The following is a 69,687-nucleotide window of genomic DNA, read 5'->3' on the forward strand; positions in this document are numbered from 1 at the left end:
GTTTTTTTTTTTTTTTTTTTTTTTTTTTTTTTTGTCATTTACCCATATTTAAATATTCTGCATTTTTGTTTGTTTGTTTAGGTTTAGCGTTTATCCCAGAAGAGACCTATTTGGAGTGAAAAGCTACTCATGCACCCAGGTGTGAGAAGCAGGAGGGACCTCAGAGACAGTTTCAACCCCAACTGAGGAGCCTCAGGGAGCTGTAGGCTGTACTAGGACTTGGGTTGCAGTGCCGCCTCCACTGGGAGATATTCTTTCCCTTGGACAAAAGACACTGATCAAGCCTGGGAAAGATACCATCTCATTGGTTTAAAAGTTCAAGTCTGAGTCACTGAATTGTCTATAAACCAAAGCATTCAAAAAAGTAAAGGAAGAAGAGAAGAAATTACCCCCCAGCACTCTCAGGTGTCAGGAACATATCTGAGAGGTCAGGAGTGTGCCCCTTACTATATTGCAGCCATGAAACCTGAGCACTCTGGGAACCAGACCCCGAGGTCTCCAATTATGACATTCCACCCAACCATGGAAGAATTTACAGATTTCAACAAATATATTGCTTACATGGAATCCCAGGGTGCACACCGAGCTGGCCTAGCCAAGGTAATTCCACCCAAGGAATGGAAAGCCAGACAGAACTATGATGGTATCAATGACATCTTAATAGCCACTCCTCTCCAGCAGGTGGTCTCTGGGCGGGCAGGTGTGTTCACTCAATACCATAAAAAGAAGAAAGCCATGACTGTGGGGGACTATCGCCACTTGGCAAACAGTGAAAACTATCGGACTCCACCACACTTGAATTTTGAAGATTTGGAGCGAAAATACTGGAAGAACCGCCTCAGCAATTCACCAATTTATGGTGCTGACATCAGCGGCTCCTTATTTGATGAAAACACCAAACAATGGAACCTTGGTCACCTGGGAACGATTTTGGATCTGCTGGAGCAGGAATGTGGAGTTCTCATTGAAGGCGTCAACACACCGTACCTGTACTTTGGCATGTGGAAGGCCACCTTCGCTTGGCACACGGAGGACATGGACCTTTACAGCATCAACTACCTGCACTTCGGGGAGCCCAAAACGTGGTACAACGTGCCCCCAGAACACGGCCAGAGGCTGGAACGCCTGGCCAGGGAGCTTTTCCTGGGGACTTCCCGAGACTGTGAGGCCTTCCTGCGGCACAAGGTGGCTCTCATCTCGCCCACTGTCCTCAAGAAGAACGGCATTCCCTGCAATCGCATGACTCAGGAGGCTGGAGAGTTCATGGTGACGTTTCCCTATGGCTACCATGCTGGCTTCAACCACGGCTTCAACTGCGCGGAAGCCATCAACTTCGCCACCCCGCGATGGGTGGATTATGGCAAAGTGGCGTCTCAGTGCAGCTGCGGGGAGGCCAGGGTGAGCTTCTCCATGGACGCCTTCGTGCGCATCCTGCAACCCGAGCGCTACGAGCTGTGGAAACGCGGGCAGGACCGGCCGGTCGTGGATCACGCGGGGCCCGGGGCGCCGGCCAGCCCGGAGCTGACCGCCGGGAGGGAGGAAGGGGCGACCGGCCGTGCTGCACCTTGCCTGAGGCTCCTCTCTCTCATGCTAGACCCTCCCTTTCCCGGGGCTGTGGACGAGGGTAGTGAGAGCTGCCACGGAGCCCCTGGGTGTCGGGAGCCCTGCTGCGAGGTGCCCGGGGAAGACGCTGCCCAGCCCAGGCTCGCTGCTGCCCGAAGCCGCGAGGAGTCCACCGCGGCCCCGCTGTTCTCGGGTCTCTCCGTCCCCGTTCTCTGCCCAGCAACTGACACACGTGCTTGTTATCGTCCTCTGGCAATTGGGGCCCTGGAGGCGACCATTCAGGCTCCCACCAAGAGGTGCCGCTTGGTGGGCACAGCGCTCTCAGCTTCGGGTCCTGATCGCCAGCACCTGCCTGTGGATGGAACTTTATCGGACAAGCTGGAACCTTCCAGCCCTCACCCCAGCATCCTGCGAAGTCTTCACAGTGCTGCTGTGTTCCCATATTTATACCTCGGGGACACTGGATCCCAGAGCTCCAAAGCACCCCGGCCTGTGCCTGAAATCCCTGGAGAGCATCACAGTGAATCTCTGACAGGGTCCGACCTGATGCCCCCATCCTCATCCTGCCCCTGAGAAGTTTCTTCAGGGATGCTGCTGGGAACTGCACAGCCCCTGTGAACTTGGCTGAGGCTGTAGCCATGCACCACTCTTATGTCTCTAGGATCACAGACCCAGCTGAGGTTGCTAGAATCTCCTGTACCCTTACTGATCTCCTGGGACTAAAGCTAGATGGAGCTGCACCTCTTGAGGTCTGATATATTTGCCACCAGAGACTGATCTTAATCCTCTGAACCCATGGCTATTGAATATGTTGTCAATTGTGGCTATGCCTTTGGCATCAGCCCCAGAAACCACAGAAGGTCCCAGCCAAGTGACGATTCTGGCTTGGGCTTCTCCCCAGTGGAGACGCTTTTACCTGCAAGAACTGACACATTTCCAAGGTGCCAGATACGTTTTCCTGCTATGACAACCAGGGTTCCCAGTAGTCAATGAAGTGGTCCTTCCTGCCCCGAATATTGTAGTACCTCTCAGGGGCTCCCAGCCCACTTCTCAACACTGATATGACTGTGTCCTCTTCCATGTTCTAGATGCTATGGACACCTCTTGTTTGATATCACCCTCAAGACTCTTCCCTGCAGTGCTATGGATCCAGCTCCCGCAGTAATCTGGGCCAACACTGGATGAGGCTGAGAATCCAGCTGAGTCCCTTACTTCATCCCCACGTTGCATCTGGGCTTCTGAGTCTCTGCCCCTGGCTTCCACTTGACATTGCTACAGCCCCAAGGAGGCCCAGGAGCTCCTTGTGCTCCTCCAACTGTGACATGTCCTGCCTCCCAGGCCACCACCAACTACTGCTCGTGCAGAAACTAGACCTTTTGACCAGTTGAGTCTGTCATTCACTTCTGGCCTTAGAGATGCTTTGTAACTTTACTGATGTTTATTAAATTTGTTATTCCTATTGTGTATCTGCAAAGCAAAGAAAGGAAACTCCTTACCATGTATTTTAAAATTAGAATTATTTAAAACAATATCTAAAACAAATTGATTCAGAATGGCTGAAGAAAAAAGAATGGTCAACACTATGCCAAGGAAAATGAAAACAGAAAGAAACCTGGAGCCAATTGATCAGACAAACTAGAATTGAGACCAAAGGTACAGAGAAGAGCTCTTTATAATATTAAAGGCTAAATTTCACAGTGAAAATATAGAAGTTATAAATATCCATGCAACTTTGATAAATTATAAATTATACTATACTAGTTGAAAAATTTCAAGTAGGGAAATTTAACTCATTTTACCTTGTAAAAGTTAGCAAAAAATAGAAATGTGTAATGACACAGAATACTTACAGTGCATTGACAATGAGGCAGTATGCATGTAACTGGTAATAGAGAAAATTCCCCCTTTTTGATGCTAATAGATCAATCACAAAATTGACAATGTGATAGGATGAAAAGAAAATATCCATAAATTCTAAAAACAAAATAAGAAAACCACCAAACATTCTTAATTACTATGCAATAAGACTAGAAATTTTATTTTAAAAGTCAGAAAACTGGAGATCCTTCTCTCTGGGAAGTTAAAAATTCTCTATCACCTTAGATTTGAGGGAAACAAGCCAAAGTATCCAAATTCCCAGAACACAGATTATTTGTTAACATGATGAATGCTAAAGCAAGGCAGACTGATTTTTGAAGCCCAGCTTGACCTTTACCAGCTTGTGTGACCTGGAAAAATTACTTAACTTCATGATGACTCAATTCTTCAACTTCGAATAGGGGTAGCACCTACTTCTTGTGGTTGATTGGACAGTTCCATAAGTTAATATTTGTAAAGTGCTAAGGGATGGTGCTGACTGAATTCAATTTTTAATGGAACACAGAACCAGATCATCAATCCATGCTGTCTCATTTTGAGGTGGATTCCAAAGGGGGCAACATATTTCTTGGTCTCAGAATATGTTCATGTGAAATCAGGATTTCATATCAATGGATAATTGTCCATTTATCTCCCCACCCCTTGTTTCTTTTCTTTTTTAAAAAATATGTATGTAAAAGAAATTAAGGCAAGACCTTTAACATTTGTAATAGAGTTTACAAGTTTAAAGTTTTTATATTTTGGAGATTTTAAGTCTTAAAAATTTGTATTAGATTTTAATATGAGGCAAGAGGAGGTTATCATTTCAGACAGGTGTCTTGTCCAGCAGAGGGCGAAGGAAGGGAAGATGCATTTACTGAATACTTGGGGTGGGGGGGAAGCCCCAGAGGTGGATATCAAGCCCAGGCATAGGTTGAATTTGAGGATTTAGAGTGGAAATATTTGAAGACCCATTATACATGACCAAAATATCATATTAAAATCAGCAGCTCCTTATATGATAAAAGCTTTGAAACCTGAGAACAATATTGAACTTGTTGGAGCAGGAATGTGAAATAGTCATCAAAACCATTGACACACCCTACCTTTACGTCGGCACGTGGAGGACCATGGGCTTTGCTTGGCACACGCAGGACGTGATCCTTTACAGCATCGTATAGTCAGGAGGATTGATGCGGAAGAGTGACAGGACCGGTTTTCCATTTTTAAATGATCATTCTGGAGGCTGAGTAGAGAAGAGATTGTGTGGGGTCAAGTGGAAGGTGTGAGACTCTTGCAATGATCAAAAAAAGAGATGACAACTGCTTAGAATAAGGTGGTAATAGAGGTGGATATAAATGAACATACTCAGGAAGTATGTTTGGTGTTAGATCCAACAAGATATAATAATGGATTAGAAGTAAGGGAGTGAATGAAAGTGCAGAATTAAGACTGACTCCTCAGTTATTGGCTCAAGATGCTAAATGAATGACACTGCTATTTGCTGAGATGGGGAAGACTGAGGAAGGTAGAAATTGAGGAAGGAAAAGCAAGAGTTTCCAGAAGTTTCAGAGCAGTATTAAGTAGTTTGCTTGGTAACAGGCAACCTTATTTTGTTACTAACCTAAAGAAGAAAGTGTTTTGTGTTTGCTTGTTAGACGTGATGGTGACTGTTTGATACACATATTATTTTTAACACTTCATTTTAGGAAATCTCTTTCTATATCTAGATTTTAAGATCCTTTTTTTCCCCCCAAATCAAGAATATGTATTTGATTTTAACCATTGCCCTTTTGATATATTCTGAGAAATTTGTGGTTTCCTATTGACCTATTAGCCTAATTCATTAATTTTGAACTTTAAAATTTTATGCTAAAATGTACATATAGAAAAATATGAGATAATGTGTAATGATTAAGTAAACACCTTGTCACCACTGCCTTGGTTACGAAAGGAAATTCTGTGAGAACGGCATATGCCCCTCATTCATCCATTCTGAATTATAAATTAGAATCTTGACTTTAAAGGATTACCATTTCCAAGTAAGAATAAAAATAAAACAAAAAAGAAAAAGATATAAAAAAGAAAAAAAGATTGCCTTTTCCTTGCTTATTTTTTTCTTACAATTTTATCATCTGTATGTCCTTTTCTAATATATTGGTTAGTTTTAATTGTTTTTGAGATCTATATAAATGGAATCACATTATAACTTTTTGGTGTATTGATTTTTTGCTCAATACTACATTTTAAGATTCTCTGTGTTGTTGCATATGGCTGAGATTATTTTTTGTTGTTGTATAGTATATTACTTATGAATAAATTATGATTAAGTCTCTAATGTCCTATTGATGGACAGCCAGGTTCTTTCCAGGAGCTATTTTGAATATGGAAGCTATAAATATTCTTATGCTTATACTCTGGTGTACATGTATGTCCGCATTTCAGTTATCAATCCCAGAAGTGCAATGGCTGGGTTATCATCTAACACAAAGACTATTTTATAATAAAGTATTAAATATCTCCTGTAATTTATCGATGTTCTACTGATTCATATTGCTTTTGCACCATAGTAAAGTCAAAAATGTTAAGTTGAACCATTGTGATTTGGGGACCATCTGTAGTTGGAGGTTATCTGGAAAAGTTGAATGTGTGCTTGATCTGTAACCCAGCAATTGCACTTGTAATTTAAGCATTCTGAACATGTTTAGGGTAGATTCAGTAAGTTAGATGCATTTAATGCATTTTTGTCTTATAATATTTTCAACTTACGATGGGTTTGTTGGGATGTAACCTCATTGTAAGTCCAGGAACATTTGTATCTGCCAAAGTAGTTGTAACGATATCAACAAGCGACAGTTCCAGTTGCTCCACATCTTCACCAGCACTCATTATCGTCAGAATTTTAATATTTGCAAATCTGACGGGTGATGTGTAGTGGTATTTCACTTGGTCTTAATTTCCTTCATCTTGATCACCAAAGAAGTGAGACATTTTTGCATTTCTTAGCCATTTGAATATCCTCCTTTTGTGAAGTGTCTGTTTAATCATTCATGCACCTTTCTATTGGGATGTCTATCTTTTCTTAACAGTATAAAGGTTTTCTTGACGTATCTGGATTTTACTTCTCATTTGTCTTTATGTCTCATAAATATATTTTCCCACTCTGTGGCTTGCCTTTTCATTCACTTGATATTTTTTGATGACTTATTTAATAAGTTGAATTACTTTAATGTAGTTAAATTTATCAAACTTTTTCTATGGTTAGTTTTTTTATGTGTCTTGTTCTCTACCTCAAGGTAATAAAGACAGTTTCAAATGTTCTATGCTCATTAAGGTGTTTCACCATTTAGGACTTTAACACAAGTGAAATTAATTTTTGTGCATGGTATGAAGTGAGAATCCAACATAATTTACTTTTCCACTCGGATACCAATTTTCCCAGCACTATTTATAAAACTTTCTTCACTATCTTCACATATTACTACCCACACTTGGGTAAGTTTCCTTCTGGATTCACTAATTATTTCCATTGGCATATTTTTTATACCTGCACCAATACCACTTTGGCTTTATAATAAAACTTGGTATCTAGTAGAGCAAGTTCTTGCATCTTTTCTTCATTTAGAGTACCTTGGCTATTCTTGGCTCCTCTTCTAGGAGAAGTAGATAACAAGATGGGATACTGGAATTTCTGCCCACTGAAAGATTTTTCCCTTCTCCAAAGTTGCTTAGGGATATATGGAGTAGGTTATAATGCCACTGTTACTGAACCCAAGTCCAGGTGCATGCTGCCAAACAGAAATAAATGACTCAAAAGTCAAATGTTGGTGAAAAGGGAAGGCAGCTTTATTCAGAAAAACTGGCAACCCGAGGAGATAGCCCACCAAACCATCTCATATTCTCAAGTTAACTGAGAGTTTTTAAGGGGTAAGTAGTGGGAAATATAAAGCAGGAGGGAGGGGGATGTGTAAGAGACCAGGTGCAAAATCTTGTCAAGGCTCCATCTGGTTTCTGTTGTTATCCTTGATGTTGTCTTAGGGTTCTTCAGGAGTTCGATTTGCTTTGGGTTGGAAACAACATAGTTTTATTGACAACTTCCTTGGTCTCTTGGGGTCTGTATAGTATGCCTCACAGCAAATTTGCAGCTCTGGAAAACAGCTCTACATTTATGTAAATAATATCATCCTGCCCTATAACCTAGGTTTCAAATATCAAATAACCATAGGAAAAGAGTGAACTCAGAAAAATGCATGCTAAGCTAGACTTTATGCTTATCTTTTATACGTTAGAGAAGCATACTCCTTTTTCTGGGTATTCAGCCAGCAAGGAACTTTCAAACTTCCTCCAAGAATAAGGCCTGCTCCAACCCTAGGGAAAAAAGATCAGAGGATCAATTATGGAGGTCCTGCTCTAACACCACCATGGTCCACTTCTAATGGTTCTAGCCAATTATACACAGTCATCTGTAACTGAGCTTGATGTTTTCCTTCCTTGATCAATTGAAGGGAATTCCCTAGGAGGGTAAGCACCAGGGAATTCCCTAGGAGGCTATAAATAAAGATTGAGGGAAGGTAGCAGTGTGGCAGGAGTAGGTATGCTGGGCTGTATAAGTCACTTGCTTATGTGATTTACTTGTACCTTCAGAACCTGTCAAGTCCTGGTCATTTCTATCCCATTTCTCTCGATAGTAGAAAGATGATCAGGTGTGCCTTTATGGCTTGGTGAATCAGTTATCACCCAGTTCGTGATGGGAGGCTCAGGTTATTTCATCACCTACTATTGCATGGTCATGTCTTAGGTCTCTCCCAGGGACCATTAGCAAGTCAAGAGCTTCCAATGGGGAATTGTCATATACTTAAGAGAATTATCATTTACTACATAGAGCGTGGATTTATTTTAAAATTCCATAATAGTGGTTCTCAAACTTAAATGTTGTAGGGAAAGTGGAGGAAAAGGTCAGAGCCCCTCAGATATTCAGAATCTTGCCGAGCATTTGATGTAAATATGCATGTGTACGTACATGTCCCTTAGTTATTGTCTAATACAATTGCGCATGTGTTCTGGGCTATGGACTTAAGTATAAAGGACAAGTGGCTCTGATCCACAGTGCCCCCCCACCCCTGGAATGCCCCTGGGGGGCCACAGGGAGGCCACTACTGCTGCTGGAGGCTGTTGCTGCCAATGCCCCTGGGATGTCCTGAGAGGCCACCACCACTGCTGTTTCTGCTGCTACTGCTGCTGTAAGCTACTGCTGCTACTACTGCTGAGGACTGAGCTTGTGTCATCTGCAAATGGCTCCTGGGATCTTTTCTAATTACCTAGTGTGGACCTGCGTTTGAGGGGTCTATGACCCAGCCTGGCATGTGATGGGTCTGGTGATCCAGCCTGGCATGTGAGGGGTTTGGTGACCCAGTCTGTACAACGGGTTTGAAGGGTTTTAGCCCTAGCCCTGACAATACAAATGGAAATCTTGGTGTAACTAAAATAATGAAACGTTTTGTCTTTAGTTATAAAATGTTGTCATGCTAGGGATAGGCTTTCAGACCCCTCAAGCCTGTTGTACAGACTGGGTCACAAGCCCTTCACATGCAGGTCCACGAGCTAGGTAATAAGAAAAGATCCTGGGAGCCGTGGGTAAAAAAATTAATAGGCTTTATTCAGAGCTAGGAGCAGCCACCCTAGTGGCCTCCTGGAGCATCCTGAGAAGTGCTGTGTATCAGAACCTTTAGTCCTTCATACTTAAGTCCATAACCCAGGACACCTGGGTGCACGTGTGCAGTTATATTAGACAATAACTAAGGAACACCTGGGCGCATGTGGATTTTTACAGCAAATGCTCAGCAAGATTCTGAACATCTGAGGGCCCTGACCATTTTCCTATATTTTCCCTACAAATGCCTAGCCATACAATTGGCATAGCCTGGAGCAATACAGTGGTGTTCAAGGGGTGGAAAAAATTCTGTTGCAGTTGGAGTTACATGGACTTTTTGCAATATCTGAGATAAAAGTTAAAAAGGTTTAAGTAACAGAAGTGGATGACACTATGAAAGGAGTTTGTGCTGTTGAACTGGATTATCAGATTGGCTGCTGAAAGGTGGAAGCCCCAGACCTGAAAGCACACAGCTTTCTCCGAGTTCTCCCTCTGCTTCCCCTCTGTCATGCTATATTTCTGCACTTTCTTGTCACTTCAGTTCCCCAGTCAGTAAACTGGGGGTCAAGAGGCCTTCTGCAAAGTGGTGGCTGTGATGAACTGAGCCAGATTTCCCCAGGCATAAGCCTCTCCCCATATTGTGTCCCAGCTCTTGAGGCAACCTTGCCTGGCCTGGTTGCAGAGCTGCAGAGGGTTTCCTTCTTCATCACCAAAGAGAGGAGGACTCCCAGGAAAGTCTGATTCTGCTTGTCAGTCTCAAATGACCTTGCATCCTTGTGTAGAGAAAATTGAAGGGAAATAGTCAGGGCCCCTCAGATGTTCAGAATCTTGCCAAGCATTTGATGTAAATATGCACATGCCCCCAGGTGTTCCTTGGTTATTGTCTAATGTAATTGTTCACATGCACCCAGGTGTTCTTTGATTGTCTGACTGCACCCAGGTGTCCTGGGTTGTTGGACTTAAGTATTAAGGATGAGTGGCTCTGATCCATGGTTTCCCCCCAAACTCACCCCCTGGGATGGCCATGGGGAGGCCACCGCCACTGCTGCTGGAGGCTGCTGCTGCAGAAGCTGAGGACTGAGCTCATGTCATCTGCCAATGGCTCTGGGATCTTTCTCAATTACGTAGCTCATCACCTGTATGTGAAGGGTTTAGTGACCCAGCCGGGCACGTGAGGGGTCTGATGGCCCAGCTGAGCACATGAGGGGTCTGTGATCCAGTCTATACAATGGGTTTGAAGGGTCTGAGCCTTACCCTGACACCTTGTTATGAGAAATTCTAGGAAGGCAATTACTCTTGATAGTAATAATGATTCTCTTTTCATTATTTCTTCCCCATTGCCTTTCCCTCAACCTCTTATTTTTCTTCCCTGCAGCCTCTTATTTTCTTATTTAATGAAGTAAATAAGTGATGATGCTGTTGGTGTGGTTTCATGTTCTTTATCCTCAAACTGAGTCCGTTCGTATGCCTGCTGCATATCAGGTGTGCAGTTGAGTCTGAACCATGATGTTTCGTAAAGCCAGCCTTTCCCCTAGTCATTGCGGCTGCCTTTCCAGCAACTAGAGAGAAAAGGGGATGCAGAGTCAGTAGAACAGCATTTGAACCTGGATATTGCCACTTACTAGTCATGTGACTTTCAGAAAAAATTTTTGATTTTCATATTTGTCAAGATACTGTGATGTAAATGGGACAGGCATGTAGGAATTCAAAAGAAGATTACTTCTGTGCATCTTACACACTTCCTGCTTCAAGAATGAACAGAAGGCCAAGGACACACTCATATTCTGTCCTGAGATGTTCAGTTCTACCATTGCACTCACCATCCCCACAGGCTTACCCATTACGGTTTATTTATTTATTAATAGGCTTTATTTCTTAAAGCAGTTTACAGCAAAATTGAGCAGGAGATAGAGTTCCCATACACCCCCGCCCCACACATACATATCCTCCCCATTATCAAACTGGTTTGGACTCGGCTCCTGCACTAAGCATAACTGACCAAACTAATAAGGAGTTTAACTATAGTAGCTGAGGTTTAGTTCATTGCAAGAGGCCCTGTAATCAATTAACCAATGAAGCTGTAACCAATTAAGTCATCTGTACACTGCACTTTCGTTTCCTATGAATGCTGTCGGATCATGGGATTGGTTGGAGTTCTCTGAACCTGCTCTGGTTTGGAGGGCTGTCCAATTCTAGAATTATTTCTGTTTTGCTTTGCTTTGCTCTGTTTTGTTTTTCTTTGCTCAAATAATCTCAGTTAAAATTTAAACTTGTCCATTTAACAGTTACAATTGATAAACACTGACATGCTTTTATCACCGAAAGCCCAAAGTTTACATTAGCGTTCAGTCTTGGTGTTGTACATTCTATGGATTTGGAGAAATGTATAATGATATGTAACCACCCTTATAGTATCATTCAGATAATTTCACTGCCTAAAAATCCCCTGGGTTCCACCTATTCATCCCTCCTTAATCCCCAACCATCACTGATTTACTGTCTCCGTAGTTCTGCATTTTCCAGAATGTCATCTAGTTGGAATTGTACAGTATGTACCCTCATATTTGTACAAAAGGTCACACATGCTTATTAGCAAATTCCACTTTTTCTTGTGTTTGGCCTTGTTGCAATGATGTCAGGGCAAAGTCAATATTTCATAAACAATCAGGAGCCGGGAGACCCAACCTTTCTTCAGAATTCCTACACTGGCTTGTGCAATCTTTCAATAAATCGGCTCTTTCCTCTGGTTCTCCGCTTCCTTATTGAGGCAAAGAGAGCTCTTGGACATGTTGCACCTGTGCTAGAGTTGGCACCAAACACGTTCAGACCAGTGCAAACATAATCTGTGCTAAATAAGCATCAGCTATTGCCATTATTATGTCTAAGCCCAAATTTGTAAGATGTACGTTAGAAACTGTACTTGAATGTACATTTTTAGAGGTTGGTGTTCAGGTCTTGAGACTTTTAAGATTTATGAAATATTTCAGTTATGTGTTTTGTCTGACTACCTGGCCACACTGAATTATTCATAAAGATGAACCATTACACTAACTCAGTCTTTGTATGTGTAAGCAGTCCTTTCCATATATTTAGAAATAACTTACCATAATATTTATTTCATTGGGTTGTGGCCATATATGGGTTCGAAGTTGGTTTTTCCCCCCCAATGTTTGTGTTACCTACTACCACTTTAAATAGATAACTACGAACAGTTACTAGGAATTGGCTGCAGAGATAAGTGGAAAGGAAACCAATCTGAGTGGAAGAGAACCCTGGTGGGGAACAGCCCCTGGATCCGGCTGCCTTGCAGATCCCACTCTGTTCAGCAGCCTCTCAAACTGAAATACCTAACATTCTCTTGTTGCTCCTCATTGCCTCTAGCCTGCGGTGACTGCTGGGGTAATACCCTGAGCCCTCTCTCACCAATGCTCAGCAATTGGTGGTCCTTATGGGGATAAGCAATTTCAGGTAGGACAAAGGGGAAGGGTGTCCTTATTGGAGGTGTCTCCCCACCAAAATGTAGTATTTGTGTTGCTGGGTTTCTGTATTTGCTTACCTTATCTCTACTATCCTGATGTCAATATTCTTGTGTCCTAATAATTCAGGGCCCTATGCCCAAGAAAGGACTACATCTAGGCCTCTGACCACAGACAGCATCTTTTCCTGCTTTCATAAAATTTTTTCTCTGTTCTTTTCCTCAGATCCTCTTCTTAGAAGATTCACACCATGTCTATGTATTTCGGGGCTCATTCATTCATTCAACAAATGTTTACTGAGAATCTACTGTGTTACAGGCACTATTCTTGGAATTGGGAACACAATAGTGAAAAAGACAAAGTATCAGCTCTCTTGGAGCTTATATTCTCATTATAAAGAGTGACATATCAAAGCATGTCAGGTAGCCATAAGAGCTATGAGGAAAAATAAAGCAGAGCGAGGGGTTAGAGAGCGGCAGGGGCTGCTATAGTCAATACGGTGGTCAGAGCAGGCCTCTGAGGGGTGTGGTATTCAAGTGAGCCATGTGGACATGGGAGTGCAGCATCAGTATGGGCAGAGGAACAAGTGCAAATGTCCCAAGGTAGCAGCATCTGCTCACCGATCAGCAAAGACGCTGGTGTTTAGAAGTGAGGGAGTAGGAGCCTAGGCAGGGATCTGGATGAGGGGTTGGGGGCAGACACAAATGTCCTAACTCAGTTAATGCATACTCCTTCAGAAAACCATAGTGGTTGGAGCAGTTGGTATTTTAGTTAATCTGAGGGTGGAGGAACTTGGGGACCACAGAGCCTTTAAAAGCATTTTTAATTCATAGCCAATCCTGCAAGTGACTCTTTCCTACCAGATGCAAATCCTATGAGAACGGGAACTATATTTTTTGGTTTTCTGCTATATCAGCTAATATGGCACATGTCTGACTCGTACTAGGTACTTTACATCGTGTTGAATTGGATTGGACTCTAGCAGACACAGCAGGTCTTTTGTATTCACTAAGTTAACAACAGTCATTTCAGCTATTTATGAGCAACCAAAAATCAATGACATGTAGTCAAGACCTTAGAATTTTGTTGAGGATCATGTCTGAATAATGCAGAGGGCTCTGAAGCCAGTGCGAGAAAAGGAGATACCTTCCTGGGGAGACCGTGTCAGGAATTCACTGAAAAAACAGATACCAGGTGAGAGATCAGGTATAAGAGTTGAGCAGGCAGTAGATTTGGAGTGTAAGGCTATGCCCAGGAAAACCCTGACGTCAGGTAAGAATAGTATTTAGGAAAGCGCTAGGATTAGAAATTTGCAAATATCTCAGGAGCCATTCTTTGTGAATGTCAAGGGTCTACTGAATAAGTTTCTCCTACCTGAGAAACTCCTTAGGAGCCAAGTGGCCTAACCTTTTCTCTCTTTTGGTGATATCACCTTTACTTACAGATGACCATCTGTAATCTAGGATCTTAAGTACTTTATTTTACCTATAGTTTATTTCACTGATTAAATCAGATTGACACAATTGGTTATCATCTTTATTTTTTTCTGTACGGTGAGGACTCAATGAAAATTGTTGACCAATGAATAAATGACCTGAAACAATCAATAGAAATAAAATATGGGCTAGCATCATAAGAAACAGCTAAAATAAATCAATAGCCTCTATTATATCTTTATTGCTTTCACATTAATTTCCTTTTAAAATAAGATATTCAGTTCTAAGCAGGGGATTGAAGTAACTTGAAGAGCCAGAGTATGAATTCTGTTTCTCATATTCCAATAAAAGACTTTCATTCATTCAGTAAATATTGTTCAGCCCTCACTGTGTCCAAGCACTGTACTAGATGCTAAGAATAGAACATAAAATGGAGCTTGCAGTTGTCTTGAACAGCAACACAGACAAGTAATTACGCAGTTTCACCATGCCACAGCTTCTTCTAAGAAACCATAGCAATATCTAGGCCCTCCCCAAGCTGCTGGTTTTAGAGTCTCCGAAGAAATGTCTCTTCTGTTAGGAACAGTCAGCCTCAAGTTCATAAGCCAAAAGCCTCAAGTTCTCAAGCCAAAGCCATAGGGGCTCTCAGGGTTGTTTCAGTCTGTTCCTGGGCTCAGAGCAGCACTCTTGATTACTTTTTCCTAATTATGCCTGACAAATGGACACGGGCCACTTTTCTCGAGGGATGACTGCCCCATGCATCTGTATTTGTTTCCTGCCAGTTCTGCCAGCCATAGGATGAGCCCACAGGGGTGTGGGGTCTGGATCTGATTTCCCTGTTTGCTGCTTCACTCTAGGAAGTGGGCATGACTTCCTGTCAAATCCTCCCTTCCTCCACCCATGTCACTGATATTCTTTGGCTCCTTTAGGAAGTAGCATCATTTGAATTCCATTTTCTATGTTCCATTCTTTCTTTGTGCTTTCTACCCCCCTGCTATGAACTGAAAGTGTCCCACCAAATTTCCTGTGTTGAAACCCTAATCTCCAATGTGATGGCACTTTCAAGTGGCTGATTCAGTCATGGATGATTAGGTCACGAGGGTGGAGGCCTCCATGAATGGGATTAGTGCCTGTTTTAGTTAGTTTTGTGTTGCTATAACAGAATACCTGAGACTGGGTAATTTGTAAGAAAAGAGGTTTATTTGGCTTATGATTCTGGGACGGTTGCATCTGGCACGGGCCTCAGGCTGCTTCTACTCATGGCAGAAAGTAGCAGGCTGCCGGTGGGTATGAGCAGATCACATGGCGAGAGGAAGCAAGAGAGAGAGAGAGAGCGTCATCTCTTTCCTCTGTCTTTTGTTCTCTCCGGATCCCCAGTGGATTGGATGGTTCCCACCCACACTGAGGGTGGGTCTTTCACACCCAGGCCACCCAGACTCTCATACTAATCTCTACTGGAAACACCCTCATGGACACACCTGAAAAGATTGCTTTACCAGGTTTCTCAGCATTCCTTTGTCTAACCAAGCTGACATCTAGAATTAACCTTCACAGTTCCCTTACAAGGGGAGACACAAGACAGATGATTTTTCTTTCCACCATGTGAGGACATAGCATGAAGGTGGCTGTCTGCAAACCAGGAGGAGGGCCTTCACCAGTACCTGACTATGCTGGGACCCTGATTTCGGACTTCTCCACCTCCGGAACTGTGAGAAATGGATGTTTGTTGTTTAAGCCGCCCTGTCTATGTTAATTTGTTACTGAGGCCTAAGCTGACTAAGACAGCCCCCAAACTACTTTTCTACAGTTCATAATGGAATACTCTAGGAGAAAGGTAAAAAGGAGGGTAAAGGGACAGGAAACACAGTTACTGTGTTATGATTGTCTACAGTGAGCCAAGAACCCTGACTAGGACTTTGTATACCTTGTTTGTTTCCTTTCCCAAGAGCTCAGTGTGCAGAGGAAAGCCAATGGAGATGTGAACCCCAGATCTACCATTTATTAGCATGACTGTGGACAAGTGACTCACAATTCCAAGTCTCCAGCTCCCCGGAGAGACAGTGTAGCAGAGTGGTTACCAGCACACACCCTGCAATTAAACCCCAGCTCTGAGCTTATGCACCGTGTGGCCCAGGCAAGCTGCTTCATCTCTGTGTGTCATACTTTGAGTAGTTACCAGCTCAAAGTAAGAACAAGTGGTTATTTCACATCTTGTTGAATATTTTTAAAAAATTGTAATTCAGCACAGTGTTTGGCAGGAAGAAACATACAACAAAGTTTAGCTATTAGTAATTTTTTTACTATTATTATTTTTAATATTTTAATAGTAATGTTATTACTTTTATTATTACTATTGTTTCTTTCAGACTTAGAGGTGACAGATCTGCTGTCTTCCCTACCAAAATACTTGAAAAGAATGAATGACAAGGCAAAAGGGCTCTAGCTCCTTGTCACTCAAAGTACAGTCCAGAAACCCGCAGCACAGGCATCGTCTGTGAGCTTGCTAGAAATTCAGATGCTCGGACTCCAGCCCAGACCTATGACTCAGAATCTGCATTTTTAGCCAGATTCCCCAGGTGAGTCATGGGCAAGTTTAAGTATGAGACCACTGCTCTAGCACGCTGTTCTCAATCTTGGTTTCCCATTGGAATCATATTTGAAACATGCTGATGCCTGGGCTTCCAACTCCCAGCAATTCTGTTTTATTGGCTGGGGTACAAAGGTTTAAAAGCTCCCTGGGTGGCACTAATGTGCAGTCAAGGTTGAGAACTAGCTGTCTAGCATTTGGTTCCTGGGGAGTTAGGCTGCAGGGATGGATGGGCATTCAGTTGCTTCAGCAACTGCCAATGAGAGCTCTGATTTGCTTTTTCTTTTCAGGCTCAAAGGGAAGTGAAAGTACAAATGGACATGAAGAGAACACATTCTCCTCTCCCTGCTCTCACAACACCCCAGTCTTCATTCCAGCTAGCAGGACACGTGACAAGGCTCGGTGCAGGCTTCTTGGCTAACATTTCTCTTTCTCTTTGCTGCAGTTCACAGCTCCAGGCCATGTTGGCTGGCCGTGTCTCTCTCCCTCAAGTTACTGTGCTGATGGGGGTTGGCCTTTTTGCAGTAGAACTTTGTATTTCCTTGAAATGGGTCCTTCTCCTCGCTTATTTTGCTACTGACTATTGCTCACAGCTTCCAGAGGATGCTTGGTTGGAGAAAACCCTATCAGAGATCTCCTTTCGACCTCTCATGTAAGATCCTTGATCCCTGGTGGGAAATCCAAACTCCCACCAGGCTTAGGCAAATTATCTCAGTGAGTGCTGCTGTCAGGATGATGGCTCATGCCCCATTATAAGGCCAAGGACTCTTGGGGGCTGGGGCAGGGGACGGTGAGTAGCTGACTATGTTATATGGGAATGACAGTCACATAGCTGTCATTTTCTGAATTTTCAAGAGAAACTGAAAACTTGGAATTTTATTTAAAATCTTCAAAATTTTCAATGTCAGCAGCTAATTCAAGAAACTTAATAGCCCTGCTGGCCAAATAAAACATTTCCAGAGGCCAGAGTTGGCCCACTGGCCTCTGAGACATGCCCTGTGTTCTACACAGCCCATTTGGGTTGGAAAGGTTCCCTGGGCCATGGTGACTAACCTAAATAATTGCATTCTGCCTTTGGCACTGGTAGGAAAAGTAAGACCCCTGGAGTCCTCTGTGTCATATGGCCAAAGATTTTTAATTCAGGCAACTTGCTCTGGGCTTGTTAGTTTGATAGACCCTCTGCCAAAGGCACTGCTTCCATATGCCCAGACCCAAGCATGGCGGGTTCCGACTCTGCACCTTCCAAGTCCTCTGTTTGTTCTTCTAGGGTCACAGTGGACCTCTCTGCCTGACCTAGGGCCAGATATTGTAGGAGTTGTGCAGGGTATGTTGTACTGTTTTGGCACAACAGAACAGAAGGGAAGAAAGGAAGGTTTATACTATTCGGTCTCCTGCCTCCTCTCCACTCCCCTCCCCCTCCCCCTGTGCTTCTCCTCCTCTGAATAATAGACAGTCCCAGCATTTGACAGAGCTCCTTGTTTAATGCTGCCATGTCTCTGCTAGTGACAAAATGTTTCTTCCTCAATATTCTCTTTATACAAGATGATGTGACTTGTGTTTGTTGCTAATATTAGATCTGCAACAGATGCCCCTCATTGTTGGGTTCTGAGTACATGCAGAGCAGATTAATAATCCAGAGACAAAGGCCACAAATGCCCAGTGACTTTAATTACAGAACTTGCTACAAGGGACAGGGGCTCACATAACATTGGACAAAGTGAGGGGATCAGGCCTGTGAGAGACCCAGGAACTGAGTCCACTGTCTAGGTGCCATTGGAAATGTAGGCAGAGCTCTTGGGGGAGGTGGTATAAAGCACCAAAAGGAGGCATCTTCATGTGGACACAAGCGGTAATACCCAGGTCTGTGATGAAAATGACAAGTCATCTAGTCACCACTGATGGCCAAAATTAGGACCCAAGGGAACCACGTAGAAAGCCTAGGGGATCAGTAGATATTTCAATGGACATCATCAATGTCATGGTTATTTCTGCTCCTTTCCATTTTTCTCAGTAAAGCTTTTTTAGACAAACCAGAAGAGAGTGCTTACAAACTATGAACCTCCAGGGTCTAAGCACGAACCACAGGGACTTTATTTCCCCCTCCTTTGTCTTCAGAATGCTCTCATCTCTCTTCTTCAAGGAAATTAAAATGTTTCTTAATATCTACTAATGTAGCTTTTTTTCCCTTTTGTAGTGGATTGAATTATGTCCCCCCAAAACTTACTGAAGCTTGAATTGTGTCCCCCACATTTTATGTATTAGAAACTTAGCCCCCACTGTGACTGTTAAGAGGGTGGGAAATCCTATTATGGTAATTGAAAGGTGGAGCCTTGAAGAGGTGATTGGATTGTAGGACCGTGCAGTAGTGAATGGATTAAAAATGGTGGTCATGGGCATGGCTCTGAGGGCTTTAAAAGAAGAGGAGAGTCTGTCTGTCTTTCTCTTTGCTCTCTTTGTTCTGCCATTTTCATAATGTGATACCCTTCCATCACTGTCACCACCAAAAGGACTTTGGACTTCCTAGCCTCAGACACTGTAAGCAATACAATTTGTTTTCTTTATAAATCACACAGTTTCAGGCATTTTGTTACAAGCAACAGATTAATACACCTCCCAATTTTATTTGGTTGCCTGAACCCTTGTGAAAGTTAATGTTGCACACTGTGGTAAAGGACGCATCTACCTCTGTCACCTCCTCCACACAGCCACACACCAACAGACATTGTTCTCAATGAGTGTCTTCTGCCCATAATGGTCCCAGTGCTGGTGCATTGGAAAACAATCAGTCAATGGATCAAGCGCCTTTTGGTCTCAGAGAGTTTTGCTGGAAAGGTTCGTGCTTCAAAGGTTCTACCTTGATTTAGAATAGAATCATCAGGTTGAATCCTGCAACTAGCCAGTTTATAAACCGAGTTTAATTTTTCTGAAAATAAAAACTAGAGCCCTGAAATGCTGGCAAGTTCCAGGTTTTCATAACTGCATTCTCTTTCCTAAGTGAAAGTCTGGCTACCTGCTTACAGAGATGAAAGAAAGGACTAGCATTTATTGAGTTTTGCTATGGGTTAGGTGCTTCATATCAGTTATCTCATTTAACTCTCATGCCAACAATACAAGGTAAATATTATTCCCATTTTACAGATGAAGGGTTTAAGGTTCAGAGAGCTCAAACATCTCATAAGCGTCAGAGCTCAGATATAAACCAAAGCTTCCTGATGCCGAAACCTGTGCTTTTTCATTCTCTTGCACTTTTAGAATTCTTTTGCAATTCCTCAGTGCTATAACATGCAGAATAAGACAGACACATATGGATTTAGCGAAAGGACTGAATGTTTTCCTTTTTTTTCTAGTGATAAAAATGAATAGCAATTGCTTTAAACTCATAAGTAATAGCAGCGAAATGGATACTTAGGTTGATGGATTTCTGAAATAAATGTTTATAGTTTTGTCTTGAAAATGGATATGACCAGGTAGAAAGCTTAGATTGTGTGTTCCAGGAGGGCCGAGACCATGTTTTTTTCACTCTGTGTCCCCAGCAATTAGCACTGAGCCTGGCCCACTGGGTCTACTCAGTATTAGCTGAATGAATGCATTTCTCCTTTGTCCATATCCGTATTCTGAGGAAAGAGACCCTCTGCTTAATTTAAATGACGAAAACCTCAGGGGAGAGACTGAATCTCTTTCACCCACTAAGCAGACTGTTGTCTTCAGCAACACTAAAGACAGGAGTTAGGCGAGAGAGCCAAGCAAAGCAGTTTATCCACAGTGGAGAAGATGGATTTTGGTGATCTTGCTTCATCAGAACCTTCATTTCTGTAGTGGACTGAATCATGTCCCCCCAGAAGCCACTGGAATGTGAATTGTGTCCCCCAAGTTTTACGTATTAGGAACTTGGCCCCTACTGCGACTGTTAAGAGGGTGGGAAATCCTATTATAGCAATTGAAAGGTGGGGCTTTGAAGAGGTGATTGGATTATGAATTACCCAGTTTCAGGTATTTTGTTATAAGCAATAGAAACGGAGTAATACAATTTCATTTTGCATTATAAGAAGAACACATAGGTGCCTTGGTGATCTATGAACCACAGGGAAAAGGAAGTACTCCTGAGAGTTTTTCTGCAGTTTATATTTACTAAATTTACAGCAGTTTCCAAACTTCAATTGAATTTAATATTATTTACTTTTTAAAAAAGTGTTTTTCTCATAAAATAATATAATTTGTCTCTATAAAATTTTAAACATAGAAAAATAATAAAATAATTTTACTTGTCCTCTCACCCCCCAAAAATTATGTATTTAACTTTTCTCAGGCTTTTGTTCTTTGCATATATTTACATGGTGTGATCATACTATGTATAAAATTTTCTATTCTACTTTTCCAATTTTTCTTTTCATTATAAAAAGTTTAGTAGCACTGCAGTTTCTTATTTTTGGTCTGGAAGAATTTATTTTAAACTTTTTAAATATAAAAAGTACATATTTTAGATAAAGAAAAATAGCCCAAAATAAGAAAATTAAAAATGTAGAGGTTTAAAATGAAATGTTCTGCACTCTCATATTGGCAGTTAAGTGTATTTAAAAGGGAACATGCAGGGGCCCACCAGTGGCTCACTTGGGAGAGTGCGGTGCTGATAACACCAAGGCCACGGGTTCAGATTCCTATATGGGGATGGCCGGTTTGCTCACTTGGGAGAGCGTGGTGCTGGCAACACCAAGTCAAAGGTTAAGATCCCCTTACCGGTCATCTTTTAAAAAAAAGAATATTAAAAAAATAAAAATAAATAAAATAAAAGGGAACATGCAATCAGCAAGAAACAATATGCTGGGTGATCCTCTTAGTCCCTTTTCTAATCATTCACCCCCATCTGCATGACTGCCTGCTGAGATATAAACTCCTTTTGAGGCTCAGTCGTTGAGTGAATTAAGGCAGGAGTGCTCATGGGGACAAGTCTCCGAGGGTCACTAAAGCATCACTGGAAATATGATGATGTTGTTTTAAAATGTATGTATAAAATCTCTGAGAAAGTGTGTAAAGGCTCCGAAGGGGCCTCTTAAGTAGCCAGATTATCACTGCTCTTCTGAGAAGAGTGGTCAGTTAACTGTAGGGCTTTTACTTTGCTCCCTGGTATAGACACATTTGTGGTCAAAATTGGAATGCAGAGCCCTGCTGTCAGAGATCCTATTTCTCTGTCATTCTTTCAAGGCACTCAGTCTCCAATAAATATCTAGGTAAAGAATATTGATCTAAAAGGGACACAATTATTAGTTTGTCTGGGATACCCATGACTCAGTGAGTAGCTCAGTTATATCATTTTTCAGAGATCTTGGCCAGGACACAGGGATGAATACCAGAAGTCATTTTCAATCCCAAGCCAGGTCTTGAGAGCCATATCTCTCTTTCCTGGAAAATGGGAACAGTCATGTTATTATTTGCCATCGTCTTCATCTCGGACAGTTGTTTAAAAATAGGCTATATTGATTGCCTCTGATGAGGTTAGAAGAGCTATAGCTATGTTTTATATCTACATCTATGTCTATATCATCTAAGTACTTATACATATCGTACTTTCTATGTGCTGGCACTTTTCTAAGCTCTTCATACGCTGAATTTCATCACATCTAAGACACCACTGATTATAAGATTATGCATCATTATCTTATGTGCCATTGAGACAATCGAACTATGTCATGCTATCAACTGCAAAATGTATCTCGATTTCAGTGATATTAAAATGTGAAAATATGTATCTTAGAATGAATGAAATATGGTATATTCATGCATTTAACACTTGAAACAATACTAGTAGTTAGGCTCTATCATTATTTTCATTTTATAGAGGAGGAAACTGGGGCACAGAGAGGTTAAACAATTTGCCCAAGATCACAGCAAGTAAGGAGCCAGGATGTCATCCCAGGCAGTCCAGTTCCAGATTCCAAGCTCATAACCAGTAAGTATACTCCTCTCTATGGATTTAGAAAACCATATAAAATTTGGAGAAAAATCATTTTAGATGTTTATCTGCATGAACGGATTAAAAGTTATACCTGCCTGGAGTAATCCTCTGACATCTAGGCAAATATCCAAAAGAGAGTTGAATAACCCAGAAGTGTTTAGTGCAGGCTAATGGGAGGGTGGGAAAGGAGTGTGTGTGTAGACACATGTGTGCTTCATCTATGAGATCTGAAGTTGTCTAATATTACTTTTTTCACTTATTTATTGTGGTAAAAAACACAACATAAAATTTACCATCTTATCTATTTTAGGTGTTAAGTATATTCACATTGTTGTGAAACAGATCTCCAGAACTTTTTCATCTTTCACATCTGAATTTCTATACCGATTAAATAACTAATACTACTTTTAAACATCATGCAAAGTTTAGCTTTGCTATAAAGAAGGTAGCCCTGCCCACAATTTCAGGTAAGCATGACTCAACTTCCTGTTGTTCGGGCATTGACAATCCTCTTGACTCAGTAAACCGCTTTCTTCCTCCCACTTGTGGATTGAACCAGACATGCTCTCTTAGATTTAATCATAATTAAGAAAATAAATCAGGCTTTCTAACCTAAATAGGAGCTACTCCTCAGTGTCCTTACCTCTCCTAGTAACCCAAATGGGATTAACTTTCTCACTATTTGTCAATTTCTTACGAGTGCCAGATAATCTATAGAGAGGAGAGCGAAAGTGGCTTCAGGAACCGAGAAATTAATTATTATTCTAGTTTACAAGCCATGTATCAGTATGTCTCATAAGTATGATTTTCCACCATTCTCATTGTCTTTTTGGAGCTTCTCTTCCCCAGATTAGCTTAGGTGATCCTTCTCTGCCCCATGACACATAGTACCTCCCTTGTCAGAGCACTTCTCACACTGTATTGTAATTGCTTGTCTGTATTCCCAACCACACTTCAAGTTCTGTGATGCATAGGTCTGTGTCAGTCTTGCCCTGGAATGGAGCTGGAGACAGCATGAAATCAATGTTACAGAACTCACCAGCTACAGGAATGTTCCCTTGCATTGCCCTTCCCTGGTCTAAGGCAAAGAGCAGTTTGCAGAGGATCAGTTAACTCTGTTTTCTCTTCTGGCTACCCATGTGGGACTATGAGGCATGAGTGCTATGGGAGCAGGAACCAAGTTAAGCTTTGCTTTCCCTGAATATCCAGCATCTAGCACAATCATTCGTTCATGGAAGATGTTTTTAAAAAATTCTGAGAATGAGTGAATGAATTAGAGCAATGATAACCCCAATAAAGTTTCATGAAGAAAGGGCTTTTTCTTTCACTTATTCATTAATTTACCCCTTCATATATTCATTGATTGTATTGGATACTTACTCTATAACAGGTAGTATGTTTATGTCTAAAGGGGAAGGTAGCAGTTACGATACAGGGAAAACACTGGGCTTTCTAGGCACAATTAAAAGTGGCTCTTAACCTCATGCAGGCAGGACAGGGTGAGGGCATGCTTTTCAGGAAGTGACTTGAGGAAGTGATGGTGAGTCAGACTGTAAAAATCAAAAAAGGCTGGATGAAGAAGGGATGGGAATGGGTAGTGAGAATTCCAGGCCAAGGGAAGTAATTCATGATACAAAGGCTCAAGGACAAGAGAGCACTGCACACTGGAGGAAATGCAAGAAGTTGAATGCTGCCTAGAGCACGAGGCAAAGTGGAGTGGCAGGAGATGAGGCCCAAGAGGGAGGGGACAGATCTCAGGGAACATGGGGGTCAGCGAGGGAGTTGGGCTTTATCCTGAGGAGCGGAGAATGACTGAAGGGCTTTAAGAGTAGGATGACATCATCGGATACAGTTTAACTCACCCCAGCTGGAGAAAGCATTAGAAGGGATGACAAGATAAAAACTGAGTATGAAAGATGAGGATGGCTTGGTCTAAGGGGTGATCGCGGGGATGCGACTGGCATCAGAGCACTGAGGCAGGGGGAAGTTGGGCTCATATTCTCAAACAACTTGAAACAGAGCCAACCAACCCCCAGAAGGGCAAATCAAATGTCATTTTATTCCACACTGGCCATTACTTTTACTCTTCAGGACTTTGCTGAAGGCTACTGACAGATGTTAAGATTGGCTGGGTGTGAGTGCAGAGACTGAAGAGGATCTGGTTTCAAACTTCTTCCCCTGCCTGCCAGAATAGAGTCAGTGGAAAAGAAGAGGGACTAGAGGTGACCTAATGGAGAGAGAGTGGTGAATTACTGATGGATATACATGTATTGCACATAAAGATGCTGCTAAAGACAGTCTTCCCCTGGAGTGAACAGTTAGAAAATACTTTAATTAGATAAAGACACTCCCACCCTGTAGTTTGTTCCAGAATTGTGAGATAGTTGTAATTTGCAAAAGTACACTCAATATTATAAATAAAATTTTATCTTTGGAAGGCAAACACACACAAAGCAACTGTCTTTTACTATGAAGGAAATAAAATAAATAAATAGTAAATAAGTACATAAAGACAAAATCTGTGAGATAGTTGTAATTTGCAAAAGTACACTCAATATTATAAATAAAATTTTATCTTTGGAAGGCAAACACACACAAAGCAATTGTCTTTTACTATGAAGGAAATAAAATAAATAAATAGTAAATAAGTACATAAAGACAAAATCACATCCTGGCTGCGGTATATGCAAATGTTTAGTGTATGCATGTGTCAGCCACTGACGGGGGCTAGGGGAAAAATTCAGCCACAGGGGTGGGGGTGTGATGGTAGAGATAGTTATGATTATCAAAGGGTCAAGAAATTTTGAGAAATAGTGAATTAAGTCCTAGAAATATGTAGTCATAAAAGCCAATAGTTTGTTGTATTTTCTGCATTTGTTAAAATACAACATAATCATATTTGACATCTATTACTCCAGACTCTGTGGTAGACTCTGGGATCTAGAATCTTAAGAGATACCTTGCTCCCAGGAGTACTTGATTTGGTAGAAAAGACAGACACAGGAATCATTAATACCCTAACATGATAAGTACTATAATAGATAACATATTCAAAGAGCACAGAGAAGAGAGAGATTGATTCCTAGTTGTTCAATTGTGTTTACATAGTTCTGTATAGCTGGCACCATGACATTGGGGAACACCTATAATCCTATAAAATAATGTAAATATTAAAAAATCTTATAAAACCTATTATCCTCCCAGTATCCCAGGAGAGACATCATTCCTATGAGAGGACGTGACTGAGGTCTACAAGGATGAGATGACTTGGCTGAGATACTAGTACCAGATGAACAGGGTCATCACCCAGATCACAAGGGAAATCCAAGTCTAGATTCTTTGTTTCATTACACTAAATGTGTCTTTTAAAAAAAAAAAAATGAAGATACAAATTTCGGTTTCATTTCAGAGGCCAAACCTAGTCAACATTTTTAGGCATCGGAACCTGTAAGGAATTTGCTGTTAAGCTCCAAAGTGTGTCCTCCCCAAAATTAGTCTTCTACTTTCTAGGCTCACTGTACAGATTTGCTGTGATATGGAGGAAAAGCCAGGCTTGGGAATCACAGAGACTTGGCTCAGGACTCACTGGCTGTGCCATTTTAGGCAAGTATCAACATGCTCTGGTGCTCAGTTCCCCAAGTGGCACACTGGGGAATAAAATTACATAATAAGACATAAGTCAAGGCTCCTGGTGCCAAGTAGATGCTCTGGCTCAGTCTCTACTACCACCTTCCGAGTCCAAGTTACCATCTCTCACCCGGATTACAGCAATTTTTTTTTTCATTTATTCTGGACCACCCCAATCTTACTGGTCTCTGCCCAGAAAGCAAATAAGATTGTGTCACCACCATTGAAAGATCAAAATTCTCAACATGATTTATAATATTCTTTCCAAACTGCAGGTCATGAGCCATTAGTGGGTCATGGAAACAATTTTGTGAGTCACCATTAGAACTTTTTTAAAAAGTGAAATAAAATAGAGCAGAAATACAAGATTACAACACCAATAAGAATTATTTCATGATGTTTCGATCTATGTATACATTATAGAAAGATTCAGTCAAGTCAATTAACATATCCCTCACCTCACCAAATAATCAATTATTTGTGGTGAAAAAGTTAAAAATCTATTTTAGTAATTTTGTAATATACAATTCATTATTATTAACTGTGGTCACCATGCAGTGCAATCAATCACTAAAACATATTCCTCTAGTCTAACTAAATATATGCAATTATTACATGTCAATTAAAAATAAATAAAATCACTACAGATTTGAGGGCTTTATGCAGGCAATGCTTAGTGCTTACCTTTCCTAGTAACTTGAGGTTCTGCTAGTTCAAGTTCTTCAATAACAAAAGTCACTTAAAAATAGTTATCCAAATATGTACTATGGAATTTTGATGGGTAGTTGTGGTTTTTTAATGCTAATTCATTAGTAGTTTGGGGATGGTGATAATTTCTTCATTGATCTAATGCTCATTGTAAATATCTTCAGTTCATTGTACATATCAATATATTGTATATACATATTTAAAATAAACTTCAGTGCTTTCAGGAGAAAAAAAAATATTTCATAAAACTTGTTTTCTTATCGTTGGCCTTTTCAAAAAACGTTTGAAGGCCTCTGGCTTATGATACCCTGAGTGACATGTCCCCTGCCTCCTTCTTTAGCTCCATTTCCCATAATCTTCTCCTTTACCCACACCAGCCTTCCTTGAGTTCCTCCAACAGATCAGGTTCCTCGCTGCAGGGAGGCCCCCCAGCACATGCTATTTTCCTCTTTGCCTAGTTAATATCCTCCTCCAGGTCTCAGCTCAGATGCCGCTTCTTGGGCAAACCTTCCCAGACTCTATCCCGAACCCCCATAGAGATCATACTCGGTTTTTAATTATTTCTTTAATAGCAAGCTTCTTCGGTTAATAACAAGCCTTCTCCCTAGACTGCTGTTTTCATGACCGCAGGAACCCTGTTCTTGTTTACCACTGGAGCCCAGCGCCTAACCCAGGCTGGCACGTAGACATTCAGAGGGATAAATGAAGGAATGAATCAGCCTATCAACCAATGAGGTTGGCTGGTCTCCTTCCTTTCTGCTATCGGTTTTCTTTGTAAACCTTGCACCAAGTAAGCCACAGCAGGGCTGTACTGTCTGTCTAGGTTAGGAACTTCCTATAACAGGATTTCTGAACTTGGGTCTCGGCGCTTCCGATGCGCTTGAAAAAAAAAAAAAAAGACACCAAAGTTGTATATGCGTGAGGGCGGTTGAGCATTGGGCATTTCGGGGTCAGCGGAAGACTGATTTCACAGGCAGTCTCTGCTCATCCGCTCCAAAGAGCCACAGCTCCACGGACATCTCACGCCTCCCCTCTGCATCCCTGAGGACCCTGGGGCGCGCTAGATTAGGAGGTTTCTTGGAGCCCAGCCCAGGCGACCGTCCCTTCCCAGACCCGCGGACAAGGCCGGCCCAGCTCAGAGCTCCCACTTCACTGTTCGCAGCGCGTATCCGGGTGGACTGCTGAGCCCAGGCGGCGCGGCGGCAGGTGACCTGCGTCTCCAGACCCGGTGCAGCCCCAGGGACGTTGCCCGCGTCCCTGAGCCCTGGCCCAGGGCCTCCGCAGCCATCTTCAGGGAGGGAGGGAAGGAGGCGCGGCCTCCAGACACCGACCCGCCCCCGCCGCCGGGGCCGCCCAGCCCGGCTCGGCGCCTGGATTCCGACTTCCCCGCCCAGCCGCAGAGCCCGCGCCGCGGTCGCCCCGCCGCGCTCGCAGAGGCCGCCATGGGCACCCCGCGCTGGCTCGCGCTGGGCAGCCTCCTCGCCCTGGCCGCGCTGCTGGAGGGCCGGCTGCTGGGCGAGGGGGAAGCCGGCTTCGGCGAGTGTGACAAGTTCTTCTACGCCGAGACGCCGCCTGCGGGGCTGGCGGCCGATGCGCACGTGAAGATCTGTCAGCGCTCCGAGGGCGCCGAACGCTTCGCCACCCTGTACAGCCTTCGGGACCGCATCCCCGTGTACTCGGCGTTCCGCGCGGCGCGCCCCGCGCCCGGCGGCACCGAACAGCGCTGGCTGGTGGAGCCGCAGGTAAGCGAGGTGGTTCCCGAGCCAGGCCGCTGGGCTTGCTTCCAAGGGGCGCTTTGCAGCCACCTCGAGGGGCAGGGCGGGGAAAAACTGTTCCCACGCCTTCGGCGCCTTGGGCCAGAAACCCGGGTTTCGGATCCACCCCGGTGCGCCCCTGGAGTTACAGCCTGCCTTGCCCCCTGCAACTGGAAGAGCTTGGCCATCTGCGAGCCTTCACTTAAGCCCCAGGGGCGGGAGGTCCCCTGTGGGAGGTAGTTTTCCCTACGTTTCTGCGCAGACATCTGCAGCGTCTCATTCGTTTCCTGAATAGTGAGGAGCGTGAGACAGGGCTCCAGGAGATCATTCAGGTCCGCGGAAAGCCTAAGCTGGGCGCTCAAAGGCCTGGGTGCACGTCATTGCCACAACGTTCATTTGGGGGTGGGTGGTCAGGCTTTTTCATCCCCATTTTATAGAAGAGGAGACCAAGGTTCGGGGGGTGGGGTAAAAAGACTTGTGGAAGACCACCCATCAGGTAAGATGGGGAAGATCTATTTGGCTAGAAATTCACTGCCCTTTTACTAGGGAAAGCTTCCCTTCTGCAGAGCTCATCCTACCCTGGAAATCTTTCCCTTCCACGCACGGCAGCGGGTAATTCGATCTGAAGTTGTGTTGAGTTAGGACAATATAAAATAAAGGCACAGATTTTTAGAAATGCAATGGGATAGTTACAAATAGGGAAACATCCACTACCTCCAACTGATGGGAAGGACAAACCAGTTTTTCATGACTCTTCGTATGTATATTATCAGACCACTCTCTTGGTGTTCTGTCCCTTCTGACCAAACACTTCAAGAGGCCCTGCTGAACCCGCTGGCCTGCTCTTAACACATCCTGGCTCACTTCTGCTCAGTTGTCCTCCTCTCTACAAGACCCTGCCAGGATCGATCCCCTTTGACCTCTCATCAGCCTCCTTGCCCTGCCCTGCCCTGCCTTGCCTGCTGGAGGGGGAGCTGACCCACAGCGCTCAGGTTCCTAATGGTCACAGCTGCCCAGAACTGCACAGGTGAACAGGAATGGCTTTCAGGTGCTTCATTCAGAGCTCTTGGACTGTAATCTCATTCAGATGTTTCCAGCTCTGAGAACTTGGTCAGTCTAAAGCAATCTGCACCCAGTTTTGTTTGCATCTCCACATCCTTCCATCTACTTCATATGTTGGTGTCAGGAACTCTGAGATCAGTCATGTGAAAAAGACTTTTTAAATTGTATACAGTTAAGGTATATTTTAGTTTAAAATTAGTTTTCCCCCAACTGCACCCCTAGAGCTCACAGCGTATCCTCCAGGTCCTCATCATGAATTGTGATTATGGGCATATGAAGAAAGCAGGTGACCTGGTCCTTTCTCCTTGAGGGTCTCATGTACAGCCTGAGGAGACAGTGTATACATGTGAGGAAGACACAGGAATGCTAAACAAATTTCAGTTAAATTGAGAACATGTTTAGTAATGACCTGCTGTATGGCAGACATTTAGGATACCAAGAGAACTGAGTGTAGCTCTAGAATTCAAGGGCTCCCTGGTCTGCAGGTGGAGTTTGCTAGGTGGAGAGGCTGCATAGCATCTGATTAGAGCCATGCTGTGTGGGTTCAAATCCCAGTTCCTCTACTGACTAGCTGTAAACTTGGCAGACTGACTTGGAGATAGGTGATTGTGAGGATTAAATGAGTTACTATATATATAAAGTTCTCAGAGAAGTGCCTGACCCATATGTACTAGGTGTTGTTATGATATAAGTAAAAAAACATAATTTAATAAAGGTAAATAAAGTCTTATTAGATTTAATTCATCTTTGAGGTGATAGGGGAAAGCCTTAGGGTCAGGATGACATTTGTGCCATGCCTGGAAAAATAAGCATTCAGAAGGGAGACGGGGAGGACATTTCGAGCATCGGGGACATCACGAGTGAGGAATGCTTGTCCGATTCAGGCATAGAGTACGTGGGGAGTGGCTGGAGCGGGTAACCTAATACAGGTAAGTAGAGTACAGTCGATTCAAGTGCAGGAGGACATTTCGAGCATCAGGGACATCACGAGTGAGGAATGCTTGTCCGATTCAGGCATAGAGTATGTGGGGAGTGGCTGGAGCGGGTAACCTAATACAGGTAAGTAGAGTACAGTCGATTCAAGTGCTCAGAATAAAGGGGAGTGATGGAAGGGAGGGATTAGGTAGGAAGGAGTTGTCAGGGAAGGCTTAAGGAGGCAGAGTCATTTATGTAGTTGTTGGAGTCATAGAGGAGCATGACTTGGCAGGGGTGAAGTGGAGAGAACCAAGTCACATGGGCAGTGGAGACCCTGGGTGGGGTAATGAAGAATGGGACTGGGGAATAAAGGGGGATGGGGAGGAAGGAAGGTAATAGTTCCAGTGGCAGCTGAGAGGTGAGATGTGCAGTGGTTCTAAAATGTATGGGAGGCCAGAATTCTCACCCTGCTAGTGAGGTCAGGATGGTCACCGTGGCTGAGCTGCAGGATGCTTTTTCCTGCCAGATGGATAGGCTCCCCATGCCTCAGGTCAAGTAAGCCAGGAGCCAGAGTATCAAGTAAGCCAGGGAGGGAGGAGAAGGAGGTTCGGGATGCAGGCAGGCTCCAGAGGGCACTGCAGCAAACTTGACCCTCTGCTGCCTGTCCCTGAGGCCTGCCTGGCAGCCAATATCCCCATTGCAGAAAGATGCTCGGGGCTCAATGTGTACTTCTGGCTGCTTCCAAGCAGTTTGTAATGCTGAATTGCCTTGTGCCCACATCACCTTGTTGTGAGGTCAGCGTCACCAAGAGGCCCTGCAGACTGGGGTGGGGAGGGGAAGAGGCAGGAGACCAAAGAACTCAGCGCTTACCTCCAGTTATGAGTCAGACAGGGCTCACCAGTGCTGCAATTCCCAAAGCCCATTCAGCAGCTTTTGAGGCCTCCTGCAGTTTTCCTGTGAAAAAAGCTCCTAAATCGAAGATCACAGACATGTAATCACTCCTGTGCATAACACCTTTAAGGTGTTGGTTGCCCAGCACCTCCAGGACGAAGTTCACACCGCAAGATGCAGTTTACAAGGCCCTCCCCGACCTGGCTCCTGCTCCAGCTCCGGCCTGCTTCTCACCACGCCCCGTACTCACATTTTATGTTCTAGCATCATCCAGCTGCCTGGAGCTCCTCTTGTAAACCATGCTTTTTGTCACATCTGTTTCTGTGCTCACGCTGATTACCTTTGCCCCAAATGCCTTTCTATACTGCCCCCATTTTGCCCTTTATTTCTTCCCCCTACTCCATCCTTTATGACTCAACTGAGGTGTCACCTTCTCCAGAAAGAATTCCCCACCTGAGTCAGATCCACCTTCTGAGTTAGGTCCACCCTTTCAGTGCTCCTACAATTTCTCTGTTTTTGTGCTTACCATATTGTTTTTTTTAACTACCTGCTATGTATCTGTCTCCCCAACCTGAGCCCTGAGGACTGAATCTTTCTCATTCTTGTGTTCCTAGTGCCTAGCACACAGAAAGCACTTGCTAAGTGTAGAACAAAATCATGAGATGTTAGGAGGATCAACCGGTGGGTGAGTTGTTCTGATGGAGTTTTCTTGAGGGGGAGCTTCCTGTTTCAGAAGCTTGCCCTGTAGGTGGCCAGCAACCACTGTTACAAACATGTTCCATATGCAGAGCTGGAACCTTCCTCTAAGGCCACCCCATCGGTCCTAGCTCTGGCCTTTGGAACTATCCCAGATGATTTGGATCTCTTCCCTGCCTAACAGCCTTTGAGTGTTGGATACAGGATCTCATGTCTACCCACGTTAGAGGAATTTAAAAGGGACCGTCTGGGGGACAGAAGGAGAAATGTAAAAGGAAGTAGAAAAAACAGAGGGAAGGTTTACGGAGTGGTTTTGACAAATAAACAAGGCAACACACGTAAGCAGGGAGCATAGCACCTGGAATAGGGTAAGCTCTTAGTAAATAGTAATGTGTATGCTTTATTAAGGTCTTACTCTAATAGGTGCCACATTTTATGTTCTAGCATCATCCAGCTGCCTGGAGCTCCTCTTGTAAACCATGCTTTTTGTCACATCTGTTTCTGTGCTCACGCTGATTACCTTTGCCCCAAATGCCTTTCTATACTGCCCCCATTTTGCCCTTTATTTCTTCCCCCTACTCCATCCTTTATGACTCAACTGAGGTGTCACCTTCTCCAGAAAGAATTCCCCACCTGAGTCAGATCCACCTTCTGAGTTAGGTCCACCCTTTCAGTGCTCCTACAATTTCTCTGTTTTTGTGCTTACCATATTGTTTTTTTTTTAACTACCTGCTATGTATCTGTCTCCCCAACCTGAGCCCTGAGGACTGAATCTTTCTCATTCTTGTGTTCCTAGTGCCTAGCACACAGAAAGCACTTGCTAAGTGTAGAACAAAATCATGAGATGTTAGGAGGATCAACCGGTGGGTGAGTTGTTCTGATGGAGTTTTCTTGAGGGGGAGCTTCCTGTTTCAGAAGCTTGCCCTGTAGGTGGCCAGCAACCACTGTTACAAACATGTTCCATATGCAGAGCTGGAACCTTCCTCTAAGGCCACCCCATCGGTCCTAGCTCTGGCCTTTGGAACTATCCCAGATGATTTGGATCTCTTCCCTGCCTAACAGCCTTTGAGTGTTGGATACAGGATCTCATGTCTACCCACGTTAGAGGAATTTAAAAGGGACCGTCTGGGGGACAGAAGGAGAAATGTAAAAGGAAGTAGAAAAAACAGAGGGCTGTGTGGTTTTTATGTGGAATATGATCATCTTTAAATTGAGAACGGAGAGAAAGCAAGAAAGATAAGAAAACATGTCTCCGTCTGCCATGATGGAGATGGTTTGAAGGGTTTCCAGTCAAGACTCCAGAAACCTGAGCACTCGGTTCTGGCTTAGTGCGGGGAGCTTCGAACTTTTTTGTCTTTCAACTCCTTTTCATTTAATGGAATAATTTTTGGATAAGGTACCAATGATGCCTTTTCAAAGTACATTGCCAATTCATGACAAAAGCCAACATATAAAGCCCTTTCATTTTTTCTTTATTTTCTTTCTTTTTTTAGGCCCTATCATTTTATAAACATGAACACTAGAAGAAACTGTCCTGTATTCAGTGACAATAGTATACAGTTATTTAATCTTACAAAAATAGTGTGAGGTAGATATTATCCTCTTCATTGTAGAGACAAGGAAACTGGCTCAGAGAAGTTAATTGAGGTGCCCAAGAGCACACAGCTTAGATTGGAACTCATGACTGATTTCATTGCTCCTAGTCCAGTGCTCTTTTGATACATCATGGAGATACTTTGACCTCATAGTGGGTCCACCGCATTAATGGTCTTAGGACTTTAATTCTTGTCTTTTATATAAGAATCCTAATTTCTTCTCCGTTTCCATTTCCCAACAATTGTAAGCAAATGGGAGCACATATTTTGATGCATAAATGTTGTTCAAGTGTCAGTGGGTTCCAGAGTGAAGGGAATATTCTGGTTAACTGCAAAAGCATTTTCCTAGAGGGCCCATTGAGGTCATATTTCAAACCTTAGTAAATGCACATGAACAGTTGTCACAAATTAGAATCTTTTTTTTTTTTTTTGTCTTTTTCTGTGTCCGGCAACGGATCGCAACCCTCAGTGTCGCCCCCGTACCGGACCGGGACCGGCAACGGGATCGCAACCCTCGGTGTTGCCCCCGCGCCTCGCTCAGCCAGTGAGCGGGAACCGGTCCGTATGTGGGATCCGAACCCTCGGCGGGAGCGCCTCCGCGCTTGCCAAGCGGCGCACTAGCGCAGTGCGCCACCGGGCCGGCCAATGTATTATAATTTTAATAGCTGCATATTTCCTATTCTATAGATTTACCATAATTAACTTAACCAGTCTACTATTGAGGGACCTTGGGTTTTTTTCCCCACCATCTACCACTCTAAACCATGCTGAAATGATTATCCTTCAGTATATGTCTCTGCACATGTGCAAATATATCCTAGAACTAAAATTGCTGGGTCAAGACTGCCTTATAGGATACCGTCATTCTGTGGGCCGGCCCCACAAATTAGAATCTTGATTAAGTCCTTGATCTTTAATTTTCACCAGTGGCTTCTTGCTTAAACACTCTGAAGCAGAAATGCTGTTTAATTTATTCTAACCTCAGTCCTCCTTTCACCGTGTCAGAGAACAGATATTTAGAAGACATTATACACTTAAATCACTGTATAAGGAATGCAGCAAACAGGAAAATTCTGATTCTTACTTCCTAGTTAAGAGATTTAATTCAGATTCCTGCTCTGCCATTTACAAGCTATGTGACCTTAAATTCTTCCAGTTCTATTTTTATGATCTGTTCATTAAAGGTAATAACAAGGTTTACGGAGTGGTTTTGACAAATAAACAAGGCAACACACGTAAGCAGGGAGCATAGCACCTGGAATAGGGTAAGCTCTTAGTAAATAGTAATGTGTATGCTTTATTAAGGTCTTACTCTAATAGGTGCTGGGCATTCACAAATACACACACTAATGGAATGTTGGATTAGATAGGTGACTCCTACTATTCTGTAAATCTCTCTTAGTATGTAAAGCATCTATCTGTGTGTTTTCTCAAATGCTTGGAATATGTCCCACATTCATATAATAGACGCTTAGAAAAGACATGGTGAGAGACTGAATAAATGGAAGATTGAACGAATGGATGGATGGATGGAACTAGGTGATCAAAGAAAACCAAGCAGGTACCAGAGATACCTCCACCCCTCTGTCTTGAGCAACGAAGGGTGTGTTGTCACAAAATAGTAAGTAATGACATTCCAATCTATTGTGTCGAGCATGGGTAAGGATGGGAAGTGCCTGACTCAAGGGAATGGTTCTGAAGTCAATCACTCACAATTTCTTCCTTATGTGGTGTAGACAGAAAAAGCAGGAGCCATACATGTTATCCTTCATTGCATCCTCATTTCTCTTTTTCTGGCTTTTTCCTTATCTTCGAAGTCAGTGTTTCCATTTGTTTCACAGGTCGTTCTCAGGAGCAAGTTAAAGTACTTGCCCTACATTAGCAGTCAGGGACATTTTGTCCTAAAACAGTCCAGTGGTGACAGCTCTCTACGCTGTTCTTTCAGTTCAGACTTAAATTTGGACAATCCTGGAAAGAAACTATTGTTTATTGATTCCTTACTATGTGCATAGGTCTTCACAATCTAACTCATCTCATCTGTAAAACAACTCTATGTATTATGATTCATGTTTTATAGTTTAGGAAACTGATATTCAGGGTGGTTAAGTAACTTATCTAAGGTCACACAGCTGCTAGATGGCAAAGCCCGGACTGGGGCTTATAGCTGCCCAACTCCAAAGCTCTTAGCTGTCTTTCCACTTTATTATGCTGCTTTCCAATTAAAACGCCAGTGTTTTCTCTCTAGAATCCAAAGTGGCTGAATAGATTTGTTATTTTAATTTTACTGAATCATTCCAGTTCTTTGGCTGTTAATGACTCTGCTACTAACGCACCATTCTGAAAGTCCCAGCTAATAGATTACTATTTGCTTAGTTATTAGCTCATGGTGATTGGATGGATCTTTCCTTGGGGAATAAAGATTTTATCTTTTAGGTTTCAAATTTCTCTTTCTTTTAAAATGGCAGCTCTAAAAGTGAAATTTATTTCTAAGGAAATAAATTCTCCCACTTGCCAGTAGCTTTTGCTCCCAGTGACCTGGTCTTGCTCCTAGAATTGTTAGTCCACGAAAGCTTTTTTTTTTTTTTTAGCTTCTTCAATACATGTATATCTCCTGAGTGGTTACTTTCTCTTTTAGTCCCATAGAACTTGACATCTATCATAGCAATAATTCATTCCCTGCCAATATATCCATTTGGCCACTCAGAGAAGAATTGTTAGTCCACGAAAGCTTTTTTTTTTTTAGCTTCTTCAATACATGTATATCTCCTGAGTGGTTACTTTCTCTTTTAGTCCCATAGAATTTGACATCTATCATAGCAATAATTCATTCCCTGCCAATATATCCATTTGGCCACTCAGAGAAGGGAGAAATAAAAAAGAAACTGACTCATAGGCTGAACCAAGAATAGAAGCTCCATTTAGTATTCCAGTTGTGCTTTTATTGACCCAGTGTCTGACAGAAGTGTGGCTCAACCAAAAGAGGTCAAGCTAAGGGCATTTTATATTTTTAATTAAAACTGAAAATATGGGTACATTTTATTTTGCAGAATAAACAAGACGGCTGGAATATTACTTGAAAATATAAATTAAATTACATGTTTTAGTTGACTTACACTTTAGTTTTAGGGATGATTGGTCTTGAGTTTGGATTGGCCTTCAGTTGGCAGATCACCTAATGCTTTAACAAAGCCCTGGGCCCTCTGTCGATTAATTCATGTAGTCAACGAATACTTGCTGAGCATCTGCTATGTGTCAGGCACTCTACTAAGGCCTGGGAATAGAGCAGTGAAGCAAACAGACAACAGTCCCTCCTCTCATGGGGCTTGAAATCTAACAGAGGATACAGATAAACAAAATGAATAAAAGACATAGCAATTAAACAGTGATAAGTACTAAGGAGGAAAATAAAGCAAGGAAGGAGAGTATAGAATATTAGGGAAAGGTGAAATTTAAAAAGGGTTTTCAGGGAGGGTAGCACTGAGGAGGTGACTTTTGGGTTCAGACCTGAGGGAAGTGACAAAGCCAGTCAATGCAGGGGGAGAACCTTCCAGGCTTGTGTTTGAGGAAGCACTAAGAGGCCAGTGTTGGCTAGAAGAAGATACATGAGGCGAGTAGGAGGAGATGAGGTCAAAGAGGTGAGGAGGGAGAAAGCAGATCGTGTAGGTCCTTCTGGACTATCAGTGCAGAATTTGGTTTTTGCCCCGCGCGAGTGGAAAGCCATTGTGCAGGGTTCTGAGCGGAAGGTTTTGACATGATCTGATTTACACTTTAATAGGATCATTTTGGCTGTGGCATTGAGAACAGACTTATGGCATTAAGGGCAGAAGCAGAGGAACCAGTTAGGAGGTTCCAAGAGACAATGGTGGCTTGGACCAATGTGGTGGCCGTGTGGGTGGCAAAGTAACAGATGCTCATGGTAAAAAAATTTTTGAATATTTCAGAAGTGTATAAGAAAAGATCCCGCTTTTCACAGATAGCCTCACAGGTTAGCCTCGTTGGGTGCTTACCACATAGCGGGTTCTTTTCTGTGGTGACAGTGTAGTTCTGGATACATTTTGAAGAAAGATCTAAGAGTCTGTGGGGTGAGAGAAGGGGAGGAGTCACAGATGACTTCAGGGGGTTGGGCCTGAACAGCCAGAAGAATGCTGTGGGTAAGGCGAGGATACAAAAGGAGGGGTGGTTTGGGGTCATATCAAGAACTTGCTTTTGTTCATTGGAGTGGGAATGTAGTAGCGATTACCAGAGGCTGGGGAGTGGGGGATGTAGGCAGCTGTTGTTCCTTGGGTGTAAAGTTTCCATTACACCAGATGAATAAGTCCTGGAGATCTGCTGCACAACATAGTGCCTGTAGTTGACATCACTCTATTGTGCACTTCAAACTTTGTTGACGGTAGAGCTCATGTTAAGTGTTCTTAATGCACACACACAGACACCAAAAACAGAGGGACACAAGGACATTTTGAGAGGCATTGGACATGCGCCTTCCCTCTGTGCTTGTGAAATGGCAGTGTTGGTTTTTATGAAATCTGCTTGCCATTATCCTAGTATTTATAACTAAGGTAAAGGATTGATCCAAAACAAATTTGTTGTTTAAATGGATCACGATGCGTGATTGAACAAGGACTGTAGGAAGAAATGGCCACTGTGTATGCTTCTGAAAGATTGGGCATCCTTATATTCTCAGGACCCATGGAAGCATGGGGAAGGGAAGGCCAAGTTTATGGAGCATAACAAGTTTCTTATTCTTGGATATCTCTGTTGTATCTGGAGCCATGGTGCCATCATGGCACTGGACATGTCTTCCTAGACATGGACTGTTTGGGATGGTTGGTGACTTTACTTTCTGCACCTGGGGACAGACTTCACTCTGTGATCCTCACCACCTGTGCTCTGGGGCCCACGCTCCCATCGTTGCTTATCTAAGTCTCTGCAAAACAGTGGCCCAGCTGGTTGGCCCATTCCACTGGTTCTCTTCTAGCTCCTCCACTCTGAAGCTGGAGAAATCCTCTCAAAACGTTAATCTTATTCTGTCTCCAACGGCCTCTCCGGAAACTTTCTGGACTCGTCATTTCTCTTCAGATAAAGACACAGCTCCTTATCGCAGTCTCCTGAGTCCTGCAGGGTCTGTCCCCCATCCCTGCCCAACCTTATCTGGTGTCACCCACTTTTCCAGGCCTTTAGCTCTGGCCACTTTGGGTTCTTTTTGATTTTTTTTTTTTTCATTTTTAAAATTTCCATGTTCTCTCCCATCATTGGACCCTCGTATCTGCGGTCTCCTGAGTCCTGCAGGGTCTGTCCCCCATCCCTGCCCAACCTTATCTGGTGTCACCCCTTTTCCAGGCCTTTAGCTCTGGCCACTTTGGGTTCTTTTTGATTTTTTTTTTTTCATTTTTAAAATTTCCATGTTCTCTCCCATCATTGGACCCTCGTATCTGCTATTTTGTTTTAGTTTTTGCCTTCTGTGATATTCCCAACTAGGTCAACTGCCCATAATACTCTCTAGTAGCAGCAAACACACCTTTTCTGTGCTAGTGTGTTGCAATTATACATTTATTTGTGTGACTGAGAGCCGCCTGGCTAGCCTCTAAATTCCATGAAGGCAGGGCCTGGGGCTTCTGTCGCTCACCGTCGAATCCTCATTGTCTGACACAGAGGACAGCACACTTTTTCTGTAAAGGGTCAAATAGTAAAATTTTAGACTTTGTGGGCCAAACAGACTCTGTTGCAACTATTCAACTATGCTGCTTTGGCACAATAACAAACACAGACAATACATAAATGAATGAGTATGGCTGTGTTCCAGGAAAACTTTCTTTATGAAAACAGTTGATAGGCTAGATTGGGCTCATGGGCTGTAGTTTGCCAACTCCTGGTCTAGCATAATGCCAGCACTTACTGTGGGATTAATAAATGTTGTTGAATGTTGAGCACTTAGCAAATATGGACTGAACAGTGGCAGTGAAATATAACAGCTGTGCAATGCTATTTGTATTATGACACAGCAGCTCTAGATCTAGACCTACAGACCATTTTCAACTAATTTTTTTATTGTGGTGGTGATGATGGTTGTTATTTATAATATTTAGGTTTTTTATAATTATAAAAGTAACATATGCTCATGGTAAAAAAATTTTGAACATGTCAGAAATATATAAAGAAAAGATCACACTTCTCATAGATAATCAATCTTCACAGTTTGTGTGTGTGTGCGTGTGTGTGTGTACGTAGCATTCCAGAAATTTCCATTGCGCTCAGGGATGCATGTAGTGTTTTATACCCTTTATTCTAGTCAACAAAGTTCGGCACTCCTTTGGACTTGTGAGGCAACATCTAACAAGCTTCTCAAACAACCATCATACTCATGGAATGGGAAAGCGTAGAGATATTTCTAATGGATAAGTTTGTACATAAATGTAAACAATTTATTTCATTCAGCATTTTAATTTAGAAATAGAAGACTTGGAGGCTTCAAATGCAAAGTCTACTTCATTACATTTTTCTTTCAAGTATATATAATACATAACTCACAGCTGGCTTGAAGTCAGGCAACCTTTCTTCTTCCCATGTTCCTGCACAGAGGAGGGATTATCCTTTTCTTCTTATAGAAGAGGAGACAGAGGCCCAGGGAGTCCCTGATCTGCCCAAAGTCACAAGGCCAGTAAATGGCAGAGCTGACAGATCTCTACATTTCTAATGTGGCGTTTTGATACTAAACCCTACTGCCATACAGGCTCATGTTTTAGAGGACCTTGAAGAAGAGCTATATGTACAAAACCCAGGAGAAAAGTCCAGATAAATGGAAATTATGTTGCCTAAGGGTAGATTTATTACCCTCAAATGATATTTATTACATAGCACTGAGAAGCAGATGTTGTCTCTTTTGTACTTAAGAGGTGGTAAGCTTAAATAGCTTGAGGATTTAGGTTGTATGCAAATAAACCATTTCCCGATAGTGAGAGTTATTGTGTTATGAAGAGTCTAGGGGCTGTCAGGTCCCCTTCTCTAATGATCTTTAAAATGAAAGGTAAATTTTGCCTGTTGGCTTTGGAGAAAGGCTATCTGTTGTAGTTATAATCTTGTGTGGAGACAGGCTATGGACTTTCCTGGTTTTTGGACGAGGGTGACTCATAGTGGAGTTGACAGTGGTATGTCTCAGGCTGCAGTTCCACGCCCAGGCTTGTTACTGCTTTCACTGCTGTCAATATTGGGTAGCTTTCTGCTCCTCCATTCCTCCCACAGTCCAGTGCCTCAGGCTGATCATTAAAGAAGGAGGAAGCTAAGGAACTAGGAAGATTAGTGTGCATGTGTATGCATTTGTGTGTGTGTTTCCTCTCTGTTATTCTTACCATTCCTTTACACGGTAAATGTGATCACAGCCAGTCAGAGACAAGAGTTCATCATAAACTTGCTCTCTTCTTTATCAGTGAATTGGGATTTAAGAAGTAGGCATGAAATTACAAGGAGCTTCAGTGACATAAACACGCTCACCCTGTTTATTTGTTTGCTTGGTCATTTATTCATTACTGGGCAGCAGCTCTAGACCCTTAGCATTGCAAAGGATTAATCATCAGGCATCCAGCTGCTGATCAATAACTTTAATCAGTGTTGTCATTATCATCAGCATCTAAACCATGTATTGAGATCTCAGCACTAAGCCAAGAAATAGGAGTCCAAGACATAGCCCTGGAATGAGACACAGTCCCTGCCCTCAGGTGTCTTATTGCTTAGGAAGGCACATCACGATAAAGAAGTGGTTTACTTAGCTCTCTCTCACCAGACTGTTAGCCTGTAAGGGGCGAGGACTGCACATACAGAGCGTTTAAGACAATGGGGTTCATAGACAAAGTTGGGTTGAGTCCCCGCTCTGCCATTTACTAGCTGTGCGACCTTGGAAATGTTACTAAATCTCGTAGCCTGTAAGGGGCGAGGACTGCACATACAGAGCGTTTAAGACAATGGGGTTCATAGACAAAGTGGGTTGAGTCCCCGCTCTGCCATTTACTAGCTGTGCGACCTTGGAAATGTTACTAAATCTCATGCAGCTCAGTTCCCTGTCTGTGGCATGGGGCTAATAAGTTGTCCCCGTCCTGCAGAGGAGTTAGGAAGATTCAGCAAGACAGTGTGTTTGTGCGAAAAGCAGTCTGCACTGTGCCTAAGCACGCAATGCATATACGCTGAGCGTGATGAATGAGTAAGTAACCTTGGCTCCCCAGACCATGCCTACTCCGGAGACAAGCAGGGTGTGTGTTACACGCTCTAGGTCTGGCCCAGTGTTACTGTCGACATGCCCTTCATTTCTCACACTCCTGCTGTGTCAACCTTACCAGTGACTGCGCTCAGCTTTTTCTCTGGCGTCAGCTGTTCTGCACTATTCTCTATGTTATTGTTGCCCAGTGATACTCTTTTGAAAAATTTGGTAGAAATTTCTTCTCTATATCCCCTGGGATTCCCCTCTGATCTGCTCCCAGACTACTGGGACCAAGATAACATGTCTCTTCATTCGTTCACCAATTTTAATCCCAGAGTCTAGAAGTTTCCATTGTCTGCAAGGTCCCTTTTCCTATTCCCTCAGAGGCTTACTGGTTCTCATAACTAGGTCTGGCCCAGTGTTACTGTCGACATGCCCTTCATTTCTCACACTCCTGCTGTGTCACCCTTACCAGTGACTGCGCTCAGCTTTTTCTCTGGCGTCAGCTGATCTGCACTATTCTCTATGTTATTGTTGCCCAGTGATACTCTTGAAAAATTTGGTAGAAATTTCTTCTCTATATCCCCTGGGATTCCCCTCTGATCTGCTCCCAGACTACTGGGACCAAGATAACATGTCTCTTCATTTGTTCCCCAATTTTAATCCCAGAGTCTAAAAGTTTCCATTGTCTGCAAGGTCCCTTTTCCTATTCCCTCAGAGGCTTACTGGTTCTCATAAGAACTCCTGATATTTCAGACTCATTGATGGATTAATCATAAACTTAAGGCTATTCGGGTGAAGGGCAGGACTGTTGTAAGGTATCACTGGTAGATTCACAGGCACAGGAACTGAGATACAGGCCTCAAAACAACTGGTGCTGGGAAATTTCTAGAAGCCAGATGGTCCCACAGAGTCTTCAGGGTCTTTTTTCCACCCTCCTTCTGTCTTTTCTCTTTTAAATGGTTCTGCTCTCTCATGGGTCAGCCTGGCTGTCAACCCTAAACTCTATCTAGGTGTCTTCACTCCCTCTATCAACTGTTCTCAGTCTCTGAGTTTTTTAAATTGAAAACCCAAGAGAGCCACCTGGTTGGTTGGTGGCAAGGTTGGGTAGCCCTTGGTTGTGACTGGCACGGAGATGGGTAGGAGGGGGTCATGTGTAAGAAATGCTGTTCTTTCAGAGATAGTGTCGGAAATACTCGGTTATGAGTGTTCTTTCCCAGGACTGGGTGAGCTGAGACCTCAGGAAAGATTTCACTGAGGCTAACTCAACCAGGGTCCTTGCTGGAAGCAGATGGAACTCTCAGAATAGTTTAACCAACAGAATTTAATGAAGAAACTATTCACAGAGAACTAAGGGAGCCAACAAAATATGGTAAAGCCCTAGGGACTAGTAATAGCAGGAAGGTGTGACCATCCCAGGCCTGTGGGGTCAGGGGTAGGAGCCTGGTAAGTGCTGTGTAGAGAAGCTCAGCCAGAGCCAGAACCATGGAGACCAGGCAGAAAGGGAGCAAGGGAGTGAGTAATCCCTTCCCCCTCTTCCCACTGATGGCTCCAGTCAGAATCCGGAGGGCTGGAGAGCACAGGTGATGTGGTCCCTAGAAGTCAGCCTCGTGGGACATAGAGCAGGGCAGACAAGAGTGGAGAACAGATCTGGAAGGCAAAAGGAAACCACCCGGCACAGGAGCTGTGAGGTTGGAGCTGGGCCTTGGCACCCAAATAGGATTTATGTGGCAGAGGGGAATGGTGAAGACATCCCCGCCAGGAGTGACAGGGGCAGCTTACAGAGGGCAGGAGGGGCATTTCCATTCCATCCATGTAACTGACACAGAGGGGATGGGGACTGACCTGTTCTGCTTGGGTATAAGAGAAGGTTGAAGAGAAGGAGGAGGAGGAATTCTGGGGAGAAGCTCATGAATAAGCCAGTTTGTCATTTAATCAGGAAGTGATGGGATGCCACCGAGGGCATTGGAGAGTAGTGATATGTTCAAAAGATTATAAATAGCAAAAATAGCTTCTCGTTGCACATATGAATAAGGCAGGAAATCCGTGTTTACACATATGATCAGAATACTAGCTGATCCAATAGGCGGAGGGTCCAAAGGGCCCATAACGTGTTATTCTCTACCTTGGCATTACTATCACAGCTCTTACAATTTGTGGACAATGCCTCTCAAAGTATTAATATCACGTGAATAAATTAAGCTCGGTCAGGGCACTTCCAAAGATGATTTAAACATTTGTTTTTCAGTGTGGAGTTCATGGATCACCTGGGGTGGTGGTTAAAATGCATATCTGAGCCCCACCCCAGACCTACCAAAAGTGCTTCTGTTGTGAAGCGTGGGAATCTGCATTTTTAACAAGGACCAATGTGTGTCTGATACAAACTGGAGTTTGAGAACTATTGATTTAAGGAGCCATCACTAATTTCCTGTAGTAGCTGTCAAGACAGGGACTTAATTCCATCAGAGACAAAGTTAGAATCTGCTGAAGATCTAGCCCAGCGATTCCCAATTTAGAATCATATTAGAATCACATGGGGAATTTTCAAAACATCCTGATGTGGGGTGGGGGTCTCTTTTTAATATTTATTATTATTTATTTTCTGATTTAATAAACTGGGTGAGGCCTGAAGAAATTTTTTTTAAAGTTTCCAGGCGATTTTGATGTGCAGCCAGTCCTAAGAACCTCTAATCTTGTCCGAACTCAGAAGGTGGAAAAAATTAGAGAGGGAGATTTCTCAATTTAACTGACTTTTTTGAATTCTGTACCACATAGTCAATGCTAAGAATAATTGCTCTGGAAAAGAAAGTGGAGTTCAGAGTGGAAAACAGGCTTCTGTGAGTAATGAGGAAGGAAACCAAAGAAGACCAGGGATGATGTAACCTGAGAAGGTACTGCAGTCTGGAAAGGTCTTAAAGGAGTCAGTGCATTTTCTTAGGCTCCCAAAAGGAGTTTGAAACTCAGAGCTCTGTGTGAGAAGGAGCAGCCAGAGAGTCCCCAGCGAGTTTGTTTGCCCTGGAAGCCACCTGCTGGCCTCCCCTCAGGGCTTTCTTGCCTGCATTTATTGCCAGTTTAGAATTGGTGTGTTTTTTTATTCCCCCTTTTATTTTTATTTTTTCAAGTTTTCAAGAAAAAGCAAAGTCTGAAATGGAAGCAGAACATTCTTTCATGCTTTCTCCTGTTCCACTGTCCTCTGACTCAGGAGGAGAGAACTCTCAGCCTCGTCTTTGCATGCCCACCATTCATGACACCCAGGGGTGTGCCCAGCTTGGACCCCAGTTGCAATGCTGCCCCTTCCCACAGGCAGGAAGGTATGTGAGTGGCGCTGGGTGTCCAGAGGAAGGGTGATTCACCGGGAGGAAGGCGGACAGGGCCAGGAAGCCCTCCTTAGTGCTAAAAAGCAGTTCAGGAAATAAAAAGTTTCTCTTTCCTGAAAGAAAGAAAGAAAGAAAAAATTAGCATCCTTCTAATTTTTCTAAAGCTGTTTCTATTCCCAAGAGGATAAATAATATTTTAGATGCCAAGCAGGGAGGATTTTTTTTTTTTTCTTAAATGAGTGGGTTGGAACTTTCTTTCTTTCCTGAGAGCTGAAAGGCCTCATGGTTTATTCCTTCTCCCATGTCCTTAATCTGCTGTTATGTCCCCACCAGCCACACTCTTCAATGCTGAAAGGCAGCTCTTTCCCTCACTGGGTATTTTCCATGGTTGGTAGGTTCTACTAGGACTTACCCAGCCCTCAGATCTAGTTCTTTCAACTGTGCATGACTGTGCACAGGACCTTTATGTTCTGTCCAGATCTGATAAGATTATCTGATGTTCCGATTGGCAGCTGCACTCACGATTCCTTATAAGGAGGGGCTCTCTGACCCACGTGGTGATGGGCAGTGGGTCATAGCATCTCTTTTATATCCCTGTGTGTGTGTGTGTGTGTGCATGTGCATGCACACGTTTACATAGCAGAAACAAAATTGGAACACCCACTGTTCAGCTCGTCCTATTATTTAACTCTTGTTGAAAAATAAACCCCAAAGGAAATAGCTTTGTCCCCACAGAGTTAGATAGGTCCTCACTGGGTTGTCTCCTGACCACAGGGGCTTGTTTGAATCTTCCCCTCCATGTGCTTATCCAGTCTCAGTTTAAAATTCTCCAGGGGGGCCGGCCCGGTGGCGCACTCGGTTGAGTGCGGTGCTTGGGAGCGCAGCGGCGCTCCCGCCGAGGGTTTGGATCCCATATAGAGACCAGTCCGCTCACTGGCTGAGCGTGGTGCGGGCGTGACACCGAGGGTTGCGATCCTGTTGCCGGTTGCGATCCCGTTGCCAGTCGCGGTACGGGCGCGACACCAGGGTTGCAATCCCGTTACCGGTCACGAAAAAAGACAAAAGGAAAAAAAAAAAATTCTCCAGGGGAAGGAAACTCCACCCTTGCCATGGTGCACCATTGCAGAGTGTAATAACCACTTGGACAATCCCTCATCAGGACCACCTTTTCTATGCAGCAGATTGTGGAGCAGAACTAGAGGACAGTCAGTTCTCTCTGGAGCCTCATCTGCAAATTGGAGGAAATCCTTTGTGCTTCAGAAGATTGCTGTGGAGGTCAAATGATATCATTCTGTCAACAGATACCAGTCACTTCCCAGTGCACAGGGCCATCATGCTAGGTGTGGAGTGCAGAGATAATTGGGCTCTGGCCCTGACTCTTCAACTCACTGGGAAGACAGGTGAATAAACAGGACAGGAAGACAGGACAGTGGCAGACCCCTCCCTGCTTTGTCTCTGGTGGCTAGTCTGCTGAACCCCACCACCTACTTGATACCCTGCTCCTGGGTACTGTCTCTACTAATGCCAGCCACTGTCATCAGCAGGGCCTCACCTGGCCCTCCACCTGCAAGCTGCTGACGTGCTGCTCCTCCACCCCAGCCTTTCCCTCTCCCCATGTCCCCTGAACCTGTCTTGATCTTTATCTGCCCCTCACCCACTCAGTCTTCACATCAGCAGCGCCATTAGCTGTCACCTGCAGCTCTTGGCCCCTGCCCACCTGGACTCTGAAGTCAGGTACTTTGATCTGTTTGCAGTGACAAGGCTTCCACATTTCATACCCACCATAGCACCTAGGCCAGTTCTTTCCTGCTCCTGTCCCTGGGCGACAGATCATTATCAGGGCACAGTAAGTACAGTAAATACTCAAACCCTGGCCCTGGCAGAGCGGCCTGCCACATCCATCCTGGCTGACTTCCATGCAGCTTTCTTTTCTTGTCAGAAGCCTTTCTCTCCTTTTTTGCAAATTCCTTGGTACTGTGACCTCAGGAGGCTTACAGACCTCCCTGTTTTTCCTACACACTGGCCCCCAGCCTCCATGACAGAGAGGCTGAACACTGTGTCCCTGAGAAGTCGCAGCAGCAGCACCCCCCATGTGCCCTCCTCTCATCCTCCCCAGTTCTCAGAAGAGGTTCCCCTTAGCCTGGGCTGGCTCTTCCCCATGTGCTCCTAGCGTCATCCCCCTTGCTCTCCCACTGCCCTGGTCCCACTGCCGCCATTGCTGTCACCAGCAGACTAATCAGCAGGTACCTTCCTTCCCACAAGTCATCCTAGCTCTCTGCAGGGTATTCTGGGCATTCTGGAACATTCTGTCACCCTCTGCCTACTCTCAGGGATCCTCCCACTCCATTGCCCCATGGTGCAGTGCCCTGACTGGTCTCGGAGGTTGCAGCTGGGACCCCTGCCCTCTCAGTCTTCTGGCCCCGAGGGATCCTTTGTGGCATCAAAACAGTGTACAGGTGTGATTGCTGGGAAAGGAGTCAAAGGGATGCCCTGTACCTGCCGTGTTTCTGAGTTGTTTCAGAGAAAGTGCTTGTGAAGATGGTGTGATTCTAGCCCTGAAGGAGTTGAGAAGAATGAGCGGAAGGAGCACAAAAGAGGAGAGGAGGAGGTGGTGAGCAGTGTTGGTGCTAACGAGCTCCAAAGCTTCGTGTGTGTGCTCCGCGTGTGCTCTGCGGATCACTCTCCACAGGCAGCCCCTCCCCCCTCCTCCCTGACAAACTCCCTGAGGCAAATCTGCACCAGGTGACTCTGGTCCCTGTGGTTTGCATGGGTTTTGCAGTCCAGAAGTCCTCAGGGACAGGGGCTCTGCTCAGTGGCTCCCTGCTCCTCCAACCAGTTGCCTTCTTACCATGTCCCTGAGATGCTCTTGGCTCAAGTAACCAGCCCTAACTTGTGCAGAGACTTAAGTAGCCCCAGCCTCCAATGCTCCCTTTGTTTTGGGCAGGGAGACATCTTTGCTTATCCCTGCAACCCCCTGTCCCTCAGGCTAAGGTCCTGTTCATCTGCCTTTACCTAAAGACTTCTCAAACAAGAGGCCTGTTGCTGCAGCCTCCTCTTGTCCCTATCCAGTCACTTGCCCCAGCTGTCTACTTTCCTAAGCCCAAGGTCATTACTGGTTCTAATCATCAAAGGCCTGGGCCTTATCTCCATCCTATTCCCTCTTCCGCAGCAGGTGGCACACGCTGTTGACTGTCCTCTGGCCGAAGCTTTCTCCTCCCTTGACTTTTGACGTGACACTGGACGACTGATTCTCCTCACCTCTCCAGCTGTGTCTCTCAGTTCACTCCTCCTCCCGCTCTTGCCTTCTTGCAGTGATCGCACCGTGGCTCTCAGCCTTCCCTTCCTCATCCAGAAGCGTGGGCTGCTACCAGCATGTGGTTAGGAGCTCTGGAATCAGAGAAGCTGGGCTTAAGTCTGGCTCTTCCACATACTTGTTGGATGATTTTGTATTACAGCTTATCTGGGTTTCCATTTTCCCATGTGTAAAATGGATGGTAATAATGTGTATCTCCTAGGGTTATGTGAAGAGTGAATTGAATGCAACAATATTTTCCAGATTTTAATTTGCTCTCCTGCTATCATCTCCAATTAAACCTTTCACTTTTTCTTACTCAGAGTACTGTTTCCACGGGCTGCTTGTTTCTGCCCCTAAGCCTTTGTGTAGAAATCTTGCTAAGCCTTTATTGACTTTTCTGTTTTGCTAAATCTCTCAAAGCCTTGCACATCCTTCAAGTCCCACTTCAGGTTTTGTTTCCCCCAAGAAGTTTTTCCTAACTGCATTCACTGTCCCTCCTCTCTCTCTGAAATTCTATTGCTCTTTTTCTTTCTGCCATTTACTTAGCAGTTGATATAAACTGCATTACACTGTTCTTTTCCACTCAATTTTCTATTTAAATTTGTATGTGTCTGTGTCTTGTTTCCATAAATAGATGATGACTTTCTTGATGTGAAGGTCTATTTTGAGGCATGTAAAACAGTGATTAATAACACCAGCTATGGAGCTGGACCTCCTGAGTTCACACTCTGGTCCTACCACATGCTAACTTTGTGACTTTGGCAAGTTGCTTAACCTTGGTGTACCTCGTTTTTCTCTCCTGCCAAAAGGTGATGATAATAGTCCGTAGTTGCTGTGAGTTTAAATGTGGGAACAGTTAGCTCAACCATTTACTGATTTAATACATGTAAATCTCTTTAGAATAGTGTCTAGCACATAGTACTCAATAAATGTTGCTCCTTGTTATTATCAGCTCCAGTATTTCCTTCTGTAGTGCTAGACACACAAGGTAAGCTTAATAAATATTGTTGAATGGGTGAACAGTTTTCCTCCTGTATTCCTTTTCAGTTTTCCATTATTCTTTTTTCTTTCTTACGTGCATATTATCACAAAAACCTTAAAGTCTCCCTTCATTTAAGTCTGAAGCAAAAAAGCAACCCCATGGGGTTAAATAGCTTTTATTGACTGGTATAAGGAAACAGACTAGCTTGTTGAGAGGAACAATTTTTTTCTTGGTACTAAATTTGAAAAGGAATTTGTTGCAAGATTATTTATGGTGCAGGAGACTGATGGAGTGGGGAGACCTCATTCTTCTAAAACTTACTTAACATATTGAGATAGGAAAAAAAAAAATTCCATTAAATATAGGACTGTACCAAATTACATTGGCAGCCCAAGGGGACTAGGTCAGCTAAGAGGTGGATTAGACAGAATTTTGTACGTTCCCCTACGTCCTGAGATTCCACTGGGAAACCAAAGAGTAAGATTGGTGGTGTGTGCAAAATATATAATCCAGATATTGTAATCTGAAATTACCTCTTATATTATAGGTATATTTTTGTCTTTAGGGAGCAGTGTCGTCAGTAATTTACTGTAATTGCAATAACCAGATCATTAAGTTGTGTCTGTAGAGAGCATGGGAAAACACCTCTGCCCTTTACGTGACAGGTATCAAAGAATATACTAAGACTGTTTTAATCAAATACTATTACTATTTTCAATGCAATTTTCCATACATGAGATAGGTATTTTACTGACACACACACATGCAAACACACATGTACACACCCACACTTTGTCATCCCTTCAGAAAATGAGAGCCTACCGAGACGTACTTGGTCGTTTGTAGAGTCGAGTGAGTATGATAATGATAGAGAGCTGGTATGCTGATTTTATTTAGATTTTTCAGATCATTCTTCAACAAAGGCTATTAAAACGTTAGTCATCTTGGGATCAGAAGAAAGCTTTGTCATTGGTTAAAAAACTGGTCTTAAAATAGGAAGCAAGTTAGCATAATGAGCTTTTCTCTCAGTGGAGATCAGTTAGCAGGGTATTAAAAAGTCCTGGGATTTAATATATTTTTATCAATGATATGGTAAAGTGACTTCATAATGTAATGCTCAATTTTTTGAGTGACTCCAAGTTGCAAAATACAAAATCAATAGGAATAAATTTCAGGAAGACAGAAATACTTGCATGAAAAGATGAAAGAGTTCATTATCTATTATGGGCCAGTGTGATTTAGGAAAGAGCTGGGAGTCTCTGTAGCCTATTCTTAGTGAGGAGATTTAGCCTATAAAGGTCTTGGCACCATGAGTAAAGGTGGTGAGAAATACTGCTGTACTTATACCAAACAATTTATTCAGGAGGTGGTCTAAATAAAAAAAAAAAAAAGAAGAGAGGAAGAATTAAGAAAAGTAGATAAGTTTGGAGATGATAATTGAATAATGAGTTATAAGAGGAAATAGTGTATACTTTAGGAGAAATCTTTTAATCCTGAAAGAATGGAGAAAACATCTGGTTAAGTACCTGATCAGATATGGAATTCCTCACCTCCCACTGTAAACACATAGAAATATTGTATAAAACATATAATTTTTTAAAAATTAAATTCATATTTGAACAAAAAAGTAAGAAAGGGAAATTTCCAGGTATGAGAAATATATAAGAAATCAATTGCCAAAGCTGGGTATCAGAAATATATAAGATATCAATAGCCACAGCACCCTAGGGATCAGGGCTCCAACATGCCTGGTGACAGGAGTGAAAGCCACATAATATGTTCATAATATGGAACTGTAACTAGGCTCACTGAGTAAAGCTGGGACTAGAAAAGAGCTGCAGCACTAGAGAACTGGGTAGGAAACTATCTGCAGGTTGTTCTAGCAAGCAGCTACCCACACTGTGTCATAAGTTGAAATAACTACCCTCCAGAAGTAAGCCTAGAGCCAGCACCTTCCTTTGTGTGGGTCCAAATTTGTGCTGTTTTTTCCATGTAGAAACCCTGAACTGAGAAAATAACTGAAGCTAGTCCAGAATCATTTCACTCTGCAGGGCTCTTGCAGAGGCAGTGACAAAAGCAATCCCATTGGGTATTGGTTGTTTTCTTTCTTTCTTCCCCCCCCCCAACAAAATGCCATGGACCTCTTATGAAGATAACCTCACCAGTGAAAATTGCAAAGCACTTAAGTATACCCACCACCCTGAAGTCAACCAGTAGAAGCAACAAAATAAATGGAAAAAATACATAAAATAGAGAACTCTTAAAGGTACTTTAAAATAAGCATGTCTAAACTATAAGATAAAAAATATTTCCACAAGAGAAAAAAACCAGGAGAATTTGAAATAGAATTGAAAAGAGAAATAAATGTCATGGAAGTAGAAAAACAGACCAAGAAAATCCTTAACAAACAGCTTAAAAAGACTAGACAGAGTTAAAGAAAGATATAGTGAATTGGAAGCTGGATCTGAGAAACTCACCTAGGATGCAGTATAGAGAGATAATGACATATAAAATATGGAAAGATAAGACGTGGAGAGGATAGAAAAAGAGGCTTCGATGTATATCTAGTTGGGTTCTCCAAAGAAAGAATAAAGGATTTATGGAAGGTCAATATGTTTTTTTATAAAACATCTTTTGTCATTTTTGTCAGAGATTTAATACTGGATTAAGTAAACCTTGGGAAATTTCTCTACTTTTTATTTCATGTTTTAATTTTTCCTACTAGCATCCACACTAGTTTGTCTACATTAGTGTATTGTACTAAGGCCGTGACCAGACAAGACAAACCTAGAATGCCTGACATTTCCACAGTCCCTATGTGGATCACCAGAGTTCTCTCTTCAGTGCCCAGTCCACAAGCTGGTTCAACAGAGGTGGGCATTTGACTCAAGCATAGCTATTCCATAGGCTTTTCTTGAAATGGCCTGATGTGAAAAGATGAACTGGGTAAATCACATTCTGTCTCTTGAGCATTTGAAGTAGGAAACTAGGTAAAAGAAGAAACTAAAATTGAAGGTTAATGGTATGACAAATGGCTAGAGAGACCATAATGGCCCATGAGCAAGCTCAAGTTATGATGGAAGAAGTAAGTTACCATGAGTAAGAAGCAGCCATGAAGTAGAGAAGAGCTATGCAGAAATAGGTAGGTGAGGAATCCAGGTGGGAGAGAGAGAGACATTCCAACAGGTCAAATGTGGCTGTGTCTCATTAATAGCAGTCATTAGTGTCTAATTAGTCTCGACCACAGACTCTTTCTGCCAGAATTCCCTGGGGCTGCCTGGAATCCATTTCTAGTTCTAGCAATGCCAAGCTATACCAGAATTTCTGGATCTTTGGTTCAGCTTTTCCTGAGTTACCACTCCTGTTATCCTTCCAATGCACCCATCATTACAAGAGGCAACGTGGTTGAGTCTTTGTTCATTGACAATAGAAGGTCTTAAGGAAAACAGTCCAGATTCACTTAAGTTAATACAATTCATCTAGATTACCTTGGTTGTATTGGGTCCCTTTTTAAACTGTGTAACTCCACCCCGTGGTGTAGGAGTGGAGGGACTTGTGTGGAGTGGGCTGATTTTACAGTTTTTCTCCAAGAAAGTTTGCTGTGCTTGGGTGCTGGCTATTCTCTGCCCCCCTCGTCAGTGTACAGAAGGCAAAAGCAGTAGCCAGTTGAGGTGCTGGTAGGAATAGCGCCTCCTGTGGACCGGCCAACTAACCAGTTTTTAAGGGTGGCAGGACCCCGGAAACTATTCTGGCCATTCGCTCACTGCCTGTGCTGCTACGTTCTTGACTATAAGTTAGTGGCTCAGCCACCCTGTGCCCTGGGCGAAGGCAAAAAGGAGGCATGAGGACTAGCCAGTACTCACATATGCATCCTTTAACCTTTCCTTTTCATCCTCTCTTCAGTCTGGGGACTGCCACATCAGAGGGCTCAGATATCACCTTCCCTCCCTGCAACCTTAAGGAGCTTCATTTATTACATGACACAGAAAAGAAGATTACAGATAGCACAGTATTTTTTTCCCACTCACTAATAGAGAAAACTGGCACAGCAGTGTCTATTAAGATAGGAGAAAGTATAGCTTAGTAATAAAGATCATATGCTTTAGGGAGAAAAAGACTCAGACAATAGAGTCCTGATCCTGTTACTAATTATTGGATGACTGGAAAAGTTACTTTGTCTTTCTGGGCCTTAATTTCCCCATCTGTAAAATAAGGTAAAAATACCTTCCATATAATGTGATGTTGAAAACATTTAATTGGTAGTTCACAAAAGATTGGTCTCCACCACCCGCTCCCCCATCACTATATAGGTATAATATCCAGTTGTTCTGTCTTGATTTCAAATACTATGTTCTTTCTTGTTATCAAATCATAGGGCCAAATTCGGAGTTCATAAGAATATAGTGACCATGGATATGGGGTTCTGAAGAAAGCAGGGGGAAGGGGAGGGAAGATGTGCTCTTTGCTGCCTGCATATCCAGAGCACGTAGTGTGCTTACTGCTTTGCCTAGGAAGACCCCGGGCAGGGGAGTGCACAGGGCCCAGTGTGGAATGGGCCCTGGCCTTCCCAGGTACCTTGGTTCCCTCCTGGCCCATTTCTCTGGTAAGTGTGTACAGAAAAGGCTTCACTCTGATTTATGGGCAGAAAAGGCTTCACTTTGTTTTCTGGTGCATGTCTGTGGTCGAAATCTAGAGCCCCATGAACCCAAATGGCCTGAGAGGATACAGAAGCACCCAGCTCTGCCTCCTCTGACTGTGGTAGCCAGGAGGCCATGCTCTGCAGTTTGAGAGTGAACCAACCCACAGTCCTGGCTTCTGCCTGAGAGCAGGACACTGTTGTCACACATACACACACACACTCACATTTGTACTCTCATTCACTTACCTCCTTTTCTTCCCTCTTTTATCTTCCCCTTTTCTCCTCTTGCCTCTCTCTCTTCTGCCTCCCTCCCCTTCCTCATCTAAGAGTTCCACTTCTCTGGTCATATTCCACTTCTGCCTCCCTGTAGGCACTGTTCCACCCCTTGGTGGCCTTTGGGCTGAAGACACACCAGCATACTCCCCTATGCTCTGCCACAGGGCTGCCAATTCAAAAACTTCCAGATTTCTCCCGGAAGGAATGAAGACACCGCACCAGGTTAAGTGCAGACAAATGCTGTAGTAACCACGCAGAAATGTGCATCTTGAAATCCTTGACCTTACACCCAAGACTCCTTGGATCTTGGCCAAATCTGTCACATCTTGATCTCATGATTCAGAAATGAGGCCGATATTTCCTTGGGTATATCTTTCAGTGATAGGAGAGCAGAGACAGAAGCTTTACAAAATGAATGAGCTTCTTATCTCTGTCCTACAGGGGTTATGGTGGGAATGGAGAGCAGCTAGGATCATTGCTAATTCCAGGACTGGGGAAAAAGATGGAGTGACTGAGTGAGTGGGGTCAGCCTATAGATTACTCTGTTAGGCTTCAGCAGCAGCTATTCCTGCTTTCACACCAAATTGCTCATCTGTTGCCCTCACTGCCCCTACACGTACATGCATGAGAGTGCCTACATCTGCCAGTGCAGAGCTGGAGAAATGCACAGTCACCTTGTCCTCAGACAAGAGGTGCAGTAAACAGCCCCTGTGGCCTTGACTCCTCCGGGGGTTTGTGTGAGGGGTTTAGTGAGTAGCACCAATTCTAGAGAATCAATTAGTAAGAATTTACTTATTTTAATTAGTTTCTCTTTTTGTTTTCTTTTGAAAGTAACATAATTATAAATTTATGGGTTTATGTAGGTAGGGGAGGTACAAGGAGAAAAACAAGAAAATAGAGGGAAAAAATATCACTTGCATTTCCAGGAATCAAACAACCACTATTGACATTTCATGTGCTTCCTTCCAAAGTTTTTTCTTGCATGTTTTTAGGCATTTAAAAAAATTGTGATCATTCAATTTTGTAAAAATTGCCTTTTCCTTTCAGCCTTGTAGCATATATTTCCCCATCACTATGAATTCTTTATAATTACAAGTGCTTTGTAATGGTTTTAAGATATTTCTTTGATGGATATAACATTATTTACTTAACCTTTCCCCAGTTTTGAAAATGTGGGTTGGTTCAACTTCTTGCTGTTATAAATACTGCATGTGGATCATCTCAGGGCATAACGATTAACAAGAGTGCCTTGATATCTAGTGTGTGTCAGATCTTGGGCTAGGTCCTGTGGGGACTATACATCATCTGTAGAGTCAAGGAATTTACCATCTAGTTTTGTAGGTAAAAACATAGTCCTAGGTTAATCCTGAGCTCTTTCCTTTTGTCCTTCCAGATTAATAAAGTAAAAATATACATTATGCTGTCGAACTAAAAAAAGAAAAAAAGCAAGCAAGCAGAACCAAGAAAGGATGTATATGTTGATTATAGTTAGTATATAGCACCTATCTAGATTGGCCAAGACAGAAAATGAATTTATTGGTAATAGCAAATGTTGTGGGGGTGGGGGGGGGGAGATATTAAGTTCAAACAGCAATCGACTTGAATTTTAGTTTGCATGGTAAGTATCTAATAACTGACACCAGACTATATATTTTCCCTCATTTGATTGAAATATTTTGATTAGAGTTGATTGTTTTTCATATATCCCAAAATATGTAAATGTTCATTAAGGATGCATTAAATTGCAGCCAATATTGATGGAGGATTATCTGAGTTGCAGTTCCGATTTTTATGGGCCTGTTGAGATCTACTCTTCCTTTGTTTTCATTTTTACAACTACTTAGAATCTCATGGGAAAATATTCCAAAAAAGAGCTATGAAATTCATAAAACCGCAGTAGATTAGAAAAGAATGTTACAAGGGTGTGTATGTGTGTGTGTGAGTGACAGGGTGTTACCACAGAGCATGGGTGGGGAAAACACGGGGAGAAAGACAGCAGAAGCCGATTTGAAAGATGCTTTCAAACACCAAGATTGTGGGATATTAGAATGAAGTGTGTGTGCACCAGAGAGCCAAGTCCTTCCAAATCTGAGCATTAGAAATGATACAGTAATAGGCACTTCTCCAAGTCTTGGCAGAATGATTCAGTGCTTCCGTCTGCTGTGAACAGGGATGCATCTCAACTTGTTTTCTTCTTTCAGATTGATGATCCTAACAGCAGCCTTGTGGAGGTGATTAATGAGGCTGAGGCCATCACTTCTGTGAACAACCTGGGAAACAAGCAAGCCTTGAATACAGATTACCTTGATTCTGATTACCAAAGAGGACAGTTGTACCCATTCCCCCTTAGCAGTGATTTCCAGGTGGCCACATTCACTCTCACAAACTCAGTTCCGATGACCCAGTCCTTCCAGGAACGGTGGTACATGAATCTCAACAGCCTAATGGACCGGGCCTTGATCCCACAGTGTGGCAATGGAGAAGACCTATATATCATCACAGGTGCAGTGCCCTCAGACCGCAAGGTGAAAGACAAAGTGACCGTCCCTGAGTTTGTTTGGCTGGCGGCCTGTTGTGCTGTCCCTGGAGGAGGCTGGGCCATGGGCTTCATCAAGCACACCCGGGACAGTGATATCATAGAAGATGTGATGGTGAAAGATCTTGAGAAACTGCTTCCATTTAACCCTCAGCTGTTCCAGAACAACTGTGGTGAAACTGAGCAGGACACAGAGAAAATGAAAAAAATCCTGGAAGTGGTTAACCAAGTCCAGGATGAGGAGCGAATGGTGCAATCTCAAGAGAGCTCTAGTCCCCTCCCCAGCACCAGGAGCAAGAGGTCTGCTCTGTTGCCTCCAGAGGCAGCCAAGGGGAGTAGTAGCTTTTTGGGAAAACTCATGGGTTTCATCGCTGCCCCATTCATCAAGATTTTCCAATTAATTTATTACCTTGTGGTAGCAATCCTGAAGAACATTGTCTATTTCCTGTGGTATGTTACCAAGCAGGTGATTAATGGTATAGAAAGTTGCCTTTACCGCCTGGGCTCAGCCACTATCTCATACTTCTTGGCCATTGGGGAAGAGTTGGTGAGCATCCCCTGGAAGGTTCTTAAGGTCATGGTCAGAGTCATCAGGGCCATTCTCCGAATCCTCTGTTGTCTGCTGAAGGCTGTTTGCCGTGTTCTAAGCATCCCTGTCCGAGTCCTTGTGGATGTGGCCTCTTTCCCTGTGTACACCATGTCCGCAATTCCAATTGTGTGCAGGGACATCACAGTGGGGCTTGGTGGCACCATCTCTTTGTTCTTTGACACTGCTTTTGGCACCATGGGTGGCCTATTTCAGGTTTTTTTTAGTGTCCTCAAGCGGATTGGCTCCAAAGTTACTTTTGACAATTCTGGGGAGTTGTAGAACTCAAAAAACCAATAGTGTCCATTCACAGTGAATTTGATTTTTTTAAATAGAGAAAGCTGGGATAGTTTGTCTCTACCATGGGTTTCTGTTCACTGTCAATGATCATAATATTTCACCTTTGGTGGGGGTGTCTGCCTGTTTTTGCACAGGAAGATGGCACAGTTAAGACTTGACCCAAGAGAAATGCTCAGGATGGAATTAGATGTAGTAATCAGCTGTGTACTTCCAGTTATCTGTGCAAACTTCCAAGCCACTAATAATTTCGTTATTCGCGCTGATGCAGATGACCACCTGAAAGCTGTGGTGTCCACTGGGGATCATTAAAAATTACAGAGGAGGAAAGAATTAGAGGACAACTTTAAAACAAAGGGTATCTGAGAAGTGAAGAAAGGAATCTCGTTTCTCCCACCACTCTTTGGGACTTAACATAAAACAGGTTTAATATCCTTGGCCAATTTCTTAGCATTTGCTTCTCTTTCTCCCCAACTCAACTGACCTTGGTGAAGTGCAGGTGATGCTTTGTTGAAATAACATCATTAGGGATACAGAATCTGCTGTCTGTCTTAGCTTTCTCTGGTTTCCAAGGACCTATAAGGTTTTTATTTTCCTCCAAAGTTGAATTTGGCTGCATTTTTCTTTTAGGTAATGATAAGCATTTAATGCCAAACATGGCATAACAGAGTTTGAATGTAAGGGCAAAGATTTTCTTCCCCCTTAAATGGTGTAATAGATTCCTCTCAGGTGTAAAGAAAGGAATGCAAGGGTGACAGCCCTGCTCTTAGTAGGTGCTGTAGATCCAGGACATCCTTAGCCGAGCTTGCGTTAACTTGACATATATTAAATCTATGGCCGACCAGATTGAGCTCAGAGACCTACATGTTAAGCTAATACGAAAATTTATAGTCTGCAACATGCTGTATCTTTCCAATGCATCAAGTAAGAACCCAGTACAGTAAAACACTCTGACTTAAGCCTTTAAATGACTGTTTTGGTAAAACGATACAGAAAAGAGTCACAAAATAAAAGTCATCTCAAATGCACATACGCACGTGCGCGCATGAGGGCACTTCAAAAAGTTCATGGAGAAGTAGAATTAAAAGATCATCTGCATCTTTCTGTGAGCTTTTTGAAGTACCCTTGTGTGTATATATATATATATATTTATTTAAGTATAATTATCTCTTAGAAAATTATTTTTTATAGTTTATTTGAGGCTAGAAAACATAACTCCTGTACTAACGCAAGTTAAATTTGAGATCTCGTTTCCTATTTTTTGATCAAGCACTTGTCATCTTAAATCTAACACTAAAAATGGTAACAAGAGGAACCAAACTTTGTTCTGCCTTTCAGAGCTGGGATGGAATCATCTGGATTGTTCTGAGTGTTCTAAAGAGTTGCCTTGAAATGAGAGGGGGCCAAGTGTGAAATACTGATCTTGGGCATGCAACCCACCATTCATCAGAAAGTTAGATGCAAAAACTTGGGGTCCGGAAAAGCAGCAAGGAGAGAGCATGTGTCAACCATTTACATGAGGCTGGTGAATAAGAAATGTGAGTGTATCAAGAGTTATATTTTGCAGAAAAATAGTTGAATTACACCCAGAGTAGAGCAGCAGATGGAAAGCTGCCATCCTGATCAGTTTGTGATGCAGCACTGGGGAGTATGAGCACCAGGCTAGTTCGTGATAGAGAGATACACACTGGATTTATCTAAGGATCTTAAGCAGTATTTTACCAACACTTTTGCTGCTGGGCATGAACATCTGTAGTTGGGCTTTCCTTTATCTAGCAGTGTGAAGGTAAATGGAAAAGAGAGGGAATCTTAGAAGTGACCAGAGAGATGGTCTGGCCAGACCCTTATTTGATAGGGAACCCAAGGCACAGGGAGGCAACAGGCTTGCCCTCAGTTTCATGGTTTAGCTGAGAGCAGCTCAGGACCCAAGGTCCTTTGCATGGGTCCCATCATACCTAGGATGTCGGATAAGGGGAGTGTGTGCTGTACGTCAGCTGCCTCCCTGGACTATGGCAGGATTTTCTCCATCAGACAGATTCCAGGCCTGGACTAATCAAGTCGATTTGGCATGTGTGATGAAAATGATTAGCCATCCATGTACAACATCATGCTTACTATGTCCCATGAGAGCTAAATTCCCTCACAGTACATGTGTGCATGCCAAAGAGCTCCAAGAGGCCACCCATGGCAGCTTGAGCCCCGTAGCACCATGCAAAGAACAGGGCAGCCAAAGTGCTTCTTGAAAACCATTTAGAAATGTCTTCTTTCCCACATCCAGTTATTTAGTGTCTATTTATTCTTGCCTTTTTTGGAAAGTAGGGATAATAAGGCAAAAAATATCCTTAAGGTTAGGTTGCTGAGACTCTCCACTGTGGGCCGCTAGTGCTGGCTGTAGCTCTGATTCTCTGGAGCTGGCTGCGTTGGGCTTGAACCCCCTGCAGGAGGCTGGACTGCTCGCTTGTTCCTTGTGAGCTGCTTTGGACTTTGAGGTGGGAATTTGGGTTGGTGAACCCCATCTGTGGCTTAAAGATTTTGCTGTGGCTGTGTTATTTTCTCAGACCCTGGGGAAGGTCAGCCAGCTTTTTATTATTACAGAGGTGATTTTCTAGTCTATGGATCAGCCACACCTTTGGACACTCCTGTTTTCTGTTGTGCCTTTTGAATGTTGGCTTCTCACCCAGCATCAGCTCTTCACCTACATGCAGAGTCGGGAGTTGGAAGAAGGAACCAAAGTGAAGCACTCTGTATTGATTCAATCATTCCTTCATCTATCAAACGTGTATTTGGACATCAAGGCTGCACAGATGAACAGTGCATGGACCCCATATTTGAGGAGTTCAGAATCTGGTGGAGAGAACATGTGGTACAATTGATACTTGTAACATCGTGGTAAGTGCTACAGTAAAGACACTAGCAACACACTCCCTGGAGCACAGGAGGAAAAGCCACAAAAGTGTGGAAACTAGGGAAGCCTTTATAGAGGTCCTATTTCTTTATAGAGGGTGTGACAAAAGTCCACTGGACATTTTCAAGCTATGTACAATGCTGTACACCTTGCAGATGCTCAATAAAGTAATTATTGACAATTCAGGAGTTCTATGAAATTTCTAGAAGGGGAGAATCCTAAATGGTTAAAATCTGTGATTTTTATTTTTGCTGTTTTTCTTCCTGATCCACATTAACTCAAGCAGTTTCCTGTCACATCTGACTTTTGTTGTTTTTTTAAAAACTTGGGCCGGCTCGTGGCTCACTCGGGAGAGTGTGGTGCTGATAACACCAAGGCCCTGGGTTCGGGTCCCATATAGGGATGGCCGGTCAGCTCACTGGGTGAGCGTGGTGCTGACAACACCAAGTCAAGGGTAAAGATCCCCTTACCGGTCATCTTTTAAAAAAATAAAAAAATTTTAAAAAATAAAATAACTGGTGCTGACAACACCAAGTCAAGGGTAAAGATCCCCTTACTGGTCATCTTTTAAAAAAATAAAAAAATTTTAAAAAATAAAATAACTTTTTTTTTTTTTTGAGTCATACGGGAGAAAACAGAAATCTGGATCAGTGAAGCAGGCGTTAGATCTAGTCAGTGTTAGGTCTCTGAAAAGCTATTTGAGAAATCAAGTATTTTTGATATGACTTCATAAATAAGCACCAAAGGCTTATCACTTCACTGAATCTGAATCTTGTAGAATGTTCTAAAAACACTCTTATTTGTTTATTCATTAGGAAACTCCCTCAGTGTGAGACATACAAGCAGTCTGAAGCTGGATGGGTCCTTTCTGTGGCCTTTTGTAGGGTGCCCCTTCTGGGGTACAGGTGGCAGTAATTCCTGGCTGCCTGCCCAGTGTAGGCATGTCTTCTGTGTGAGTCTGTGTCTTGTTGAGCATTTTGCCTAAGTTCACCACACAACTGGTGTTTTTCCAAATGTGAGACTATAAGCAGTATAGTGTGGGTTGTTTGACTTTCATAAATGGGTTCTCAGACTTATTGTCTCTTTTGGCAGGTATTTACCACAAATCATGGGTTGATTTCTAACAATTACATTCCAAAACAGTTTTTAAGCTTAAATTTCAACAAAGAAAGTGCTCCTGGCCACTTGTTATTGTTTATTATCCACAATAGGGTGTTTTCAGGAGATGGATATAGTTATTCCTAGAGGCCAGTGTTGCCTACTGGTTAAGAGCCTGGGCTCTAGAGTCAAAATGATATAGGCTCAAATCCTTACTTACTGTGTGGTCTTGGGCAAGTAACTTACCTCATCTATAAAACATGGCTAATTATTACTACCTACCTCGGAGGGTCATCATGAGCATTAATTGAGTAAATGAACATAAAGCATTCATTAATTACTATGCCTGTCACTTGGTAATTGCTCAGCAAATGTTAATTGTTGTTGCTATAGCTGTTGTTGGCAATAATATCTGCACATCTTAGAAGCAATTGGCTGGAAGTTGCCTTAGAGGTCAGGATGTTTCTAGATAAAACTGGAAAGACCGGGGTTAAAGTACAGTGTGGGAGTCGAAGTCGTGAATGAAAATGAAGGAAGCCAGAGACTGATCAGAGGTGTCCATGAATCTGAAGGTACAGGTGAGTGTTGGACCTAGAGTCTCGCAAGAGGAAGGTCAGAAAACTAATTCAACATGTCTCCAGCACTATTCAAGGAGAAAGACATGAGTCTTTCTTGCCTCTGGAGGAGAGGGGTATTTATTCCAGTCTTCCACCCTGCTGAGTCCATGGTCTTATAACAGATTCAGCTTCCCCAGAACCTTATTACTTGGAAGAGAGTGAACTAGACAGAGAACTTGCACACTTTAGCTGCTGAAAAGGATGTTGTAAATAGTCATTCTTTATTCTTTAGCCTTCTTTGAGTTAAGGCATTATTAGTCCCAAAAGACTAATTGGTTCTCAGGTATTAAGAAGATAGAATTTCTGGATCCCATAGTCGACCCCCTAGGCCCTGTACTAGAACGATCACCCACCTTCCCCCCAGCCAACCCACAGTCACTACGCACAGTCTCCATGAGGCCCTGCCTCCTCCTCAGTGCCGTGTTCGGGTTGTCTCATTCCATCCGCAATACCTATGTCCAGAGCAGGTGCTGACAACACAATTTGGTCTTTGGAGGCTTGAGTATGATATGAAAGTGCATGCTATCTCTGCAAACTTCATAATAATACACCATTTTAAAATAAGACATTATTTTTATAAAGAATCCATACTAATCAGATGAACCAAAATATAATTTTGATAATTAAGAAATTATAAAAATGATAAGGGGAACTACCTATTCTGTGTATCCTGACTTGTCCCACTTAAGGAATCCACCTAGGACAAACATGAGAAAGCCACACCAGCAGATGCTCGGAGCCTGTGAGATTAGCTCCTGAAACATCTTATTCGTTGGCAAGTTCCACTCTCTCCTGGCCTCTTCACTGGGCATGCTCTCATCTCCTTTCTGCCTCCCACTCTAATATGGTACATGTCCTCGTTGCCTTCTATGCTTCTAAGCCCTGACCCTTCAGGACTAGTCTTACCTCTTTTATCTTGATATACTTATCGCCCCCCCCCAACCCCCACACCCCTACCTCCCACCTCCCTCCACCCAGAAGGTTCCCTTTCCAGCCCAGAGCTCCCTTCCTAGGGATAGCTGCTCAGGCAGCCCCAGAACCCCCCACACCCCCACCTCCCCACCTAGAAGGTTCCTTTTCCAGCCCAGAGCTCCCTTCCTAGGGATAGCTGCTCAGGCAGCCCCAGCCAGGAGGGCTCTTACTTCATGAGCTCCTTAAACACAAGCAGAAAGCTCCTGGTCAAGGGGTAGAAGTTTCTGAGCATAACAAGGAGGCTGTGGCCTATGCAACCATCCAAAGTTAAACTTACCCTTAAAAGTGTGAAAAGAAATGCTTAACGAGAAGAGCTTTGAGAATAAATATGGCAATTTGATGGTGGTGGGGATGGGGTGATTGCCTAAGGTGTCATGAACCAGTTCTCATTAGAGATGAGTGTGTGTCTGTAAGCCCCTCCTAAATACAAGCATATTTTGGAAACTCCTGCCCATCTGAAAAATTTTATTGACTTTATGGGTGCCGGAAGTTCCACTCAGTACTCTCTTGACCCGTACTAGTCCAATTTGGAACATCACTTCTAGAACCATCCTGAAGACTCAGTGTTAGAGGAGAGGACATGTCATAATAAGAACTTCCAGAATTTCTAGAATCTTTGGTAGAAAAAGGAGCTCAAGATCAAATTTGACATGGAATCTGTACTAAAGTGCTTCTATAAAGAGCTAGGGTTTGGGGAAAAGAAATGCTTAACGAGAAGAGCTTTGAGAATAAATATGGCAATTTGATGGTGGTGGGGATGGGGTGATTGCCTAAGGTGTCATGAACCAGTTCTCATTAGAGATGAGTGTGTGTCTGTAAGCCCCTCCTAAATACAAGCATATTTTGGAAACTCCTGCCCATCTGAAAAATTTTATTGACTTTATGGGTGCCGGAAGTTCCACTCAGTACTCTCTTGATCCGTACTAGTCCAATTTGGAACATCACTTCTAGAACCATCCTGAAGACTCAGTGTTAGAGGAGAGGACATGTCATAATAAGAACTTACAGAATTTCTAGCATCTTTGGTAGAAAAAGGAGCTCAAGATCAAATTTGACATGGAATCTGTACTAAAGTGCTTCTATAAAGAGCTAGGGTTTGGGTTTTTTTTGTTTTGTCTGTCTGTCTGTTTTTAAGCCCACACTTTGGATTCTGTAGACCTGGGTTTGAATCTTTGTTCTCCGATGACACTTTTGGGAAAGTCTCCAAATCATTGTGAGCTATAACATAGGGATAATAAAAATGTTGTCCTCATAAGGTTTTGTAAGGATTGAATGAGATGATATGCTTTGTAAACTATAAAGTACCATAAACATATAAAAATTTATTATTATAGGAAGCTCCAGGGTTGGTCCTATTTCTTTAAAAACTTGCATAATTCATTTTTTATAAGGTGAACACAAGTGAATTAAAATTAAAATAGTTATCCAGAAAGCATAAACATCTTGGCCAAATATTGGGTTTGACAGTAAATGTTGAACATTATGCCTTGGGAAGCCTCTTAACTTAAGGTCCTCAGAATTCTTCCTCTTATCTGCTCTGAAGTCCTACTTCCTTAAAACCCAATAAATCCCATCTTCAGTAGACGACTCCACACACCTCATGCCCATTTGCTTTCCTCTTGTATGAGTCAGCTGAGTCCTTGGAATAATAGGCATTGAAATGAAAGACACCAAATGAGTCATGTAACAGCTGACCACGAAACAAGTGCAAGAGAGTGAAAAGTCACAAGTGAGTCTCTGAGAACTGGCAGAAGCCACCCACACCTCCCCTGGCAGCCTGCAAACCCAAGGCCAGCCCAGGCCTGCCACTGAGCATCTGTCCCTGAGAACATGAGACAGTAGCTCCTGGGATTATGTTTCTGGAGGTTGTACCGAGTGTGTGTTTCCCCAAGATATTTGCTGATAGGCATATCCAGGTGTATCCTGCTCACTGCTTCTAGTAAACTTCCAGGGAAGTGAAAGTCCCACAAGTGAGTAATTGGCAGGCTGGTGTAAAGGGGAGGGTGCTTCTGGGACACAGGAGACCTGAGTTTCCTTCCTGTGAGTTACTGCACCTGTTCTGGATGTCATTATTGGTATATTTGCAGAAGAAGAAGAGAGGGATGAACAAGCCAGATCATCTGTAGGTCTTGCCAAATTGCAAATAATAAATATTTGCTTTTCAATGAGTGCTTTCATATCATTGGGTTGCAGAGATTCTTATCAAGTTTTATCAACTTAACTTTTCTATCCAAGAGTTACCAGAAGTTGGAGAAGTCCCCCAGCACATTATTGGGAAGGACAGTGACTCGAAATATCATCATCAATCAGCATTTTTCCTTCCTGGACTTGCAGAATTAATTAACAGGGTTACCCTTAGGTGGTGGCCAAACTGAGAGCATTTAAGAAATGTCAGTAATGCTCCTTGCTCCCAAACAACTCCTCCAGAAGCCTGCAGTGTTCCCAGAAATCTCACCACTTAGCACTCTTCCTGTAGGCTATGACAATACAAATAGTCTGAGTGCTCCTTGCTCCCAAACAACTCCTCCAGAAGCCTGCAGTGTTCCCAGAAATCTCACCACTTGGCACTCTTCCTGTAGGCTATGACAATACAAATAGTCTGAGGACAGTTAATACATCGTGTCAATACTAGCAACTTAGAGTAAATGACCTATGAAATCCTTCCCACTAGCTGGGAACAATTCCTACCCTCAAGTATTGTTTTGATAGGTAAGAGGTGTGGTGGGAACACTGTACTGAGAGTCAGGAGGTACCTCCCTCAGACCAGCAGACCTGTGGGACTGAAGCCAAGGTGAGCCCTTTATTGTGAGGGTGGACACAAGTGAGGGTCCCTCTAAGATCTTAGAAATAAGGCCAGCAAATTGCTCTCTAAATGTCCAATGTAAGACTGGCCCACGATGGATCAAGGTGGAAATATATGCCTGAAAGAAATAACAAGGCTGTTGGGCATACTGCACTCATAACCAGTGGTGTGCTGGTAAATTTTGAACGACTAGCTTTGTAGGGGGGTGGGGGAAAGCCCTGATTTGTAATGTTTGCCAGTTTCTGTGGTGTGATCTCAAACTGCCAGTGTGGTAACCCCGAAAGCAGAGTTGGGAAGAGATGCCCACAATCTGTGCTCCTGAGCTGGTACAAGTTGTTGCAAACCGGCTCTCCTGTGCCGCTGCTTCATAATCAAGTGCATTAAGATATATATAGAAAGAAGGTTTCCAGCAGAAAGGTAGTTGAACAGCCATTGTATGGCAGAGAAAGGAAAGTCAGTGAGACAGAAACTGACCACATTCATTCAAGTATTACCCAGGAGAGAGGAAAGCTCGGCAATTTGAACACTTCCAAATCCAAAGGCTGCGTCACCTGCCAAGTAAAATGAAAGCATCAGGTTATTCTAGCTCAATGCCAGTAAGTCTCAACTTATCCAATGCCTCTTTTTCAGTCTGTTCCAACCAAACAACATTCTGATCATGACCTGGCTTCCTACATTCGTTTGCATCTATGAAGCAAGTGCACTGAACACAGATTGCAAACTCCGTTGACAATGCTTTATCTCAGCAAATTTGAAGAAAGAGCCTTTCGATTATGTTTTGGCTTCCTGTGTAGCTTAAGAACATAATGTACTTAAGACAATAATGGAAGTGTTCTAGTCTATATATCAATTCTATTTTTCAATGTAAGTTAATAAAATGTCATTGGAGTGTTGCCCTCAATCTCTCATAGGTGTTAGTGTGAATCCCTTTCTCAGAGCTTCATCACTTCCAGAACTCATCAGAGCCCACATATGAGCTTTTAAATCTAGAAAATGTCCAAATCAACACAGAGGATTCAACACAGCCCTGGCCAGCTTTCCCTGAAATACCACTGCTGCATTTCCATTTCCTGTTTCAGAACTCACTTCTTAGCTCTGTAACCTCTATCTGTGAGTCAGATATCATGACGACGTAATGAAATCAATGCAAAGTCATCTGTTTCCATTGTACTTTAAGATGGCAAAATGCAGTAGTCAGAATTCTTTTGGCTGAGTGCAACAGAAATCTTGTTAAGTTAGTCTAGTCCCAAATTTACTGGAACATGTGGCAAAAGCTTGGAAGGGGCCTGCTGATAGGAACTCAAAAGATGGCAGAAGTCTATCACTCTCTGGTCGTCTTCAATCACTCCTACGGTAGATGGTCTTTCTTCATATGGCATAGAACATGGTGACAGGCAGCTCTGGATAGTCACCCTATGGTCTCATGTCCAGAGAGGAAGGGAAGCTTCTCTGTTAGTTTTGGCTATGAAAATCCCCAGAAACTTTTTCATTTTTGTTTTTTTCTAGTTGAGTACATGCCATCCTTGGGTTGATCATTATGGCCAGGAAGATGCAATAAAATGATTGACCCAGACTGGGTTCTGGACCCTTGTGATGGAGGCGGTAGTTGTCATAAGAAGGACAGAGGAGGGGATGCAAGATAGACCTCTACCATAGTCCCTCACGGACTGACTCAAAGCATTTCTACAATGTGATAATTAGCTAGAGCCAAGTAGGCAGGGGGAGCATGTTACGGTTTGTTATGGACTGACTCAAAGCATTTCTACAATGTGATAATTAGCTAGAGCCAAGTAGGCAGGGGGAGCACGTTACGGTTTGTTATGATAATGTTAAATGGTACAACCACTTTGGAAAATGGTTTAGAAGGTTCCTAAAATGCTAAACTTATGCCCATGATATGATTCAGGCATTCCACTGCTAGGTATTTATTGAAGAGAAAAGAAAGTACATATCCATACAAAGACTCTATACATGTGTGTTCAGAGCAGCTTTATTTGTAATAGTCCAACACTGGAAACAAAGTCAAGGTCCAGTAACAGCTGGACAATAGATAAACTGTGGTGAATCCGTACACTAGAAAGCTACTTAGCAATAAAAAGGAATTGACACATACAAGCACATGGGTAGATCTCATAATAATTATGCTGAATTTAAAAAGCCAAACTAAAGAAAGAGAATGTATTATATGATTCCATTTATATAAAATTCTGGAAAATGTAAATTAATCTATAGTGATCGAAAGCAGATCAATGTTTGCCTGATGATGGGAATGGGGGAGGTAGGGAAAGATTACAAAGGGCATGAGAAAATTTTAGGAAGTGCATTATATACATATATTCATTATCTTGATTGTAGTGATGGGCCAGGAGTTCTACTTATGTCACCACTCATCAAATTGATTGTTAAATATGTGTGGTTTATTCTATATCAATTATACTTCAATAAAGCTGTAAAAAAAAAAAAAGAAAGAAACCAACGTCTGGATCTCAACCTCAAAGATCCTGATTTAATTGGTCGGGATGGGGTCCTGGCATCTGTATTTCTTAAAAACTTCACATATGATTCTGTTGGTTCTATGATTTCAGATTATTACAATTGCCCTGGGCCAGGTAGTCTGGGGAGACCTCCCCCACTTTGTAGACCAGAGCAGAAGGGGATGACCCCACAACAGCTGCTGCTCATGCAAAAGGATGCAAAGTGCTCAAATCCACAGCCTCAGCGCTCGGGGATCAGGCCTGGCTGCTTGGAAGCTGGAGTTACTCTGGCCTTTCAGAGCAGAAGCACTGAACACCTATCCCCAACATATATCTCCAGCTGGCCTGCTGCCTTCTTGAACTTCACTTCCGTTTTGAAGCTGCCTTTGGGGACCATGTCAATAATATTTAGACTATACAATGATGTTAGTTGAAGGGTATGTATGTGTAGAAAGAGTGAATTGCTCCAGCACCAGTCACCTCCTAGTAACACCTGTTGATGCAATCTCAGGTGTGATAAGAAGCTGACACCAGATGCTTAGATTTCAGAACTAAGGCAACAAACAGTGGATCTAGAATCCTGGAAAGCGGAGAAGAAACGCTTCCCACCTGATGCTCCCAGAGATGACAGCACAACCTGACCAATGGCACTGATCAGGGATCATGGCAGTCAGGAACTCCAACTAGGGGGCTGCTCCTTTTGGCTAAAGCTCTTTCTACTCAGTCCAGAGACACAGTGAGAAAGATTTTGTTTCAAATTTCACTCTGCTTCTTATTAATTTCAGGAAGTCACTTAAGCTCCCTTTGCCTTCATTTCCTCACCTAATACAATGAAAATAACAAGTACCTCAACAGGGTTATTGCACAGGTTAAGTAAGAAAATGGATGTGATTGTGCCTTATAAACACAAAGGCATTATTGTTTACCGTGATTAT

The 69,687-nt window shown here is 43.0% G+C and overlaps 2 protein-coding genes across 2 annotated transcripts; both read left to right on the forward strand.

Moving 5' to 3' along the window:
- Window positions 1-504: 504 nt before the first annotated feature.
- On the forward strand, window positions 505-2,136 carry LOC103609670 (lysine-specific demethylase 4D-like). The gene has a single exon (XM_008593970.1). It carries the CDS (start codon window positions 505-507, stop codon window positions 2,134-2,136), a length of 1,632 nt encoding a protein of 543 aa, XP_008592192.1.
- Window positions 2,137-28,217: 26,081 nt separating this feature from the next.
- Window positions 28,218-58,310, forward strand: ENDOD1 (endonuclease domain containing 1). Its single transcript, XM_008593969.1, has 2 exons — window positions 28,218-28,596; window positions 56,666-58,310. The coding sequence occupies exons 1-2, from the start codon at window positions 28,297-28,299 to the stop codon at window positions 57,866-57,868; spliced, it is 1,503 nt and encodes a 500-aa protein (XP_008592191.1). The 5' UTR covers window positions 28,218-28,296; the 3' UTR covers window positions 57,869-58,310.
- The last annotated feature ends 11,377 nt before the right edge of the window (window positions 58,311-69,687 follow it).

The sequence above is a fragment of the Galeopterus variegatus genome, unplaced genomic scaffold (assembly GCF_000696425.1).
Source record: "Galeopterus variegatus unplaced genomic scaffold, G_variegatus-3.0.2 Scaffold9919, whole genome shotgun sequence".
NCBI lineage: Eukaryota > Metazoa > Chordata > Mammalia > Dermoptera > Cynocephalidae > Galeopterus > Galeopterus variegatus.

Coding starts and splice junctions, on each gene's coding strand:
- LOC103609670 (XM_008593970.1), top strand. CDS start 505: ATGACATTCCACCCAACCATGGAAGAATTTACAGATTTCAACAAATAT.
- ENDOD1 (XM_008593969.1), top strand. CDS start 28,297: ATGGGCACCCCGCGCTGGCTCGCGCTGGGCAGCCTCCTCGCCCTGGCC. Junction 28,597..56,665: donor GCTGGCTGGTGGAGCCGCAG/GTAAGCGAGGTG, acceptor TTCTTCTTTCAG/ATTGATGATCCTAACAGCAG.